At 32.7% G+C, this 72,089-nt stretch overlaps 3 protein-coding genes across 5 annotated transcripts in view; all 3 read right to left on the bottom strand.

Annotated features, from left to right (window-relative positions):
• Positions 1 to 5,409, bottom strand: part of LOC114194170 (histidine biosynthesis bifunctional protein hisIE, chloroplastic) — a 7,668-nt gene extending 2,259 nt beyond the window's left edge. The window contains exons 1-3 of one of the 2 annotated variants that reach the window (XM_028084301.1): positions 5,240 to 5,409; positions 5,067 to 5,141; positions 622 to 780 (exon numbers count right to left, since the gene is read on the bottom strand). In XM_028084301.1, coding sequence (XP_027940102.1) covers positions 622 to 759 — 138 coding nt within the window. In that variant the 5' untranslated portion in view covers positions 760 to 780; positions 5,067 to 5,141; positions 5,240 to 5,409. Of the gene's footprint in view, positions 1 to 621; positions 781 to 5,066; positions 5,142 to 5,239 lie in introns of those variants that run through there. The other variant, XM_028084364.1, reaches the window with a different exon arrangement.
• Positions 5,410 to 23,225: 17,816 nt separating this feature from the next.
• On the bottom strand, positions 23,226 to 25,919 carry LOC114189760. Its single transcript, XM_028078440.1, has one exon. It carries the CDS (start codon positions 25,917 to 25,919, stop codon positions 23,226 to 23,228), a length of 2,694 nt encoding a protein of 897 aa, XP_027934241.1.
• A 28,789-nt stretch (positions 25,920 to 54,708) lies between these two features.
• LOC114195250 lies at positions 54,709 to 57,300 on the bottom strand. 2 transcript variants are annotated; one of them, XM_028085663.1, is made up of 5 exons: positions 56,853 to 57,300; positions 56,593 to 56,769; positions 55,967 to 56,387; positions 55,788 to 55,841; positions 54,709 to 55,675 (listed from the first exon to the last, which is right to left on the bottom strand). In XM_028085663.1, exons 1-5 carry the CDS (start codon positions 57,159 to 57,161, stop codon positions 54,906 to 54,908), a joined length of 1,731 nt encoding a protein of 576 aa, XP_027941464.1. In that variant the 5' UTR covers positions 57,162 to 57,300; the 3' UTR covers positions 54,709 to 54,905. The 2 variants fall into 2 exon arrangements, with proteins under 2 accessions (XP_027941464.1, XP_027941457.1); XM_028085656.1 differs by having other exon boundaries at positions 55,752 to 55,841.
• Positions 57,301 to 72,089: the final 14,789 nt, after the last annotated feature.

Genomic DNA, 72,089 nt, shown 5'->3' on the forward strand with positions numbered 1-72,089 from the left:
ATTTGTCCCCATAGACTCCAGGTCCTAGCTACACCACTGACTACTTGGGCTCTATGTAAACAAAATTGAAATAAAATAAAACATGTTTCTCTCATAAGCTAAAGTTAACTTATGCATAAACTAATTTGTAAAAGTTCTATCACGTTATCTTCTCAAAGTCTGTTTAACTTATGCAATAGCTAAATTTAGTATATGGGAGAAACCTAGTTCGTTCTCCTTATTTTCTTCTCTTACAAGTATTTTATAAAGGAAATTATCCAAACTAGGATCAGATGACGAATTATAGGAAATAAGGGCAACAAACATCCGCAATAGACAGCCAACAACACAGATCGTTTCAATAGTATGCTTTGGACCTTGATTATCAATGACAATAATCTCAGTAACAGACATCACCATGTGAGTGTAAGTCCACGTACAGAAATTTACTGTTTTCACCAATAAAACCACATAAGGAGAATGTGCAATGCAATCAACTGGGCAAACCATGTCTTGAAAAACAGTCAATTTAAAACTTGGCAAAAAAAACACAAACTAGGTTCCTTCTTTTCACAAGTAAACGTTTCCTCAAGAAACCAAATCCTTGAAACCATACTAGTTAGTTAGGTGACAGTGAAGTACCTTAGGGTCTGACGTGTGCATAGAAGCAAAAACTAAACGGTTGGTCCTCCTTCCCTTGTATCTGCAATTGGCATAGGAAAGGTTGCCCTTGTAGAAACCCCTGCCAGATTGAACCATGTGAACATACGAAACAGCCATGGATTCGAAGGGAACCTTCACCTGCAACAACCAATTTCTCAGTGAATCTAACAAGATGGATATACAAACACACAATTTCGAAAAACACCAGGGATAAAAAATGTATTCTGCCCTAAAAATTCATACATACAGAATCTTAAATCTTCAATTTCAGGTTTCAACGAAAAAACAATGCACATTGCTTCAATTTTTTTTTGTTTTTTGTCGTGTTTGGTGAATGAAACAATAATTAGTTCAATGTGAACCTTGGCAATAAGTGAACGATGAACTGAGAGAATGGCTGAGCAGAACTAACAACGTCACTTCAACAGTGAAAAGAAAAAAATGAAAGGGTTTCTGGGATCGGGAAAAGACCACTCACAATCACGTGATAAGTCGTTTTGGGCTTCTTATTTTCCTTCGCTTGTTTAGCACATAAATGATGCCATTGCAAATGTAAATTGTAATATAATATTTTATAATTTATGACCATTAATAAAGAAAGTAGCTTTAATAATTGTTTGTTATGTAGACAATCAACAGAACATAGACAAGGAATCTAGAATCGAGGGGTGTTTGCATCTTAAACAACTGAAATAAAAGTGAGTTTAGTAGATACGGGTGAGAAGAAATGGTCCAGGTATGGATGCTTGGGTTTTTCTTCCTGCACCCCCAATTTTTCTTCCTACACCCCCAACTTTTTTGTAATTCCATGCTACCCTTTTGGTTTGTAGTTGCCGGTTTTCAGAACCCGGTGTTACCGGCTTTCAGAAACCGGTGTTACCAATTTTCAAGATATCAACAGTGGTGAAAGATGAATAAAAATTTTAGGGGTGCCGAATTTAATTTTTTTATATAAATTAATTTTCTAGTTAAATAAAAAATTCTTCATTTTCTTTACTTAAACCATTTTCATAGAGTGATTTACTTATGCACTTTTCAATTTCTAATATTTCTAAATCATTGAATTCATGCAACAGAGGTATTCTAATTTCTATTCCAAATCAAGGTTATCCAACTAATTCATTATGTGTAGCAGAATTTGTAATGCAACCCAAGATATATCCATAAATTTTACTATTTCAGCAGAAAACACAACAACCTTTAAATTTCATAATTTAAGGTTGTACTAATTTGGGTAAAAATATAATTAAGGTTCATGCCAATTTGATGAAAGAATTCCTAAAATCATAATTAGGGTTCATACTAATTTGGGTAAAACTTAATTTGGAAGAAACATCATAGGAGAATCATAAATTTAAGATACATAAATAATAAATTTACTAGTTTTCAGAATCCGGTGTTACCGGCTTTCAAATTAGGTGTTACCGGCTTTCAGAATCCGGTGTTACTGGCCTTCTGAAACCGGTGTTACCGGCTTTTAGAAACCGGGGTACCGAATTTCATTCTTGGGGGTGCGGGCTACGGAGATATTTAGTTTATAATTTATTTTTATTTTTTTGAAGGATATAATGGTCTTCACAGTCAAACTTGGAGGTGCAAGAAGAAAAATTGGGAGTGCAGGAAGAAAAACCTTGGATGCTTACAGATCTAAAAAAGTGCACAGATGGAATTTGATGTTTCAAAAAAAATTGCTTTTGAAAGAATTTTCAAACACCTGTCACTTTCTTATTAAAAAAATAGAGGTAATTAAAGTGCCAATGTATAAGGGACAGGTGCTTCTTGGTGCACGTTGGTTAACTACTCCATCACAAATATAGATCCTTGTTATGCCTTTTGCATCTAATTTTAAAATGAAATTAAGAAAAGGCATACATTTAAAAACAAAATGTTAATACTTCTAAATGAAAACATAAAAACATGATCATCTAAAATAAATAAAGGAAAGTACTTCAGTTTCTTTTTCAAAAAACCACCCTGTAACTTTTATTTTTTATGCAAAGAAAGATATTATGTAAAATACATAATGATGGCTCCCTCCTCAAGGTAGGATGCTCCAAAGCTAGAAGATGAATCCATGGAGAAGAGTAGGCGCACAGAAGCAAGGAATGGAAGAATGATACCTCTCAGTTTGCATGGTTTGATGTCTAGGATGGTGTGGTTTGGTGCTCTCAAGTAGGGTAGGGCCAACACTTAAGGAAGGGTGACTAGAGGTGACCACATGGGATGCTCTAGCCTTGACTTTGGAGACAAGTATGAAGGCACAAAATAATTTAGCAGCATGACTCTACTAGTTTCAAAGTGAATTTACAAGGAGGGAGACATCTTTATTTATAGTCTAAGGTGTCTCCAAATTTGGAGATGCAAAACCCTTAAAACTCTAACTTGGCTAGCTTGGAGTCCAAGGCATAAATCATTTCCAATAGGAGGAGTACATGTGGCCACTCAAGAAGGTGGGAAATACTCTCCATTACTAAAGTGTCATGCCACTCAAGAAGGTGGAAAATACCTTCCATTCTTAGAGTGCCATGTGGCCACTAAGAGAAAAACTCTCCAATGAGAGCATGACACATGGTCACTCTCTCCCAAAGGAGATAAGTCTCTCCCTTGCCTTCCAAGCTACCAGGATAGGTGCATATTTACTTGGAAAAGTCAATGAAGAATGCAATCCACACTAATGGGCTTTCTAAGGCCCAAAACCCTATGCTACTTGGCCCATCATACAAGGTCCAAAAGAAATCCTACACTACTACGCTCATAATACAAAGCCCACAATAAATCTATACTACTAAGAATTCTCCAAGGTGGCCCAAGAGAATAAGAGTTTGGGCCCACCTTTTTCATATGAATCCAACTCTTCTTGAATGCACTTGGCCAAGCTTCTTGTGATTGACCCCTTGACTAGGGGGTTGCCATCACATAGATACCAAGGCTTGCAACATATATGCATATAATTGTGCATGAGGAATTTAAATATAGAATCATTTGTCCATCTTGAATAGGTGAAAAGGAGAAATGAGTAATATAATGAAAAACATTCACTGACGTAATATTAAAGATTTTAGATCTGAATTGACTCAATTCTTCAGGTATGTAGCAAATCCTAATATGTCAACTCCACTAACTAAAGAATTAGCCCGTGAAAAGTATTAAACAGTATGGAAGTGAAAAACCCATCAAATGCTATTTAAAAGAGACAGTGAAAGCTAAATTGAAAAATGAATAAGACACTCTAATTACATATCATTCATTTACCAAAGTTTAAAGTAACTAAAAATTTAGGAATAACTAAAAATGTTGGATTAGGAGAATGTTTAATAGTGAGAACAACGATTTATTTGTTTATTTTCACGGCTAAAGAAAATGCTACATTAAGAACAAAAGTGAAATTCTGAGCTAAAAAAATCCAAAGCATAACATTGTAAGATATGCAGAGCTAAATTCACCAAAATAGAAGTCAAATTCTGAACTAAAAGAAATAAGTAACCAGTCTGTTGTATGGATTATTAGATGATAGATAAGTTGATTAATTACTCAATGTGAGGTAGACATATGCATAGTTACTATTTACTTTTCCTGTATTAAAATATATCTTTCTCTTCAACTAACTTTTCTTTTACACTGTCTGAGTTTGATTGAAGAACAGAAATAATTACACCATGAAGTTGATGACCTATTTCTAGTAAGAATTTTGCCTGTTCTTTTGCACTTTTTATAATGAACAATTTATAACTTCAAGGTTATTAAGGGGAATTTTAAGGTGTGGGTTAACAGGTTTATCAGTCTGAGTTATTTTCATTATTTCCTTCCTATTTGGCGAATAATATTGTATTTACCACACATTATAGAACCACATGTATTATATGGTTTGTAACACGCATTGTGCACACATACATCCACTTGTAAGACAACCAGACAAGGTAACCCCGCACCTTCAGTCTCTCTTACCACAAAGCACAATATCTAGTCACAGAACTGATTAAAACTGCTTGTAAACATCGAATCATTGCGTCCCACTAATTTTCTGTCTATTTAACACTACTTCTGCCACGTACAGGGCAACTTCTTATGAAATACAAAATTGAGCATTTTTTTTCATAATCGACAAAGAAACTGGAACACACTTAACAAAACACAAATCAAGCAATGAAGATGGGAACAATGAAATTAAAGCATCCCACATTGCAATTATGTAAGCTTTGCTTAGCACACAATGCACGATTACTCTAATTGCAGGAAAGTCTACACTTTCTATATCACAAATTGTATATTGAAGGAAGAATCTTAATCCGGCAGCAAGAGAAATCAAAATTTAAAACTGAACCGTAGATTATATACGAAAAAGGGAAAAGAAACGAAATCAAACAATGAATCCAAATTCAAACTAATTAACTAACCAAAATTAGAACCCTAAGTTACATACTAACCTTTGTTCACCGTATTCGCACAGCAACACGTTTAGAAGACAACAGACCAATTCGATGTTGCGATTCAAATACGCCCTAGCGCAAGTTGTAACAAAAAGTAGGTATGAGAGATGAAGGGCAATAAGCAATCAAAAGTGGTGAAGCGAGAGAGCTGAACGATAAACTTATCAAACCTAAGCCCAACGATAAATGTGAGGAGGTAGACCGCGGAGAGAAAGTGGAAGCGGTTTGGTGTGGTGTGGTGTTGTGTTTAGTAGTGACACACCGGTACGGGCTTCAGTGGTGACATAGATATCTTGAAATCAATCAGATACATTTCACAAAAACAAAATTATTAATACTGTTAACACATTGTTAAGTGATAGCAACTTGTTCTTTTTAAATTTTATTTTTGTAAAGTGTGAGATTGTTGATGTGATACGTGTTATTATCTGCTATAAGATGTTTGTTTGTATTGAGTATTATCTGCTGTAAGATGTTTGTTTGTAACGAGTATCATTATTTTGATTTTAATTTAGTCTTACATATATTTATTTATTTTAATCTAATCATTAAATATATTTATTTGTTTTAATTTAGTCTCCCACTTTATTTGTTTTAATTTAGTCCAATATGTTTTTTCAAAATAAAAAAATATTGTATTTCTCTTGAGACAAAATTTATTATTTATATAAACGTTATATTAATATTTGTTATTAAAAAATGACTTACAAAATCAAGTATTGATATTTATATTAAAGTTTAGTGATAAAAGTTATGAATAACAAAACATGGATTAATAATTAAAAATAATGTAATATGTTATGACGTCATTTTTAATAAAAAAAAATGAGTATTATTGAAAATGTTATACTCATGTTTTGCTATTTATGACTTTTACTACTAAATTTTAATATAAATATGAATAATTAATTTTGTAAGTCATTTTTAATAACAAATATCAATATAACATTTATATAAATAATAAATTTGGTTTTAAGGGAAAGACGATATTTCTCTATTTTGAAAAAAAAATATTTGGACAACATTGAAATAAATAGAGTGTGGACTAAATTAAAACAAATAGAGACTAAATTGAAACAAATAAACATAGGTGAGACTAAATTGAAACAAATAGACATATGCAGGCACTAAATTGAAATCAAGACAATAACACTTGATACGGACACTGACACGTGGTAGTACCTTGCCATGTGACACTAATAATGCCATATGTCACACCAATGATATGACAAGTGGCAAAAAAATTCAAAAAAAATTAAAAATTTAAAAAATTAAAAGAATTTTAAAAAAATGAAAAAACTAAAGGCTGACACGTGGTACGTCGTTAATGGTGTTAATAATTTTTGTATGAAAGAGACCTAATTAAAAGACTTTTTAAAAAGTTGGAACGAAATTGAAATTTTTTTAAAAGCGCATACCAATCTGAAACTTCCAAATGAAAGTAGGTATCATCTGACTGATTAAACTTTTTTATGGTATATGAGAAAGGGTTCATTTGGTCTAAGAGAGAATAATTAATTTTTTGTTCATTTAAAGTTACTTTAAGCCACATTTTCATCCTTTAACCCACACTTTTAGAAACTACAAGGTGACAAAGTATTTACGATTTTAAAATTGTATAGCATTTTATAATTCTTAAACTATGTTTAAATTGTGACCTTTTCCGGCCAAAAATACTTTAGTGAAAATAAATTATCTTGAATTTTTTTCTTTACATATTTTATTACATTTTTACTTTTCATGTTTAGATGTTACTTTTTATGGTAAGTTTTTCATTTAAGAAGAGTTTATTTTAATTCATATTTTAATATACAAGAAACTTAAGTGTATTATTACTCACTATTTAAAAATAAAAAATCCTCCAAGAAAATAAGAATGAAAAGAATCAACCACATAATACCATTTAAAATTGTAATAATTTTTAGGGTTAAGTATGTTTTTAGTTCTTAGACTTTGACATGAAATTAGAATTCGTCCATGACTTTAATACATTTTAGTCTCCAAACTTTAAAAATGAATGAACATAGTCTTTTTAACCCACTCATTTTTTAAGTTTGAGGACTCAAGTTCTTTGATGGATGCTTGATAAGAGACAGTAATAACCATATCATAAAGATAAAGAAGTAAAAGAATAATGCATGTAGGTGTACGGTGGATGAATAAAAAGAAACCATATCTACTCTATGTATAGGATAACTCAAGAAGAATGGAACGAAACTTGTCATACTATGCTCAAGGAGCCTACTTCAAAACCATATAAGGAATGATTGAGCTTCCACATGCCTGTAGATGAAGTGAAGAGACCCTGAGGAGAAAGCATGTAAATATCTTTAGTTAACTCACCATGAAGAAACACATTCTTCACATCCATGTGATGAAGGGACTAACCCTTAGAGGAGGCTATAGAAAGGATAGTTCTAACAATTGTCATTTTGGCAACAGGTGCAAATGTCTTATCATAATCAATGTCATATTCTTGTTAGTTTCCTACAACAACTAGTCTTGCACTGTAACAATTGAGAGAACCATCAAAATTTAGTTTCACATAGTACACCCATTTGCAGCCTATAGGTGTGATATCAGGAGGGCAAGAAACAATATCCCATGTGAAGTTTTATTGTAGAGCCTGAAGTTCATCATTCATTACCTTTACTCAACATATATCTTTATCAGCTTGTGAGTAATAAGGAGGAATAGATGAGTCAAAAAGAGAAAGTGTTAGATAAGCATGAGAAGAAGCATACCTTTATAACAAATGCCTATCAAGTGCTCAAGATATTTAACCAAATCATTGTGGTTCAACTTGTACAGACACATGTGGCAGAGCAAAGTCGGAAAGGGAAGTGGAAACTTGTCGACAATTTTGTCTTATATGTGTGAGTCTAGGCTGGAAACGTTTTATGGATGGGGATAATGTAGAAAAAGTGGGAAGAGTAGTAACATTATTTGAAGTACGAGAAAGACAAGGAAACATAAATTGACTATAAAAATATGTCACATTCTTGGAAATGTGAGAACGTTGATTAGAAGTATCATAACACAAAAAAAACCCTAATGAAAAGGACTATACCCTAAAAAAAGCACATTGAATTGATTGTGCCTTAAGCTTATGCCTTTCAAGCGGAGGTAAATGAACAAAACATACACACCCAAAAGTATGTAAAATACTATAATCAGGGTGAGTTTTAAAAAGACGAAAGAAATGAGAGTTAAAATCAATAAATATAAAAGGAAGGTGATTAAGTAAAAACACAACAGTGGATAGAGCCTTGATGGCAAATGTAACATCCCGACCAGACGAATTTAAATATTAAAATAAAGAAATAATAATAAGCTTCATCTATTAAAATCTCATTTCCCAAAAATGCGGGAAATTTAAACTTTATTTAGTAATTATGAAATACCTCAAATCTATAATTATAAAACTTCATTACAATATCAAAGTCCAGTAAAATAAAAGATAACAATTTATTCAAAACATAATGAAATCTGGTAAAATCTCCTCCCAGTCTAGCCCCCGCTCCATCCCTACACTTCACCAGATCCACCTACAACATCATCTACTCTCGTGTATCGCGTACACGATCATCGCCAAACACAAGCAGATAGGGTGAGCTAACAATTAAACGACATATATACATATACATAAACATATAAATCATTCCAATCACACCAAAGGAATTTCATCCTTTGATTTCGTGTCACATGGCCACCACCATGTTACCTGTGTTCTACGTCTTCTGATGAGCATCTCAAGGCGTCTTGCTGTAACACCTACCAGTCACAACTAGTAGAACACGTGCGGGAAATCATTCTACAAACCACACTCTGTACCGCTAGGTGGAGTTCCCAATACGAATAACATTCGTAACGTCCCAAGACTACCAAACTCGTCAATTTAATATTGAGGAGGACAATCTAACTAGACCCATCAGTACACGCCACAATGCGCATACTCACACCGGTAACACTCACCAACTTGGCGGGGGACACGTATCGCCAGACGCCAAGCGCCTCAGAGCACACGACTTGCAGACATCGCCTGGTGGGACTGTAAGACTCGAGAAAATTAAATAATTAAATAATTATTTATTTAATAAATGCAGGTAGTAGGAGCCTTTATGGCCTTTAATGCGAATTGTTATGATGTGAAAAAGTACTAGCTTAAATGGTTGAGAGTACTTAATTGTGTTATAGGACTTGGGTTCAAGTCCTATGTATGCCAATTGTATGTTAGTTTAATATGAGTATTATTTTAATGTTATGTTTGAATGTGATTAGTGATAATGTAATCTTAAAATTATAGAAATTATCACGAAACATGATTGATTGAATTGGTTGTGCACTTACTTTGTGATTGAATGGTTGTGAGTTCAAACCTTGCTAAGAATGAATTTAACTTTCTTTTCGCCAAAATTTTCTTTGGCATGGAGATGAAAAGGAAGAGTAACTCTAGTTGCCAAGAGAGGCAGCCTAGTGGGCTATGAGACAACCAATAATGGTCTTTGAATGGTCATTAACACCTGATTCAAAGCCAATTTCTTTTTCCCTAGCATTAAGGCTTAGTTAATGGTCTAATTAGTGTAGTTTTGGAGAAGAAAGAGAGGAAAACGTGAAAGGGCAGAGGACAAACAAATTTGGCGGTGGAAAAGAGAGTCTAAAGGTGATTTTTTTAGTGGAATTGATCAGAGCATCAAGTGTATTAGGAGAAGGCCAAGGCTAGACTAGTGGTGGCACAAGAGAAGTCTTAATTCTTTCAAATTGATCAAGAATTTTCTAGGTTAGGGGAGTTCCTTTATGTGTATGAATTATCTGTGATTATTTTTGTATTGTAATGTATGAATATGATGCCCTGCATGATCAAAAACCTATTGATTTTGCGTTTCTGGGAAAATTCCCAAAAACTGCCTAGCAGCTTTGAATGTGCCGCTAGGCGACGCATGAGTGCTAACCCAATCTTGGGTTTTCAAGATGAACCGCCTGGCGGCAAGGATGAGCCGGTCAGGCGATGCGAGTTTGGACTGTTTCTACATTTCCTTGGATTCTGTAAATTGGTTGTTTTCTCTGAAATTGTTATGTGCATGATGCGAATTCAAGAAAAGTGTGGAATTGTCGAATGATTATGTGTGTGTACGAATCTTGGGGTTGGAATGGGAAGCATTCATTTGCTATAACCTTGTTAAGGTTGGAAAATGGTTTATTAATTCGATTCTTGAGTCCAATTAGGATGAAGTCATGATCATAACATTTTAATGGAAGTGAAGGGAAAAAGAGATACTAAAATTGGGCTGAGTTCGTGTAAGGAATTAATTGAAAGGAGAATTGGGGTCTTTGGGTCATTTGTTGGTGTGAACGTAATATGGGTTTGCCCAGAATAATATGTATTGCCTGGTGGCGAGAATGTGCCGTCAGGCGATAGGCGGGACAGTAGTACTAATTGTTGTTTTTCAATTGGTAGGGTGTGTCTGGGTTTTGTGAGGATAATGGAAAATACTGCAATGATAACTAAGATATATTCACGGTATTAGAGGTGAGAGTGTACTTGGGGGAATTGGTAAGGAAATAAGTTTGAAAGATTAAAGTATGGGTTGTATGTAATAGTTCTAATTGGGTTTGAAAACCATTGTTTTGGGTTAAGCAAATCTGTTGTGTATTACTTTAGAATGTTACCACTCAAGTCTATGAGTGGGGCTAGCTACCGGTATTAAATTCATGAAGGGAGTGGTTGATGGTAAATTCCTAAGGTGTTAACATGAGTATAAGTGATTGTGAAATAATGTTCTTATATTAAGGAAAGGAACAATATATTAGTTGGAATCTTGAATTAAGTTGTGTAGTAGGGATTGGTAAAATAGCTAGTATGATACACATCGACGCGTAACTAAGGACATAAAACAAGTTGAGATGCTAAACCAGTTACTGTCACACTACTGGTATAGCGCCTGACGGCACGAGCAAGGCCGCCAGGTGACGTGAGGGTCAAAGGGGTCCCTGGATTGAGGGGCGCCTAGCGGTGAGTGGTGAACCGCCAGGCGATAGCAATGAAGCAGAGGTTCTGTTTGTGGGCCTAGCGCCTGGCGACGGGGATTGTACCGCCAGGCTGCTCTACACTATAATTTCGCTTGGCGGGGCTTAAGCTACGCCAGGCGATAACATTGCAGGTAGTGTTCGCGTCTATTATTTGTACGCAGTGATGTGGACATGGATCTGGGATGTTATGTCATAAGCTGGTAGGTTCATGGATGGTGGTGAACACGTGATGATATGAGTGGGGATGTTCATATCTTGTTATTCTCGTGTGGAGATTCGAGCGGGAAGGTTCGTATGTTTCGTGCTCACACTTGAGAAATGCTGTGAGCGGGGAGGTTCGTAGTTGGTGGATCACGTGTGTTGGACTACAAACGGGTAGGTCCGTAGAGCGGGACTACGAATTGGGATGTTTGTAGAGAAGGACTATGAGCGGGGAGGTTCGTAGAGGCATGACTACGAGTGGAGAGGTTCGTAGAGGCAGGACCGCGAGCGGGCAAGTTCGTGTGAGCATCATAAGTCCTAAGTCCAAGATTAACTTTTTGTGTGAATTGAAGGTTGACAAGCCTTGGGGTATTTAAGGTCTTTGCTAAGAACTAATTAGAATTAAACAATTAGGTGTATTTTGATATTAGTAACTAACGTGTTATTTATTATTGAGCTCACCCTTTCTATTTGTGTTTGGCGATGATCATGTGATTCATTACACGGAAGCAGATGATATTACAGGTGATGTTGGTGATGCATAGAGACAGAGAAAGGGCTAGAGGGGGGGGGGTTATTAACTAGAGATTTTATTTATGTTTTAATTATGTTATGTAGTCGCTATTTTGGAACTTGTAATAACATTATTATTCTCGTTTCATTTAAATTACAGCGCGTTGGGTAATGTTTTATATTTTCCCGTGTTTGGGAATAATACAATTACGATGTTTGAATTACAATTATTTATTTATTTATTTATTTTAATTAAGTAATTTCTAGTAGGGACGTTACAGGAACCACCTTCACCGCCAAACGTTACGCATTCCAGAATCTCACTATTTTTGTAGCTATCGCCTGGCGACTCCAGTTCTGCCGCCAGGTGCTACACCAGTACATTGAATGGTACTAATTTTTCATAGCCTGCTAAGTTTCTTACACACCATTCACTACCTCAATTTTTGTCATAATCCAGATACTTAGCTAAACATAACCAACACTGTCATTAATCATCATATTCCATCCCATTTGCATTCTATTAGATGTGAAGACCTAATATATGATTCTTTTCTAAATATTAAAGTAGTAATATTTTGTGATTATGGGAATAGTAGCATAGGATTTTATTTGAGCCTTGTATTTGGATCATAGTTGGGTCTAGAAGAAGATGAACCTAGTTTTGGGCCAAAGAATGTGCACATGGAATTAGGTTTTTAACCCTAAGGAGATACAAATGTGGAGAGCAAAGCTCTCTCATTAGCACACCAAGGTGTGATAAGTGTGAGTGCTTAGGTGGCAAGCCACACTTTAAACATGTCTCACTTGGCTCCAAATTTCAAATATTAGAGTTCACATTTTGGCTCTCCTTTTTAGAGACTAGTTTAGGGTTTCGTGGCCTATAAATAAAGGTTTTCACCTCTTGTATTTTCAACTTGAATTTGAATACAAAAATGTTGTCCAATTATGTGCACATGCCTCTTGTTTGAGCTCACATTAGAGTAGAATCTTCTTTAGACTACTTTAGTTTTTCTTCCCTAAGAGTTGCCCTCATTTCTCTCTAGGAAACCTCACCTAAACCTCACCAAAACACTCTCATTCTCCCTCATTCTTATTACTTCTACACCACTCTTCATCTTGTTTCCATCATCTTCCACCATGGATGCAAGCAAGCTTAGAGGAAGGCTATCAAGCCTCTACCTAAAATTTGGATGGAACAGAAGCTTAAAGAAGCAATATGCAGGTCACATCAAACAAGTGAAAATTTTTACGTTTAACAACATCATTTTGTAGAGAAGTATCAAGAAAAGAACGTTGAGATAGAATACTATTTTGTTGAAGGTATTCTTGAAATTCATGAGACATGTATTAACCACTAGAATCATAGCGAAAAAGTTTGAAATTTGGTTTGGAATTGAATCTCATATGTCATGAATTTCTCAAACATGGAAAAAACTTCAGACTTAGATTGAAGAAAATATATCCAAGTAAAACAATTATAATCATCAATAAATGTGACAAAATATTTATAACGAGCATGGGAAGCAACATAAGACATACCTCAAATATCACTATGAATTATTTCAAAGCAAGATGAAACACGATGAACATTAGTTAGAAAAGGAAATGTTTTACTTTTAGCCAATTTGCAAACTGAACAAAAAAGAAGTGAACCAAGAAGAACATTTTTATTTCCCAACAAACTAGTTTTAATTAAGTGAGACAAAATGGTAGAATTTGGATGACCCAACTTTCTATGCCAAATTTCATTGAGATTCAAAACATTATTGCAAGCAAAAAACAAGTGATTAGAAATAATTTAGAACGGAAACAATCGTCCTAGTTTAGACCCCTTCCCGATCACCTTCCCTGATATATGCTCCTTCATAAGACAACCAGACTAAGAAAATTTAACATGACAATTATTGTCCATTAATTGACCATCATGCAATAAAATTGGAAATAAGTCTAGGTGAGATAAGCACATTATGAAAATCAGGGTTTAGGTCACCAATATTAGTGATAGAAAGAGTATTACCATAAAAAACTTGTATTTTCTGATTACCATTATAAGAATGTACATTATGCATATATTCAAAGGAACTCGTCATGTGATTGGATGCACCAAAATTAATAAACCATGGGTGAGAAACACTACAGTACTTACCCTAAATATCCAAGAATGAGAGAGCGAAAAGTACCATTTGTTGAATCATTTCAAGATGAAGAGCACCACCATCAGATGTACATTGGGTAGGAGGACAAGTGGGTGCATTGGTAGTGATATGGAATGCTTGTATAGGACATTGTGTTGGTCGTGAAGGACGTGTTGGATAGTCAGCAATGATATAACCTTGTTGCTTACACCAATTGCAAAAATTATGATAATTATGAGCTATATGACCAAATTGTTTGCAAGAAAAGTATTGGACTTGTCGCATTTCATGACCTTTACTTTTATTGTGGGCAACATATGCAACAAAAGTAGGTTCAGAAAGAGTAACATCATGAGTCATGGATCCTTGGGTAAGCAAACATTGTTCTACTCTAGAAAGTTCACCAAGACATGTATCAAAAGATGGAAAAAAACTCATATTCAGCAAAGCACTTATGACAGACTTAAACTCGAAACAAAGTTTCATGTGAAATTGATCATACTTACTAATGTCATAGACTTCTTGAACAATTAATAGTCAAGTTTGGGGAACAACAACATATAAAATGGTAGTGTTTTGTCCATAAATTTAGAAAACCAAAATAATACTCTTGAATAAATAAATTACCTTGGGTGTAATTGGTTATCTCCCATTCCAACTGAAAATGCTTGGTTGTATTGTCTTGGTTCTAAATATGTTTCAAATAATCTCACATTTGTTAAGCAGTTGTAAAAGAGAGCAAATTATTGATCATTTGGGGATCAATAATGCTAAGGATCCAAAAATAATTTGAGCATCTTTTACCTTCGATGTAGCAAGGCAACTTCCTCCTCGGGTAACGGCATTATTTATAACATTCTGATCGGATATTACGAATTTAAAAAATAAAATAAAGAAATATGAATAATACCTCATTTATTATAACTTCATTTCCCAAAAACGCAAAAAAAATTAAAACGTTTATTACATCAATAATGCTAAAAAAACCACAATTTATAATACTCAATTACAATATCAACTGGTTTAAAAAATTATTTAAAACCATAAACGATAACTAAAATCCATAAAACATAAACTCCAAGAAAATGTTTCCCGTCTAGCCCTTCTTCGATGCTAAGCCTCACTAGAACCACCTACAACATCATCTGCTCCCTGTAATAGATTACACGATCATTGCCAAACACAAGTAGATAGGGTGAGCTAACAAAAACATATAATATTTCAATTATACATAAACATATACTTATCAAAGAAACATTATTCTTTGATACAAAGCCACATGGCCACTACCATGTTATCCATGTTTTATGTCTTTAGATGAATATCTCAAGATACTTTTGCTGTCACACTTACAAACCACAACTTGTAGAACACGAGCGAGAAACCTACTATGGACCACACTCTGTAATGCTAGGTGGAGTTCCCAATACGAACATAGTTCATAATGTCCCAAGACTACCAAACTCATCGGCTAACTCTCGAGGAGGGCAATCTTCTGGACCCATCCATACGAGCCACAACTTGCACACTCACACCAGCAACACTCGCCAATCCGAGCCACAACTCAAGAGATGTCATTCTGAGCCACAACTCAAGAATGTCACGTGTTTAACCCTATCTTGAGCCATAACTCATGGGATACATTCCGAGCCATAACTTAAGGAACACTTTAGCAAGTTAATCATAAAGGTATCATTAAAGTCTTGTAGACCACACATATCCAAAGCAACCAAGTATATTGTTCCTACATTATCGCCTGGTGCTGGTCTAGAGCCATTAGGCGATCTTTCGTTCTAGGCCGCCTAGCGGAACCTATTTGTCGCCAAGCGCCAAGCGCCTCAGAAAACTCCACCTCTGCAGGTATTGCCTGGCGGGACAACCCTCACCGCCAGACGCCAAACGTCACAGTGGCCTTCTAAACTTGCAACTATTGCTTGGCGATTCAAACTTCACCACCAGGCACTACACTAGTACTGTGAAATACTGATTTGGCTACAGCAGAGCACACATCAACCTTTATTAAGTATCCTAAATCATATTCCACAGTCTAGACCCTCACTTTACGTTTCCTTCCAATGTTTTTATTCCCATATGGTTTCACCACCTAAGCATACCATCACTTAGATTTACTTCCAATCAACCATACTACTATTAATTTAATCAGCCACATCAAATTTATTTACTCATCCTAATTAGTTCTTCCACGTCACAACAATGCCTTTTGTATCTTTATGATTTCAAACCATACCTCTTTCAAATTCAATTCCAAGCTAAGCCTACTCACATTATCTCCACTTACAAAAACCTATAACTCTTACCAGAATAAAATTCAAATCTTATTTCCCACTTCTCTAATTACCCCTTCCCATAACTCCCGTGCAATTCCTCATCACATCCACCCTTAACCATATGATTCCCTTATAGTCTCAATGCATTCAACTTCTATATGGTTACTCAATTGTAGGTCTCATTCTGCATTCAATTACCACATGTAATACACAAACGGATCCCACAATGAACCATACAGACCCAACCCCTCGATGCCCACATAGTGCACAACAAAGTGCCTTATGCACTGGTCGATCGCCTAGCGACAGTTTAGGGGCCGACAGGCGGTGCGTCGAATTCTAGAGATTTCCAGGAATCTCCTGCACCTGTGCAAGGCCAATGCTATTTACCTTCCATTTCTCATCCAATTCCTACACTCTCTCCTAAAACTCGGTTCTAACATATTTCTAGTAAGTTTATATATCCCAATTAAGTCCATTTTCGCATCATACTCTACCAATTCATAATTTGTAATCCTTTTTCACTTTCGTTTCCAATTCCCACATGAGCTCACCTATGATTGCCCCATGGTTCTATCAATTGTATTTATTACAGAGGCCATCCATCATTAAACAGTTCTTGAATTATAAATTTCAAAATTCTCATATTCCCAAAAACCCCGATTCTTCCCAGAATCCAACCAAAACCCAGAAAACACCAAACCATCATGCGTCACCTAGTGGGAGTTCATCACCACCAGGTAGTTCATAGTAAAAATAAGAAAAAAAATTGGAAAAAATATAAGCGTCGCCTAGCAACTTTGAAGGCCCGTCAGGCGATTTCTGGAAAATTTCTAGAAACCTAGAAATTTGAGCTTATTCTTATGAAATCTTATGCAGATATATCATACATCATGCAACAAAAATAGAACAACTCAAATTCAGATAATCCAGCTCCCCTAACCTGGATTCCTAGCTTCCGATTGTAAAAATGTTAGAGTTCCTTCTTGATTCAAAATGCTCTCCCCTTGATACCACTCTTAATCCTTGCAACCAAGTCTCCGAAATTAATTCATTCCACACACTCAGAATTCTTTTCCTCTCAATACTCACAAGTGATAGACTTCAAAGCCTCTTGGGTGCCTCCCAAACATCTAGGTTTTTGGCCATTCACATTCATGCCAAAAATGATTTTAGCAAAGAGAAAGTTATTTTGCGTAGGCCAAGGTTCAAAAACACAACCATTCAATTTCCAAAGTAAGTGCACAACCAATTCATGTTTCATGATAATTCCTATAATTCTACGATTATATTATCACTGGTCATGACCAAGCATATTATTATTAAAATAATAAACAATAAAACCATACACATAAATTCTTTCCCTTTAACATACATCTTGAATTGAAATTCTCATGCAAAATAACTTTTACCAGTGAAGCGAACACAAGAATTGTCCTTCTCTGGAGTAGTCATGGTGATCGTCAAAAGAATGAGTTATAATGTTCTTGGAGCACATAACAAGAAGCCTGAAACCACGAACAAAACTGCAACAAAGAACATGGCTCATAACCACGAATAAAACGATGAACGAGAACCACGAACCAAGACCAAAATCGGGATCATGAACAAGAATGATGGGTGAGGCCACGAAAGCCACGAAACCAAGAACAAGAACTACAAAATTGGAAAAGCCTAAGTAAGAAAGAGAAAAAATGGTGGATCGTGCTCAGGTTGGTACCATGTGATGATAAATGGCTCGATGTCTCTCACTATTGTTATTCCCAGTATAAATAATGCTTTGAATATTTACAATCACTACAAGAAAATCCTTGAAAAATGACAAATTTAGATACCAATTTATAAACTAAAAATTATTGGTAACTAAAATAGTTTCAAAACAATAATAATTGTCCTTTAAGTGGTAACTAAAATAGTTTCTATTGTGAATTGGTATTTAAATTGGTCACTAACATTACTTACCAAGGTTTTGACTACTAAAGGAATTTGTCTCTAAATTGGTCTTTAATTAGGAAATTGGTCTCTAAACATATTCTTTGTCACCAAAATTGGTTATTATTTAAAATGTTTCTTGTAGTGAATATTTATTACTCATAATTACAACATATCCTATATTTTTTGTGTCTAAATTGGTACCTAATTAGGAAATTGATCTCTAAATTGGTCTCTAATCATATTTTTTGTCACTACAATTTGTCTTATGTTGAAAGTCTCACATCAACTAGAGATAAGACATTTTCATAGTATAAGTGGGTGCAAACCTCACCTTACAAGCCAATTTTGTGGGATTGAGTTAGGCTTAAAGTTCATTTCTTAACATGGTATTAAGGTCATTGATTAAAACATATCCTAGCGAGATTTGTGTTTATTGGGCATATAATTCCACCCATTATCGGACTACCCATTAATGTCTAGTCTCATGCACAAGATGTATATATAATGTAATTTCATAGTATATAAGTGGGTACAAACCTCATCTTACAAACTCGTTTTGTTGCCTAGCTTATTCTTAGAAAATCATATCAAAATATTCAAGACAAATTAATTTTGGACAAATCAATCTATAAATTGTCTAACTTATTCTTAAAAAATTAAATTCATTCCTAATTGACAAATGATAGTTTTATAAAAATAAATTTTAGTATTAAAAATCTATATATAATTTGAATATTTTATTATTAAAATATTATAGTATTCTCTTAATATAAAACTCGCCATTATTTTATGGAATTTTTTAAGTTCTCACATAATCTACTAACAATTTATTTTAATCGAATACATGTTATATCATTTAAAAATTGAATTACATTTAATAAGTAAATTTATTATATTAAAATAGAATTTTAATCCATTAATGGCTTTATCAAGGGTTTGCAATTCCTCTAGAAGAACCACCGTGGGTAACAGATTACTGGGAATTTTTAGCAACCCCTGGTAAAGCGCCACTTACCTGGGGTTTTTGAACCCCCGCTACTACTTGGTTTTTTTTTTTGAAACCTCCGTTACTGCTTAAGATTTTTCGAAACCTCTACTATTGCTTGGGGTTTTTGAAACCCCGCTACTGCTTGAGATTTTTGAAACCCCCGCTACTGCCTGAGGTTTTTAAAAACTCTCGCTACTACATGGGGTTTGAAACCCCAGTACTGCCAACAATGTTTATTATGACATTTAACTGTATCATATTGTGTTTCATTAATTTTATTTTATTTTTTAAACGAGTCATGTAATTGTTTCTTAATTTTTAAAAACTATTATTATGTGATAATGACATTCATTGTAGTTGAGTGGGTGTTGTGTTATGATTTTGTAACTTTAGAATTAGTTTAAAACTGCATAAATAATTTGTGTAAAATACGCTCTAATGAATTAAGTTCTCAATAGTTGAAGGATCTAAAAAATCGAATTATGATAAAGACTCGGTAAGCAGAAAGTATATGATTCAAAAATTTAAAGACCCTAATATGAGTGTAATCATCATACATAAAGAGAAAAAAATAATATAGAAAAAATAGTGTTAAGTATGTTTTTAGTCCCTGAACTTTGATCCAAAATTGGAATTCGTCCCTGTCCGAAACTTCAATATATTTTGGTCCCTAAACTTTAGAAATAAATGAATATAGTCCATTTAACCCAATTATGTTAATTTTCTTACGTGTCGAACACTTCTCATGTTAGTATTGGAGTTGTTTACACTGTTTGACACATTTCTGGTTCAATATCTACTGAGAAGTGTGTTCGTTACCTCAAAACAAGTTAACATAATTGAGTTAAAAGGACTATATTCATTCATTTTTAAAGTTTAAGGACTAAAATGTATCGAAGTTTCAAACATGGATGAATTCCCATTTTAGGTCAAAGTTCAGGGACTAAAAACATACTTAACCCAAAAAAATAACACTAACTTGAATAGTATTTGTATTCTAATAAAATGAAAATTTATAAAAATGGGCAATAGTAGTCATTTGACTATTGATTAAGTACATGACAGAGGAAAAAATATAAAGACGGGATAAAACCTTAGGCTACAAAAGAAAAACTAACTTGTGCAATCCAAACACCTCAGCCAAAAGAATTTTTTTTGCATTGTCCAACCATACCCATGCACTCTAACTTCAATTCTCACCAATTGAACCCACATAATCAAAAAAGTACAAAGTAGAATAAAACAAAAAAAGAGCTACAATAGTTAAGTTCACCACTGTCACTTAGTTCAACTTTAATTATCCATCCATCTTTATAAGGGCTTAAGTTGACCTGCATGAAAAAACATAGGATTACATGAAAACACTTAGTGTTAGAGAAAAAAAAAACTCAATACAATACTTTTGCATTGCATAGGCATGATGATCCAACATGTAGTAGCATGTGAGAACTGATCCATCAATATCTCCACTATATTTAAAAACATTTTTTTGTGGATATTGTTGTACAAAACTCTTAATTACTTGATAGATAATATAAACAATATCAAACGTTTTAATAATCTTATTAGTAAAATAGTGTACCTGTAAACCCAAATGTGAAGACCATCAGCAACAAGCTTCTTATTGACAGGAAGGATGGACAATGGTGAATCTTTCCAAAGTCCCATGAGGCTACTATGGACAAGAACAAAAGTAACAACGTCAATACTCATTATATTTAGTTTTAACATTAATATAATCAGTTCATATTATGTCTCAAACTTATGTATATGTCATGGCTAGAAAAGATGAATGAGAAAATAGAGAAGATGGATGAAAACATGCAATGAGTGCATGGATAGGAGAGTTTGGAGACATTGGAATGTATTGCCCTCTGGACTTCTGGCCTATTTAGTGTAGGTAAACTTCAGTGTAATTGGATGCACAAGAATTATATCCACCTGGTTTTTTATACAACTAATTTTGTTCAAATAAAAAATTATTAACACGCTCTGTAAATTGTCATAGATATTTGATTTTCTCTTATACACAACAAGTAATGTATGGCAAATCAAAATACTAATAGACAAGAAACAGTAGGCGAAAGCTCACAACAAGTAATCATCGTGATTGTTTGCAAAGAGTCTAGTGTGATGCCGCTTTTGAACTACTACAAATGTTACTGGTGGTTGGTAACTAGGTTCCAAAGATGCACAAGCCTATACACAAAGAGAATATAAATACTAGAGATCAACATACTGATAAAAGTTATAACTATATACTAAGTTGTTTTCTCCATGTACCTTGTGAATGGCATCAAACTTGTATAGTAAAACCTGGTAGAATTGTCCTTCACTTACTCTATTCCTGATAATGTATTAGATAACATTTCTTGAATGATAGTACAAGTTCCCTACAGTTTCACACATTAGCATAAACTTATATGAATGCAGATGTTGGATAACATGAAATGATAAATGCTAAAAAATAGTGACACTTTATTACATATTTAACATATATGTAAGATACACAAATTAAAAAAAATGATGGTTTTAACAGTAATGTTGATAACCACGGTTAGCACTTGCCATAAAAGTCACAAAGAAGTATATATTACTTCCTTACCGATTTTATCCCTTAGCAATACTTTATTATGATACACTTCCGGTGCATAAAACCCAAACTATACTACCACAAAGAAAAACCAAACTAAACATCATCATTTTTCATTAGAAAAAGGTGAATATAACATGAAGAAGAAAAAGACCAACGAAGAAGCAATTAAAAAGTCAAGAATTTTAATAAATAGAAAAGAATACACTGATCAAATAAAACAACTTAGCACTACCCTAATTTTTCTATAAGCAACCATAATTTCTTCAGGTGTTCTAAGTTTTGGCTTAACATCATCCTTATTGGCTGTCATCGAAAATATAATATGCAGTAAAAAAATTAATTAAAATATATCATACAATAAAGATTACAGATTATTTAAAATTGTTAGAATTTTATATTTGAATTTATAAAGTTTTTATTTTTAAAGAAACTCTAACATTTATCTATAAATTATAGATATATAAATATTTGAAAAAAAATTTAAATAAATATCAGTGCAAAATATAAATTTAAATAAACTTAATTTTGTTAAAAATATCAATTATAATAAAAATACTATTTTAAAATTTATATAAAAAATTAAATTTGATACAAGGATGAAATTAATTCAGTTTTAAAAAAATTGGGACCAAATTAAGACAAAATAATAATTACAAGGACTACAATGAGACTTTTCATATCCAATAGTGACACGTGGCACTGTCACTGTCACCTCACACCGTCTCTGCCACGTGGCACAATGTCATATTAACACATGTCAATTTTAATTTTTTTTAAAAAAATTAAAAATTAAAAAAAAATTAAAAAAAATTAAAAAAATCAAAATCAAAATAAAAAAAAAACCACATGCATAACACCGTTACTGTACAACTAACGGAAAGAAACTGATTGCAACGAATTTTCGAAGATAGGGACTCAATTTAGTCAAATAAAAATAGGAAGACTTAATTGAGATTTCACTACAACAATGGGGACCTTTAGAATGATTTAACCTTACTTTTATATAGAAGTGAAAAAATGAGTTACGTCCTTTTTGACTCACTTTTTTATTAATGTATATTTTTCATTAAAAGCTATTGGGATTGACCTCTAATATTAAATGTCAAAATTAATAAAAAAGATTAACAAAATCGTTTTGATTTTACTATTTTGATCAATAGCAATTTGTGGGAGATGCTGCATTGCTGTTGAAACCATAAACAATCACAGAGAGAAACTTCAGCATTGAGAGACTAATCAAAAAGATCCATGATGACAAAAAGGAAAATCCTAATGTGCGTTCGAATGTGGAATTCAACGTTGATGATCGAGTGTACGCATAATTAATTGAAGTAACATGGAAACTTTATAGAGTGGAAATCAATGATAAAAACCTCAGACATGTTACAAATTTAGCAGCTCATGGAAATGGAAAAAAGACAGGTCAAAGCATTCTGTTTTCTCAGCATTTACTACATTTCTTTGGATCTATCTTTCAGTCACCACAGGCACTTTTTCATATTCTTCTTTGCCTTTTATTCTCCAAGAAATAATGATGCAACCACCAAATCGTTGCTGCAAATGGATGATTACAGCAAACAAAAGGGTGACCAAAGGAATGATTATATCCGAAGCAGTGGAGTAATAGTCTGCAATTTCCTCCTCATATAAGGATGAGCCATCCACATACACAAGAGCCTCAAAGAGATCATATGCATGGGGAATTACTTTGACCAAACTCATTCCATAGTAAAATGAACAAGAAAGAGCATTTCCCTTGGAATTCCTGAACAAATTTAGCAAAATTTGAGGCAAGAGAAACACATCAAGTACCAATCCTGTATAAGATTTCAAGTTCCCCCAAAAGGACTCAAGTTGTGAAAGACTAGAAGAAGACACTACACCACCATGCACAAGAAATGCAATCAAGAACCCTGCTGCATGTAAGGTAAAAATCACAAACAAAACCCTCTTCTCAGCAATCCAAAGCTCCATTTGTTTTCTGTCATTCTTTCTTGCTGACCATATTAGCTGCAAGAGACGGAGTTGCAACAAGAAACCCACCATTACAATTAGCCTTACACAAATTTCCTTTACTTCAAGCAATTCATTTCCGAGCAAAATGCTTTTCTTGTCATGATTTTGTGCAAAAAGGGCTTCAAAGTTCAGAACAAGGGGAACCATATTTCCCAAAGTAAGAATCAATAACATGACAAAGGAGATTGAGGAAACCATATCAGGATTTCTTTTCACATGGTAGAGTTGCAAACCCAGAAAAACACATGCGAGTGTTGTGCAAACTAGAATCATTATGACCTCCTTATCTACTTTCTTTAAGGTTCGTGATGCTTCTGCTGTGTAAAATGCAGCAGAAGTCAAATCCAGTTGTTTGAAGTAAAGAGGATCCGAATTTTCTCGTGTGCTTACTATACTTCCTCTAATGTAATCTCCATTTTTGTTTGTATCAAGTGGTGGGAACTGAAACTTGACCATAACCTCACAATCCAGAGAATTTGTTGATGGGATTTGGTTCTTTGAGCCAAGATTTCTGCAACCTACCATACATAAGCTTCCAGCTTCAGCATCATAAATTCCCTCAGCTGAAACATTCAATGCCTCAGTTACATTTCTCGTTGTGTTTAACATAGATTTCTGTGCACCTAACCTGGCATTAGGTAGTAGATTCATGCTGATTCTGTAGCTAACATTGTACAAGCCAGTGCTGCCAGAATTTGGAGAAGTATATGGGGTTGTATGGTTTGAATTAGGACTAAAGGTTTCCTCTGAGTTCAACTCTTGGATCTGATCATTGACAACCAATGGAGCAGAATAACCCCATGCCACTCTCCTCTTAGAAATTCTAACCGACATGTCAAATCTCATGTCCGAAGAATAAACATCTGGGTACCTCACTCCCTTGTTCTTATGAGGTTCTTGTCTTGGGCACATCTTTCTCACTCTGTCAAGTAGGAAATACTCATACTTTGTGCCAGAAATTTCAACTCTACTGTTTTGAACACTTCTGAAAACAATCCTCTTGAAATAACCGGAATCCCCCACAGTTTTGTTGCTCCAAATCTGACCCACAATGCTGCTTGCATCATTCATGGACCAAATCTTTGGAAACCTCAAGCTTATTCTAGTTGAGCAATCACCCACATGAACACTCGCCATTGATTCTTCCATTCCCAAGAAATGGCAACCAACTATGTAAAGTTGGTTCTTTTCCTCATCCCACCACCCTTCTCCAACTAAGGTAGCATTAGGATTGAAAGACCATCTAGCACCACCACTACTACGAAACCCAATCAACACTCTCACCCTTTGCTTAACATCTAAACAAACCAATTCTTTCAGAGACATAATATAAAGCAATTGGTTTGCATCCCCCCAAACAGGACTGCAATTCTTTGCAGAGCTGCACTCACTTTGGTATAGCAGATCAAATTTTCCATTAATCATTGGAGAAATGTTTGAGCAAAAACTAGCCGGATTAATAGATAAACCAGGTACTACTTCACCTTCATCGGAATTCTCCTTTTTTGCTTCTTTTGTATCCAAACTGAAGTCATAATCCATTCTTGGAAAAATAAACAAAGAGATGGGTTCGAAATAACTCACCTCATGCCGAGGACTCAAACTCTCCAAGCTTCCAGTAACCAAAGTAGAAATATTACTCCTCGAATTAACAACATTGTAAAGCTTGAGAACAACCTCCAATCGTTGCATGCTATAGCCAGTCCCTGATCCAACCATGCAAATCATCCCAGAAGATTCTGACCAAAACCCATCAAGAGTAAACGTTATTGAGCTTGGAAAATGCTTACGGTTCTTCAATCTTTTTCCACGCGTGAAGTTTCCTACACGGTAATAGGAGCTGGCACTTCTCACTATCAAGTTAAGTCCAACTTTGTGTATGCCATAGACATCGGTTTCATACACATTCTTGAATCGAAGGGTAACTTGTTTCTGTCTCAGTTTCTGGAAGGTGTCAGCACCAACAATTTTGTCACCACCAAGGTAGTAACCAACTTGGAATGGACCGTGTGGGAAGTCTTTGAATTTGGACTCATTGGGGGTTGAGTTTGGAACCACAGAAGCACAGTGATCTGTGTAAGAAGCATGAGATGAGAAAGTGTTAAGGGAGATGATGGAGAAAAGAAACAATGCAAGAGGGTCCATGATCAGGGTAACCAGCATTTCTATGTAAAAGAGAGATGAATTTGAAGTAAAGAATCTTGAAACTGTTTGATAGAACTTAGAATTGTGAGCATGTATATATCCTTTCCTCCAACTATAGAATAAATCAATTAATTATAAGGTATTATTTCTTTCAAATTTACTTCAGCTTACACGTGAATTTTTAAATGTTCTTATTAATAAATCAAACCAAAATATATTAGCATGGTTCTAACCTGCGATTTGTATTTAATCTTGAGAATTGTGATGTAAAATGAATTTGCATGTTGATGACGATAATTGATTTTCCATATCTGTTTAATTTGTATTTTATTAGGAGTTAACCTGCTGACAGCTTGGTGAAAGCTTTCCTTGGTTTTCTTTTTCTTTTTCTTTTTCTTTTTCATAAGCTTGATGAGATCGAGTGAACGATTTTTGACTCTGAAAATTCGTAATCGTAAGCCATGACGTCAACCAAAGGTTTTTATGAGCGATTCTCCTTTCCCAATAACGAGAGATGGCGAAACTAGCTAGAGTTTCCCAAAAAAAAAAATCATTGCTATAGAATATAGGTTCTATAATATATTATTTACATATAACCTACATAAATTTAAACCAATGTAGAAACTGTTTTCTAGGTAAGTTATATGAGCGAGACAAAGGACTTAACTAAGAATTTAAGACGAGATGAATACTTAAATGTAGAATTAAGAGGGCTTAAGTTTTAAACAAACCGCCAAAAAGATCTAATTAATTAAATATCATTATAAGAAAATATTATATTATTTATAATCTTTTATCAATGATTTCTTTTACCGATGGTACATTCAATCAGTAAAATGAACACCAATGGACACCAGAGTTTTCACTTCAGGCTTTGACCATGACATGAGTAAATCTATCGGTAGTGGATGTTTTAAAATCCATGAGTAATTGAACTTTTTGAAAATTTGTCGGTAAATCTATCTATTGAATTTTTAAAAAATCTGGTAGATCCAATGGTAATGATATTTTTTAAAGTTCATTGGTAATTTTTTCTATAAATTCGTTAGTAAATTGAGTGTCAATTTTCTGCCAAATCTAGTGAATTATCTGTTATAAATTAAAGGAAAAATATGTTTTAGGTCTTTTAAGTGTTATGTAAGATTGGAAACTTTGATATCTTTTATCCTGTAATTTTAAAAGTTTTGGTTTTTGGTTTCTATATTTGTAATAATGTCAAAGTTTATTCTAAGTGACAAATAGCGTATCATATGTTATTTATTTTTTATAAAATTAAAATTCTTGTTTGGGTCTAGTCTACACTTTTTACGATTCACTAAAAAAAATCAAAACTATTACTAGAGAAATTAAAAATAAATTTATTTAAAAAATTAAAACCTTTTTGTGACGGTCAATGGTTACGATGGAGGGTATGGCAGCGAAGAGGTGATTCTGATGTGGTGCGACAACAATTGAGGGTGTAACCTAAAAAAGAAACATGTTCGAGTGAAGACTCATTGGGTTTATCTTTTTTAATTAAATTCAAAATATGTAGGCTTGGTCACCGCAAAAGGTTTAAAATATTTCTATAAATTCATTCTTAATTTCTCTAGTAATAGCTTTTATTTTTCTTTAATTAATTGTGAAAAGCGTGGCTAGGTCGATGAAAAAAATTTCATTTTATAAAAAATAAATAACATGTGGCACCTTGTTTGCCACCTGAAATAAACTTTGACACTCTTAGAAAAATAGGGACCAAAACCAATACTTTTAAAGTATAGAACCAAACAGTATCAAAGTTTCGACTAGAGACCATATACAATTTCACCTAATACTCTAGGAACCAAAACACGATAGATAAAGTCGACCCGTAAGCTAGACACATAAACTTCACGCAAAAACATGACATGTAAACTTGACCTATAAATGCACCCCATAAACTTTACTCGTAAACTCCATCTCTAAATTCAACCTGAAAACTCCACGTGAAAATGTGACTCGGACAACACTAGCAGCGGCGATGCGATGATGATTGTGGCAACAACAACAACGACGGTGACAATGATAATGATGGAGGAGGAGGAGGATGAGAAAGAGGAAAAAGAGAAGAAAAAGGAGGATAAGGAGCAAAAAAAGCAAATGCAATGACGATGACAATAGACAAAGCAAAGGCGGTGACATGGCAACGATGACAGCAATGACAAAAGAGGAGGATGAGAAAGAAGAAGATAAAAGATAAATAGGAAGAAGAAGAGAAGGAAAATCAAATCACGATATTTACTAATAGATTGTACCAACAACCTAAACTAGTAAAAAATTATCCACTGATATTTACCAATAGATTTAAGACATTAATAATTATCAACACATTTTTATCATTAGTAATTATCAACAAGTTTTTCTATCCATGAGTAAAATTTATCGATTAATTTTCTTTTTGTAGTGTATTAATATTAATGAATAATTAAGAATTTTCTTTATCATTTAAAAAATAATGAATAATTTTCCTTCTAATTTTAAAACAATGAAGAATTTTTTTTCCTCTAATTTTAAAATAACTTTAACCATATTCTTTACATGTTGCAAAAATCAAACATATGTATAATAATTTCCTTCTAAAAGTATAGTTAGGTTTGGTATAAAAATAATGAAAGAAATATTTAAAATAAATGTGAATTTTAATAAAAATAAAAATTTTAGTATAACATTTATATAAAAATTAAATTTGGTCAATTTGGAGAAAGACAAAATTGAGACTGAATTGAATAAAAATAACGAAAATTGTGACTAAATTGAACAAAATTAACAAAAATTGTGACTAAATTGAATATAAATCATGAAACTATGATATATGGACAATATTTTTAAAATTAATTTAAAAAAAAAAACAAATCACATAGTGATACACAACGATTACTGTTTATCTTGCATTAATGATTTAAACGATGTATGTAGAAAGGATCAAGTTAACCACTATTTACAAAAATTAGAATCATTTTGAACATTTCGAGGAAATAAGATCCAAACGAAATAAAAAATTGAGATATTGAAACGAATAATGTATTTAAGCCTAATATTAAAGATTAAGAATAATTAACTAAAGAATCAAACTCACCTTCGAATGAAAGATTAAATTAAGTTAATTCTTGAGGTTACTTAATTGATATGTGATTTTGAATTTTAGTAATAAAGTCAAATGATTGTTAAAGAGTAATAAAACTCTCTTAATCTTACGCTATAAGGAAAATTGTGACATATCACCCAAAAAGAGATAAAAAATCTGAATGAGTAATTAATTAATTAAAATGCAAATGAGATAACAAATTTGAAAATGGGTAACGAAGTAATTCCAATTCAAAAGAATTATACAAAATGTGACAACAAACGATGAGTTTTGACTCAAATATTGATAAAATCTACGGTTTTTAAGCTTAATCTATATTGCATATTGTTAGAAAAAAGAAAAAAAAAAAACACTTTCAGTATTTCCAACTTGTGCATATATTAAAAAAAAACAAAATCGATGTTTATGTGTTCAAATAGATTGTAAATCAGTGCTACGTTAGGAAATAATTTGATGGAAGATTTAGTATCAAACTTTTTAAATCTATTGTGCATTTAGCATTTAACATAACTTATAATTAACGCATTAACCTTTCCTGAAACCATTAAGAATTCCATTGTTAATAACTTACAACGAAAAAAAAAAAGTTAGTGAAGAGGTAGTATTCAATATTTTGAGATCAGTGTCTTCCATTAAAGTATCCAATCCAACACAATATTACTGAGAAAGAACAAAGAAAAGAGAACTACAAAAACAGTCTCCGATGTGTTATATAAATATAGATAACTCCAAACGCTTCAAGTTGCTCTAAAGAACATATCATAACATCGATTGAATGTTAAAATGACTTAATCTTTCCAAGATACACATCAATTATTACGAATCATTAGTTTATTGAAGTTAAGATAAAAATCCAAATAAAGCAATAATTAAAAATAAAAAATAATTTATAATTATAAATTGAATAAATTTATTAGATTTAATAAACAATAATGACAAAAGATAAATAAATAAAATAAAAAATTGAAATAGTCTTAATTAATAAATAACCAATTATTAGTAAATAATAAACAATAAATATGATAAATATATTACATTAATTATTAAATATGTATAATAAAAAATAAATAATGAAGAATAAATATTAAATATAAACAATAAATAAAAATAACAAATAACAAATAACATACTATAAATATAATAAATAAATCCTTAAATAAATAAACAAAAACAAACATAATAAATTAAACAAATATCAATAATAAATATTAAATAATATAAAAAATGAATGGCAAATTAAATTCAATGAATGAAATAAAAAATTAATTAACAAATAGAATATCTAGAAATATATAGATATAGATTGCGAAGTACCACAAATTGCTATAATCAGTGAAATATAGGACAGTATTAAATAATGAGGAAAAATGCAAGATAAGAATACCAAATTCTTGATTTTCTTAAGAAATCTGAAAATGATTTTGTACACCTAGTTGTAGCTGAAAACCATAAGTGTTGACAACATAAATATCATGTCAACACGCATTTATCGACTCAGCATGTCCACATTTAATTAAGACAACTGTAAAATAGATAAATATGAACATGAATATCAATAAATAAAGAAATCAATAAAAAAAAAAAGGAAATCGAAAAAATAATGCATCTAATATAGATAATCAGAAGTTAAATATAGATAAAATTCAAATAAACAAATTTTATAGTGGTCGGATTCCAATTAATAGAACACTGTCAAAAAATGTCCACGTTTAATTAAGACAAGTATATATAAATATGAGCATGAATATCAATAAATCAATAAAAAATTAACTAGTGAAACCCGAAAAAATAATGTATCTAATATATATATATAATCAGAAGTTAAATATAGATAAAAAATTCAAATAAACAAACTTCATAGTGTTCAGACTCTAATTAATAGAAACACTGTAAAAAATGGTCTTCTAAACATAAAAAAAAAAACATTAAAACATGAAATTGGACAGTCTGATTAACATATTGCAAACAATAAAATTTTCTCTTTTTAATGTTTCTCTTGAATTGCCTTAACCACACATCATCTCATCGGATATTGGTTCAATAATTGTTGTTCCATCCCTCTTCAGGGAATTGCCTCAGATATCATTGGTCAGCATGAGGTCACTCCTAAGATCAACAATTTGAGGAGACGGGCAGAATCATTGGATACATATGTAAATTTGGTTGTTGAAAAAAATAATACAACAGATTAGACGACATAAATATTAATTACAAAATAATATTCTTGTAAGCAATTATTAGAAATAAATTACAAAAGAGAATCACAATTATCCAATTATAGAAATTTACATAATTATATGGATTCCTCAATCATAATTATAGACTCATAAGGATCCCATATCATAACTCATAGCTAAGACCTATTATATTCATGTATATATTGATATTGTTATATGAATGAAAGACACAAAATCATTTCTTACATGGTATCAACAATTAGTTTTTGATCTTTCGAAAACCTTCTAACCCTCACAAGACAATGCCTCCCTCCTCTTTCTCTATCTCCATGGCTGACCAACCCAAATTTCACCCTACATTTGTTGTCAATAACATCAAAAATTTCATCCCTGTCATTTTAGAGATGGAAAATGGTCATCATTCTTCTTGGGTAGAGTTGTTCAAAATCCATTGCCGAGCATACCAAGTCATAGATCACATTCTCCCACCAATATCCCAAGCAACTGCAACGACGCAAGAAAATGTTGTCATAGTCGATTCCACACTTTGGTCTCACTTGGATGCTATCATACTTCAATGGATTTACAGTACCATCTCTAACAATCTTTTGCACATCATCTTGCAACCAAACTCCACTGCCCAAAATTCATGGGAACGATTGCAAAATATCTTCCAAGACAACAAACACTCACGTGTTGTCTACGTGGAGAATCAATTCACTCATGTCCATATGGACGACTATCCCAACATCTCGACTTAATGCCAAGAACTAAAAAGTCTTGCTGATCAATTATCCAACATTGGTACACCGGTCTCCAATCAAAGGTTAGTCCTTCAATTAATTGTGGGTTTACATGAGAACTACGATGGTGTTGCTACTTTCATTCAGAACACTAATCCTTTACCCACCTTTTATGAGGCACGATCAAGATTAATCCTTGAAGAAACTCGCAAAGCAAAGCAGGTTGCCTCCACCGCCAATAACGCTAACACTACTCTCCTCAAAACCAACCATTCCACTATTGATACATATAATGTTGACCGTCTTCAGAATCCCAACCCTTATCCTTCCTCTAATTGTGGCAATAATGGCCCAAAACATGGCCAAAACTGTAGATGTAGATGCACTGGAGGTGGTCGAGGCATAGGTCGCAACACCAAATATATCAACAATAGTAGGCAACATGGTGGACCATCACAACAGTGTTCATGGCAGCATCAACCGTCTCCACCTGTGGATACCCTACTCACAATGGAAAACCTTGGGACCCATAACCACGGGTCGCTCCTCCTTGCCCTTACCCTACCTCTTCATGGACTTTGCCTACTTTGGCACATCAGCCTGGAAGCCTTGGCAATCGTCAACAACAAGCCTTCAATACAAGATTCGCAGAATTTAATTAATTAAATAAATAATTAATTAATAAATGCGGGCAGGTAGTGCATTTATGACATTAAATTTTGTTGTGTATGACGTGGAAAAGTGCTAGTTCATGTGGTTGAAAGTACTTTGGTTGTGTGTGAGGACTTGGGTTCGAGTCCTAAGTATGCCAATTGTGTGTTATTTATTTATTATTGTTTTAATAATATGTTGGGCCACACTTCGTATGAGATAATGCTTGAATTGTATATGTTAGTAAGAAACATGAGTTGGCCTGATGGTTTAGAATTGATTTGGCTTTGGCATGGTATGGGTTTGAACCTGGGTGGACTCAAATTTAATTTTCTTTTTGCTAAAAAGTTGTGTGGCTGAATATGAATAGGTGAGGAAGACCTTAGCAAAGGGGGGTAGCCAAAAGGGGCTGAAAAACCATTAAGTAATGGGCCTTGAATAGAAATAAAAGTCAATTTTCGTCCTTTTTATTTAACCACATTAAAGCTTCATATAAAAGGGAAAATTGAGGGTTTTTGGCAAAGTTGAACTGTTGCATGAATAGAGAGCACGAAATTGAGAGTGTTGACAATTGAGGGAGATTTTGGGACTCAATTGAGGGATAGATAGAGAAGGGTGTTGTTGGTGTTTTTTTTAAGCTTCAAGTAATTCACTACTAAGCCAAAATTTCAAGGTTAGGGGAGTTGAACTCGAAATTTTATATTTGGTCATACTGCATAATTGTGATACTATTTTGCCATGAATTTCGTGTTCTATATAAAGGGAATTTGGGGTTTGGGTAATTGAGCACTATTCTATTGGCATTTTTACCTAAATGTGTGATTATAGGGGAATTTGGTACTGAGTATGCGGTTTTTGTGTACATTTGGGTGTTGGGGGTCTGAAATGTATCTAAACTGCGTATATATGGTTGACAAAATTAATGTAATATATTTTGGTGTGAATTGAGGGGTTGAAAGGGTCATGGATTCTGGTGTGCGTGCGTAAACAGATTTGGGGTCTACATTTCTCGCTCAGGCGAGCCAGGCTCGCCTAGGCGAGATTAACAGAGACTCAAATCCTGTGGTTACGCAAACAACTCGCTTAGGCAGGGAAATCTGGTTTTGAGCAACAGGTCATCTCGCTCAGGCGAGTGTGCCTCGCTCAGGCGAGAATTCGAGTATGTTGAAGGGTGCCTTTGGACGCATCTCGCTCAGGCGAGAGTCCTTCGCCTGAGCGAGTTAAAGAGGAATGCTTGCGTTGCTTTGGAGAACTCGTCGGCCTGGACGAGGTAAATGTTATCCTGGGCGAGTGAGGGTCTCGCCCAAGCGAGTGTGAGCTCACTTAAGCGAGATTACGTAGGCTACAAAGGTCCTAGAGGCTCGCTAAAGCTAGTGGGTCTAGCTTAAGCGAGATAAGTTGGAGTGGTTGAATGAAGGCTCTTAGTTTAAGCGAGCAAGGGTGAAGTTGTACGTTAAGGCATGTGTTTCTGCTGTATTAACAAGATGAGATGGAACTTGCAAGGAGTGGTCTACATGGCTCTTAGGTTATCTCATTGGTGGGCTTGCTGGTGTTCCATGGGTTGTGGTCTGGAACGTATCCTTGAGTAGTGGCTCGGGATAGGGGTTAAGCACGTGGCATTCTATGGGTTGTGGCCCAGAATGACTTCCCTTGAGTTATGACTCGGGATAGCAGATGAACACGAGGAACCTTAAGTTGTGACTCGGGTTGGCGAGTGTGTCGGTGTGAGTTTGCTGGTTGTGGCCAGTACGGATGGGTCCAGATAAATTGCCCTCCTCAGTGAGTCACTGTTGAGTTTGGTAGTCTTGGGACGTTGCGGACTATGTTCGTATTTAGGAACTTCACCTGGCGTTATGGTGTGTGATCCGTAGCATGGTTTCCGCACGTGCTCTATGTAAGACCCGGGAAAATTAAATAGTTATTTAATTAATTATTTAATTAGGACGGGTAGCGAGAACATTTAAAGCAATAAATGCGAGGAGCTATGACATGGAAGAGTACTAGCTCAAGTGGTTGAGAGTACTTTATTGTGTGTGAGGACTTGGGTTCAAGTCCTATGTGTGCCACTTGGATGTTATTTAAATTATGTGTTTTTGTGTGCTTATATATTGAACTCGTATGGATGATGATAAATCCTTAAAATTGTGGGAGTCATCATGAAACATGTGTTGGTTGAGTGGTTTGGCCTTGGTTTGGTATGTGCATGAGAGTGGGTTCAAACCTTGGTGAGGACTAAATAATTTCTTTTTGCCAAATTTTATTTATGCATGGAATTTGAAAGGGGCAGCTTAACCTAGTCGTTTAAGGGACTGAAAAATCAGATTGGATGATCCACCCAATGGTTATTAAACCCCTTTTTAAGTAATTTTCGTTTTGGAAAGTGAATGAGTGAATAGGTTACCCATAAGCCTAGAGAGAGAGGGAATTAGTGAAAAGAGAGGTGCGGTGGTACGTGGGGGACTTTGGACAGAAGGTTTGGTGGGTTTAGGATTGAAAACAGAGGGAAAGTAAGGAGAAGAACTAACGTGGGAGTGTGAGCAAGGGCAAGAAGATTTTGATTGGAGCGTGCTCACATTGATTCGTAACTTGAAGAAAATTCCAGGTAAGGGGAGTTGTCATTGATGTTTTAGATATATGTATATTGCGTTGTGCCTTGTTTGATTGGAACTGCAACTTTTGCCATCTGTTTCTGCACTGTTTGATTGGAGTTTTCTGGATTTTTCCAGAAACCGCCTGGCGGTTCATTCCCTACCGCCAGGCGGCACATCAGGTTTGTTGTGCTGTTCTTGTTTTGGCATGATCCGCCTGGCGGCGATGAATTTCTGCCAGGCGGCGCGACACTGTTCGCGTTCTATTTTCGTGGTTTTGATACTGTATGTATGAGAACTATTATGGGTTCTGAAATTGATTCATATAGCTTTCATTGGATACCTTGTTGGTCTGAAATCAGTTGAAATCCGAGGGAATGGTAAAGTCCTAGGTATACTCGTGCATGAATTGAATCAGGTTATTCAAGAGGGTAAAGATCAAGCGGCCTATATGAATTGAATTAAGGGCAGGAAACTAGTCAATTATATATGTATTGTTATAGCTTGGAGAATATAAGTAATAGGAATGAGTACTGGAAAAAGGATGGACTCTGTCGTAGGTATGAATAAGCCTGGTTTGCGCAGGTACTGATGCTCCGCCTGGCGGCAAGCAAAGCGCCGCCAGGCGATAGCGCGGTCAGGGGCAGTTCTGCGAGATTTTGGAAATAGAAACTGGGGGAGAATTTGGAGTGTGTGAGGTTTACGATAATTTGGTAATGTAGGAAGGGACGAAATACTATGATGAATAACCGTGAGGATGGTAGTTTATGATGTTAGATGGATTATCAAAGGAAGAAAGGGAGAAGGGAAAATTTTAGTTAAGAGATTCTGTTTTGGAAGCATAGTATTCGTTCACGTGTAACCGGATAGGTACTGAATATGACTTACTGATGTTAGGTAACAATTGAGGATACATGTACTAGGGGATGACCATTGGTCAGGTTATAAATTTCATGCGATTAGAGTTATCGGCACTAGAAAAAAAAATGTGATTGGGGATGATTATGCATGAGAAATTATGGGGAAAGTATTCTAATGATGCTGGGAGTAATGCTTTGGCTATTACAGTGTAGTGTACATGGTAGCGCGAAAGAAGGTGTTGAGCTTTTGACTGTGTTCGTAGATATGAATGAAGTTGCTTTAATATGTTAATGCGCAGTTACTGTGAAAACTTGAATTGATGGTTTGGCCATGGTAAAGTTTAGGTGCTTGATACTTCTGATAGTTGTGAAACTAACCATAATGTACGTTCCATAGAGGAGTCTTTATTTAAGCGCTTGGAATTGAGTCACGTAGCAAATTAGACTGATTGAGATTTTAAAAACCAAAGGGGTTCTGCTACTGATACAGCGCCTGGCGGCACGGGTAGGTGCGCCAGGCGGTGAGACTAGCGCCAGGGGTCCCTGTATTGTTTGGCGCCTGGCGGCACAGTGTGCTCCGCCAGGCGGTAACGAGAAAACAGTGGGTCTGGGGACGCTGGCGCCTGGCGGTGAGTGAATACCGCCAGGCGGTCTGGAACAGTTTCGCCTGGCGGCGTGTGGGCCGAGCCAGGCGGAAACGTTGTTGTTCTTTGCATTCTGGTGTGTTGTTTTTAACTGACAATGATGCTTTGCTTGGATCGGGAGATGCTGTGCCATGAGCGGGTAGGTTCATGGATGGTGTGACATGTGATGATATGAGCGGGGAGGTTCATATCAAGTTACTCTCACGTGAGGATACGAGCGAGGTAGGTTCGTATGTTCCGTGCTCACGTTGAGAGATGCCACGTGCGGGAGGTACGGGGGCTGGTGGATCACATGTGTTGGACTACGGGCGGGTAGGTCCGTAGAGCAGGACTACGAGCGGGGAGGTTCGTAGAGGCAGGACCACGAGCGGGCAGGTTCGTATGAGCATCAGATTCCCGAGTCCAAGGCTAACAAATTGTATGATTTGAAGACTGATAAGTCTTGGGGTTAAGGTCTTGGCCAAGAATTATATATATAATGAATAAGATGGGTATATGATGTATTTGGTGTTCTATATGTTGTTATTTTATTTTCTCAGCTCACCCTTTCTGTTTGTGTGTGGCGATGATCGTGTAATTCGTTACACGGGAGCAGATGTTGATACAGGTGGTGCTGAGGATGCTCAGATGGCGGAGTGAGGGCTAGCATGGGAGTAGTGCTAGGGTTTTGCTAAATTGTAATTTATGTTTTAAATACAAATTTTGGTAACTTGTAACCTGTTATGAATTCAGTTATGAGTTTTGACGCGCTATCTTAATAAATTGAAATTATCCCGCGTTGGGATTTTTATCGAGATGGCTATTAATGCAATTATTTATTTTAATATTTATTTTTAAGTAATAATTCCTAGGGATGTTACACTCTATCGGTGGTGGCCGATAAGTGTGGCAGCAAGGCGTTTTGAGATACTTAATAGGAGATGTAGAACATTGCTAACATGGTTGTGGCCATGTGAAAGAACTGGAACGAGGTTCCCTGATGTACTTTAATATACATGGTGGTGGCCATGTGGAGGGAAGGTAACGAGTCTTCCACGAGGTGCATCGATGTACATGGTGGTGGCCATGTGATGGAAATTGAGTAATGTTTCTGTAGGAAATGAAGGGATCTTATATATGGTTGTGGCCATGCGGTATAAAGGAAGAGTTTGTGTTATTGATATATTCTTTTATCGATTATACATGTATATGTGTGTTTAGTATATTTTTATGTGTTTCATCTGTTAGCTCACCTTATCTGCTTGTGTTTGGCGATATCGTGTACGCGGTACACGTGAGCAGGTGATGATGCAGGTGGAGCTGGTGAGACTTAGCTGCGGAGAGGGGATGATCATGGGACTTTATTACTTTGTTTTCTTGGTTTTGGATTTTTAAATGATATGTAAACTTTTGAGAGACACTTGAACATTATTTCACTTTATAAGCTATGGAACGATGTTTTATTAAATGATAATAAAAGTTTTAAATTTCCTTGTGTTTTGGGAAATGAGGTATAATTAATTGTTATGTAATTAATTCCTTTATTTTATTTTGTTAAATTCGTAATATCCTGACGGGATGTTACATTTAATGCTCATGGACCTCTTTCACAACATGCACCCACTAATATTAATGAAATAATTCAAACTTTATCTCTAAATGTTCCTGATGACAAATGGTACATGGACACCTGTGCAACATCACACATGTTATCTTCTCGAGGTACTCTCTCGTCTTATTTTAATTTGATCAATAACAAAAATATTATTGTTGGCAGTGGACATGAAAGTCCAATTCACGGATATGGCCAAACAACTTTATCACCTCTGATGATTCATTATTTTCCCTTATTCCATTGCCTTTTTATGCCCATCTTGATGGTTATTTAGTGCTTAATTATCTTTTGTTAGTGCATTTTCCTCAATAGGGTTTCATTGGTCCATTATTTCGAATTTTGAGTAATTTGACATTAATTGGTCTAATTTTTGTTTCTAATTATTTTTAGGTACTTTGTGAAGCAATTTTAAAGCTTGGATGCTAATCATAAGCTAAAGAGAGAGTTGCCACATGATTTCCACATCATTGCCACAACAATGAGCCTATCCACGTCATTAGGCCAACATTTTCAGCCCATAGTGATATTTTTGTAATTCCACTAACCAAAATGACATTTTTGTAAATATGTTGGTCTGTGGTGATATGACCACGAGATGTAGGTTTCCTTTGTAGTGGTAGCCACCATCTTCTTCCATATACTCCATTTCTATGTTTCTTTGCTTTGTATGGTGACCATGGAGGCATCCACTCATCTTATACACGTTTTTACGGTTTGAATCAGCACTCATTACGCTTTATTGATATTTATGCACCTTGGAACATGTTGGTATCATTTTATTGAAGAATTGTTAAGTTTGTTCTCTGTTTTTGTTCATAAACCACGCATTGAAGTATTTTGGTTTTCGTTTATGCCATTTTGTGTTTTCGTATTCTACCACTGTTCAACTTTTCGTATTCTTCCATTTTCATTTTGTTATTGATTAGTGAAAAGATGATTTTGATTAGGGTTATATTTTGTTACACGAACTTTGAGGTTCTTGGTTCCATAATGCTGATTGAGTTTTGTTTTGGTTCACTTTTCGTCTTTTAATCTCATAGGATAATTCGAATTTTTCATGTCTTAATATGCAGTGGTTAATTTGGTGTTTAAGTTAATTTGTATTCGTGATTAATGAATGTGGATTGCTTGTTCAGTGGTAAGATTAATTGATCTGTGCATTCCTTTGATATATAATGAAGCTTTTCTTAATCTTCGCTTAATTGATTGGGAATGAGTGGATTAAGAGTTAATCTAACAAAGCTCCAATTCTCATGACTAATGATAAGTGAAAGTGCATTTAAATCAGGGAACCAATACATTTTAAACATTGTTTCAATTCATTTAATATGTTGTTAGTGTTTTGTCACCTTTAACTTTAAACAATGTTTTGCATGCCTCTAGACACATTAAAAACTTGATCTCTGTATATCGATTAACAACTGACAATTTTGTGTCTTTGATCCTTTTAGCTTTTTTTGTGAAAGATTTTCTGATAGGGATGCCTTTAATGAGATGTGACAGCATCGGTGATCTTTATCCCCTCACTAACACTCCAATAACCACCACTCCATCAATTTTTGTAGTCCTTTCTTCTGATTTATGATATAATCGTTTGGACACCCAAGAGCACCTGTTGTACGTTCCCTTAGGAAAAATAAATTTATTCACTGCAAAAATTTTATTTGTTCTACTATTTGTCAATCTTGTGTTTTTAGGAAACATGTTTAGTTGCCACTTTATGTTTCAAATTTTGCCACTACCAAACCTTTTGATATAATACATAATTTCATCCAGGTGAATAAAAATGTTTTTTAAAAAAACATCCAAAAATAAATGTTAATTAAATAGGATAAAAATAAATTGCCTTAAAAATAAATGTTAAATCATTCTAGAGGTCCCCATTTTTGTAACGAAATCTCAAGTAGGTTCCCTCATTTCTATCTTCGGCAACTACTCCAACTACTGGTCCATCTTCTAATTCACAATTGGCATCAATACTAGGATTGAAGCACCATTCTGATTCTCCATTTTTCCACACCCTCATTCCTCTTAAGATATATCAATCTTCATCCCAAATTTCTAAAAAAAAAGAACACTCACGCTTTACATGATCTTCATGCTACATCTTTATCCACTATAATTCACCTTCACATTAATGATAATTGCTCATTCAATTCAGAATCATACTCCAAGAAGTGAACCAAAAGGCACGTAAAAGAGATATTCGAACAACAAAGAATGATATGATATTAGAGAAAATAACCCGTAGAAAAAAGAGAATAGAGGGGCAGGAAACAGAAAAAGAGGGGGCAGAGGAGCAAAATAGAGAGAAGGTAGTATGAATGTTTTCTGTCTTATTCCTTGTAATGAAAAATCTACGATAGATATAGTTTGTTAAGCATAACCAACAATAGGAAAAAGACAAACTCTATTTTGTAACAAAATCCCCCATCCAAATGAGCCTTTTCTTCTTTCTATTAGGCTTCTCATAACCTAGCTTTTTATTGCACTACTCTCTTTTTTCATAATTCATATCATCCCCTTCCTGATGACTAAATGCCTTGCTCGCAAGGTGTAAATCGGGGTATTCCTGCAATAAGTTTGTCAACAGCTCCCAGGTAGAATCTTCAGGATAAAGACCTTGCCACTGAACTAAAGCATACTCTTTTGGTGGTTGACCCTCAATTTTAGAAGCCACTATAGCAATAGGTACCACTTGAAGTTGGTTTTCAATAGATAAAGTGGGTAGCTGCAACTCTGGAATATCACCATCTCCCTTAAATGGCTTAAGTTTGGAAGCATGAAAAACTGGGTGAATTTTTTAATCTTAAGGCAGATTCAACTCAAAGGCATTTTCACCAATGCATTTGCTAATACAGTATAGTCCATAAAAACGTTTGCTTAATTTTTGAACCATTCTGCCTGTTATAGAAGTTTGTCGATAAGGTCGCAACTTAACCCACACTAAGTCGCCTAGGTGAAAGGGATGTGGAATGCGGTGTCTGTTAGTATAAGCATTCATGTTGTTTTGAGCTTTAAGCAAATTTGCTTTCAATTTGGCCAAAATGTGACCGGAACTATTTAATTCTTGCTCCACAACTTCCAGCGTACTAGACCTAGTAATGTAATGAGGTAGTGAGGGAGGTGGTTTCCCATACACCACTTGATAAGGACTCATTCCAGTTGAGGTTTGATAGGTTGAATTATAGTGCCATTTAGCCCAATGCAAAAACTTTCCCCATTGAGAGGATTGATGATGCACAAAGGCAAAAAGGTATTGTTGCAGGATGCGATTAACAACTTCAGTTTGGTCATCTGCTTGTGGATGATAAGGGGTGATCATGTGTAACTTGGTTCCACTAAGCTTGAATAGTTCCTGCCAAAAATGACTCATAAATATAGGATCTCGATAAGACAAAATGCTTTTCGGCATTCCATGGAGTTTGCATATTATGCAAGCAAACAAACCAACCACTTGAGAAGCTGCGAAATTAGATGACAGGGTTCCAAAATGTACAGCCTTAGAGAAATGATCAACAACTACCAAAATGACAGTGTGATTTCAGAATGAAGGAAGGCCTATTATGAAGTCTGCTAATACATCTTCCCAAGTGCCCGAAGGAATGGGTAGTGGTTGAAGTAAGCCACATGATGCATGTGTTGGATCTTTAACCTATTGGCAAATGATACACTTGTTAACAAATTTAGTGACATCCTTTCATTTCAGGCCAGAAAAAATTCTCAGATTAACGTCCATAGGTCTTTAAAATTTCAGCATGACCACCAATCGGAGTTGCATGGTACTCTTCTAGTAACAGGGGAATAAAAGCAAATTTAGTGGAAAGATAAAATTTTCCCCGATAAAACAGAACACCGCTAATGATTTGATACTCGGAAAAGCCTTGAAGGTTTGCTTCCACTTGCTTTAATAGTTGAACAAGCTCTTGGTCGGTCTTATACCCTTCTTGAATCTTCCTAAAAATGTCAAAATGAGGAACAATGATGCCAAAAAATTGCCCAGTCTAGTCCGGTACTCTTAAGAATGCATTTGCAACTTTATTGTAACCCCCAACTTTGTATTGAATATCATAGTTGTAGTCCAAGAGTTTCGAGAGGTAGTATTGTTGTTAAGGGGTTTCGATTACTTGTGTCATTAACTCTCGCAAACTCCTTTGGTCGATGTAGATTGTGAATTGTCATCCCAAGAGATAGGTTCGCCACTTCTTCACCGCCTCTATAATAGCATGTAATTCTCGAACATAAGTTGAAGAATTAAGAAGCTTAGGGCAAAACTTCTTACTAAAAAAATTGATTGCGTGCCCATCTTGCTGCAACACAGCACCCATCCCCATTCTTAACGCATATGTTTTCATAATGAAGTCCTTTTGAAAATCTGGCAAATGCAACACCAGGGTAGACACCATGGCATGTTTAAGCTGCTCAAAAGCATCTTGAGTTTTTGCTGTCCATAAGAACTTATCCTTCTTTAATAGCTCGGTCAAGGGAGATGCTATAGAGGCATATCCACTGATGAATTTCCTATAGAACCCTGTGAGGCCAAGGAACCCTCGAAGTTGCTTAATATTGGCAGGAACAGGCCAAGCAATCATGACTTTCAATTTTTCAGGACAGTCTCAACTCCATTGCGAGAGATAATATGACCAAGGTATTCTATAACAACCAGGGAAAAAGTGTACTTTATCTTCTTTAAAAGAAATTGATTAGTTAATAAACAATAAAAAAATTGTTCGCAAGTGCAGTAAGTGTTCATCAAGCGTCTTGCTATAGATTAAAATGTTGTCAAATAAAACTATGACAAACCGCCAAAGATAAGGTTGGAAGATTTCATTCATTGTGGCTTGAAATGTTGCAGGCACATTGCATAACCCGAACGACATTACAGGAAACTCGTAATGGCCTTCATGAGTGCAGAAAGTCGTCTTGTGAATATTTGCCTCATGCATTCTCATTTGGTGATATCCAGAACACAAATCAAGTTTGCTAAACAAATGGGTCCATGGAGCTTATCTAATAACTCGTCAATGGATGAAATTGGAAAGTGATCCTTGTTGGTTATGGCTTTAAGAGCTCGATAGTCGATGCAAAATCACCAACTTCCATCCTTTTTTCGAACTAACAACACTGGGGAAGAGTAAAAGTTGTAACTTATTTGAATGAGCCTTGTTTCCATCATTTCTCCAATCAACCTTTCGATCTCTTGCTTTTGAAAATGAGGATATCTATACGGTCGCACATTTACGGGGTTGGATCCCTATAGAATGGGAAATTTGTGATCAGTGCGGTGAGAAGGGGGAAGGCCATCAGGTTTCTCGAATATATGTGCAAACTCGTCTATCAAATCAGGCAGTAGAGTTGGGAATTCGATACTGAAGGTGAAGTGGGAATGACTTGAACATAAAATATATTAGCAATGGCATTTGTGGAGGTTAGGCGTTGGAATTGGGCCATCGTAGCCTCAATGGGTTGTGGTTTAGGTTGGCCTTGCCGCTAGATTACCTTCCCATTCTTTATAAACTTCATCGTTAATGTCTCAAAATCACTCAGCACAGGCCCAAGAGACTTAAGTCATTGAATCCCCAAGACTAAATGAGCCCTACTAAGCGGTAGAACGAACAAGTCCACATTGAATTGTTGGGAATCAATTTTTAGACTTACATTGGGGCAATAAGCATCACATCGAAGCTCTTCTCTGTTGTCCATCAACACTAAAAAAGATTACGCTTGACATAGTTGTAAGTCCAAAAATTTTGCAACCCTTTCTTGGACAAAATTATGAGTACTCCCACTATCCACTAGAATGGTAACAGTTGATATGCCAATAATACCTTGAATACGTAGGGTTTGTGGAGCGGTTTGACCCGTTAGGGTATGAATGTTGATGTGTGCTTTGAATGATTCTGGTGTACTATGTGGGTCTGGATCGGGGTTTGGACTCGGGTCAACTTGTAGATCTAAATGTTCCAACAAATGGTTAAGCTCATCATCCATGGAAGGAATCTCTGGAGCTACTATCAACAAATTAAATTGCTTTTTACAATGATGGCCATAAGCATATTTTTCATCACAATAATAGCAAAGTCCCTTCTTTCGTCTTGCTTGTAAATATGTTGTTGTTAACTTGCGAACATGAGTCACAGCTCTAGAAGAAGAAGAATTACTCAACGATGGTGAGGCCGATAAAGGCTTCGCATGGGTTGGTGTGGGTAACAACCCAACTGTATCATGATTTATAGTTGGTGATGCTCTATACCATAGATTGGAATTAGCAATGTTGAATCCTAATTTCAGTATATTGGCTGTGATTTTCTCTTGTAATTTAGCAAGATTGATTGCTTCAGAAAGGGAGTTGGGGTGAAACAGAATTATCTCTCAACGTATTTTCGGTTTGAGTCCAGATATAAAGCAACTGAAATAAAAAGGAGCAGAGAGACCATTCACCCAGTTGGCTAGATTTTCAAATTGCGCTTGGTATTCTTGAACAAAGGTTGTCTGGGTCAACTTGAACAAGGCACCTTGTGGGTCTTCAAATTCTGAAGGAGCAAATCGAAGTTCTAAGGCCTTTAGAAACACCGACCATGAAGAAATTTGTTCGTTCCAATGCATCCATTGATACCAACTAAGAGCTTCGCCTTTCATATAGAAAGAAGCAATATGCAACTGTTGCTCATCCACGGTCCATTGATAATCAAAAAATTGGTTCACCTTAAATATCCAACTTAAAGGATCGTTACCAACAAATCTCAGAACCTCCAGCCGAATGTGAGTAGTTATGGGTTAGACTGATGAGTCCATTTGTAAGTTAAATTTCACTTTGGATTCAACTAGGGTGTTCTTGAGGTTTTCTAACTTGGTGGAAATGGTTCTAATGATGGAGATCAAGGTTTCAAGGGTGGTTGAGTCAATGACACTAGAAGATCCGGCCATACTCTCTCATTGAAAGCACCAATTGATATGATATCAGAGAAAATAACCTAAAAAAAGAGAATTAGGGGCACGAAATAGAAAAAAAGGAGGCAGAGGAGCAAAACAAAGAGAAGATAGTATGAGTGTTTTCTGTCTTATTCCTTGGAATGGAAAACCTACGATAGATATAGTTTGTTAAGCATAACCAACAATAGGAAAAAGACAAATTCTATTTTGTTATGAAATCCTCCATCCAAATGGGCCTTTTCTTCTTTCTATTGGGCTTTTCATAACCTTGCTTGTTATTGTACTACTCTCTTTTTTCATAATTCATATCAAAGAACAAGATATTGAGAGTGGAAATAGGAGCACATTGAAACACAGTCAGGTTCATAATTTCCAAACTTGCTACAATGTTTTTTTGTATCGTTGTTGTTGTATGGTTAATGGCAGTAAAAATTTCCAATTAAAAATAATAAATTGAATTCAATATCTATAAGACACTTATCTGATTCTACATAAATCATAAAAGTGACAAACCAATAAATGTTTAAATAGAGGAAAAATAGAATTGTGGCTCTGGTAGCATTGACGTCCGCACAATAGGTCTGATGGTGATCCTCGTTGCCGTTGATGGTGGTGTTTGGAGAAGAATTATGCATCATTGTGACTAATGAAGGAGAAATGGTGAAAATCTCACGCGAGGGAGAATGGTGTTGAGTTGGTGTTGAACGAAGCAAAAGATAATTTTAAAAATTAAAATTAAATTTTTACAAAGAACTACGTAACCCTGATTTCTCATTTTTTAATGAGAATACGTAGGACCAAGGTTAACCCTTGTCGGGTCCTTTTCACTCAAAAAATATAATTGTTTAATTTATTTTGGGAAAAATAAATATTATAAAATAAAAACATCTCTTTTGTAAATTTAATTTAAGGTATCGTCTTTGGGCGGGTGCTGTAGGATGCTAATATCTTCCCTACACGTAACCGACTCCCGGACCCTAATCTGGTTTTCACGGACTTGAATAAAAAAAAACCATCGGTATCAATGCAAATTACATTCATCTTTGTGTTGTTATACTACTAGAAAAACAACAAACACTGATCGAAAATTTTGTCACTAAATAGATAAAATCGACCATTGATAGAAATAATAACCAATTTAATAACTAAAAAATTGATCACTATTATGTTGGTCACTAATTCATAGTGCAACCGAATCTGTGATTGAAATTATAGACTGAATCTGTGACTGAAATCAATAACTAAATCTATGACTAAAATTAGTAACTGAATCTGTAATTGAAATCAGTGACTGAAATCAGTAACCAAATCAGTGACCGAAATTAGTGACTGAATTAATAATCAATTTTAAAATCTTGATTCTGTCACTAAATCAATCATAATTGTCTTCTTCTTTTTGGTTAATTTTTAATTTTTTTTTAAAATAATATAACTCGGTGAATGTAACATATATAAATTCATCATAATTACACTAGTTTTATATAAATAATTTTCATGATAATACAATCATCAAAAGAGTTAATAATGTTATTACATAATTAAGATTCAATACCAATACAATAATCACGAGAAGATACAATTAAAAAAAAAGAAAAATAAAATTACAATTCATAGTTGAAGAGGTTGAAAGTCCATCTTCTCCTCGTTAAAATATCCAAAATTTGAGCCAATGCAACAAATTTAGTATCGGAGTTGGGGCAGCTAATCTTGTTTAATGAATAAAAAACCTAAACCAAAATCAAATCAATAATAAAATTCATCCTATTTGTTTTTATATATTTAAGAACACAAAATATATGATGGGTTTGTGTTGGGTGACTCAATTGTTCTGTAGTTTTTCAGTAGACAATACTAACCTAATGGGTTTGTGTTGGATGACTCAAGTCACAATAAAATAATTAAATTTAAAAAAAATGTGTAAATTTTAAAACCTAAAAACGAGGTGCACCTTTTCAATCTGTCCATTATGGTTTCACTCAATCAAATAGTTTGTTCTAGAATCCATAACAGGAAAGGTCTTGCAAGTGAATTTTATTTTGATTTTTAAGCAATAATTAATATTATCCTTGTTCAAAAATTAATCATTTTAGGTTCTCAGTTTGGATTAATTAGCTACTAAAGTAATCCTCTTCAAAACCTAATCTTATGTTATAGGAACCCATGTTTAAAAAAAAAATGAAAGTACTTCTTCCTAGTATTTGGTTTTTCTAATTCTATTTTTGCAGAGTATAAAACTTTATTCCAAAAGTGTAGACTTATTTTTATGAAGTTCAAAAAGAAAAGTTCCGACTTACTACCAATCAATGATAATGATGTATGAAACGCTTACAAAGATTGCATTATGATTTAGTATGACTTAATTATCACTATATATAGATCCTAGAGTTTCAATAATTAACAACAAGCATGATGGTATTTGGTGACACACACAAATAAATAAATAAATAAATAAATATATATAATTGAAAAGAAAATGTTAAAAGTATATTGATTTTTTATATTTTATATATTTTCAAAAATTCAAAATTCAAAAAAATGGAACGTTAAAAGTATTTGGTGTGGTAAAATTTTTTGAACATTGGAGCGGAAGAATACAAACAATGTTGTTTAGGAAGTATAGGGTCTACAGAGAGAATTTTTTTTAAGATTGTAGCGCAAGAATACAAACCATGTAGGCTTTCTAGAGAGCCATCACAAACAAACCAAACTTTGTAAAAGTGAAAGAAAAGTAGCGTTTCGGAAAGGTTACAACACTTTTCCGTCTATTGTAGTACGGTTTTGGAAAGTATTGTAATAGAAAACAGAGCTTGATAAATGAAATTTAGAAAAAAAAAATTGACAACATTAAACAACACATTGTATAACGATTTAGGAAACATTTAAAAGAAGTATGAAGTCAGGTATCTGAAAAAGAAGATTCACATAAACATTATGAATACCAGACTTTGGAATTTTGACATATTGAACAACACATTGTATCACGATTTAGGAAACCTTTAAAGGAAGTATAAAATCAGGTATTTAAACAGAAGATTCTCATAAACATTATGAATTTTGACATATTAAAGGTATAAGATATTTGTGCAAAAGATGAAAAAAACAATCATTTACATGCATCAAGATATGCAGGATCATATCCAAAATTTTTGATATAAACAAGAAAGGAGAAAGCAAATATTTGTTATAAGAACATGAGATTTGAAATGTTATTGATTTTCTTGAACTCCTAAAACAAGTCAACACCTCTGAAAAATTAATAGAACACTTTATCATGTAACATATTTTGCGCAAACCTAAGCTTAAGGAGAGAGTAGCCGAAACTTACTTAAAAAGATGGATTGCAATAAATATGAAGATTGGAAAATAAATAGTATAGTGTTACTAACAAGACACGAAACAAAAGAATGTGTAGGGAAAGTGTATTGGATAGGAGAGTTTGCAAGTAGGGTTAAGTATAGGAGAAGTTTTTCAAATTTGAAATATGTTTGATCCAATATTAATATTAATATAATAAAGTACAAAGAATATTTTGAAAATTATTATTAATGTTAACATCTTTTAAGTGTGAACATGAACCACATATTATTAATATTTTTAAAAAAAGTAATATTAATTTATTTCTATTTTAAAACCAAGGTCATGGGTTCGAGTTTGATTTCCATTGCAAAATCGTTTAAAGATAGATTGGAAATATTTTTTATATACTACTAGAAATTTAATTTATATGTCTAAGCTTGATGTTGATGCATATTTTTTAAGTTTGGGAATGATTGTTTCAGTTTGTTTAACCGCTATTGTATTATTGGATCTGGTACACTTTATGATGATTTATATAAATTAAATTTGGATAATTTATATACTGAAACTCTTTTGACCTTGCATCACAATGTGGGAACTAAACGCAATTTAGTGGATGAACGATATGCTTACTTGTGCCATAAGTGTTTGGGACACATTTCCAAAGAAAGAATGCAAAGATTAGTAAAGAATGAAATCCTTCCAAATTTGGATTTTACTGACCTGAATGTGTATGGATTGTATTAAACTCAAACAAACAAAACACAAAAAAAGAGCCACAAGAAGCACTAAGCTTCTTGAAATCATACACACTGATATATATGGTTCATTTGATGTAAATTTCTTCAATAAAGAGAAGTACTTCATCACATTTATTAATGATTTTTCGTGTTATGGACATGTCTATCTACTGCATGACAAATCTCAATCAGTGAATGCCTTGGAAGTTTATATAAATGAAGTGGAAAGACAATTAGACAGAAAGGTGAAAATTGTAAGGTCAAGTAGAGGTGATCAGTATTATGGAAGATATGATGAAAGTGGACAACACACTGGTCCTTTTGCTAAGTTCCTTGAGAAACAAGGCATTTTTACTCCATACACAATGCCACACATACCACAACAAAATGGTGTATCAGAAAGTTGTAACTGAACCTTAATGGATATGGTTAAGAGTATGTTAAGTAATTCTTGTTTGCTTGTATCGCTATGGATGTATGCTTTAAAGACTGACATGTATTTGTGAACAAGGTTCCTAGTAAAGTTGTTCAGAAGACTTCTTTTTTAGTTGTGAACGAGTAGGAAGCCCAGTTTGAGACACCTGCATGTTTGTGGTTGTCAAGAAGAAGTAAGAATATACAATCCACAAGAAAAGAAACTGGATGAAAGAATAATAAGTGGATATTTCATTGGTTATATAGAAAAATTAAAAGGGCTTTTTTTGTAGTCTAACCCATAGTACAAGAATTGTTGAAACTGAAAATGTTCGATCCATTGAGAATGATGAAACTAGTAGGAGGAAAACTTCACAAAATGTGGATATTAAGGAAGTTAGAGTACAAGTTCTTGTATCTAATACTTATTCTTTAAGAGTTGTTGTTGTTCCTCATGTTATAGAAACTCACAACAATCAAGAAGAAGAACAAATTAATTATCTCAAGTTTAACAATGAGTTGGCGGTAGAACAACCATAAAAAGTAGTATTAAGAAGACCTAACAGAGGTAAAAAGTCTGCTATTTTTAATGATTATGCGGTTTATGTACAAGAATTAGAAAATGAGTTAAGTATTGATAATGATTTAGTTTCATTTTCAGAAGCCATTAATGGTGATAATTTTGATAAGTGGTTAGATGACATGAAAGATAAGCTTAAATGAATGGCATAGAATGATGTATGAGACTTTGTGGAATTGCCAAAAGGATGCAAGATAGTTGGGTGTAAATGGGTCTTTAAGACTAAACGTGACTCTCAAGGCAATATTGAATGTTACGAGTCCTGACTTGTTGCCAAAGGTTTTACTTAGAATGATGACATTAACTATAAGGAAACATTTTCGCTTGTTTCTACGAAAGATTCTTTTAGAATTATCATGGCATTAGTAGCTCATTATGATATTGAGTTGCATCAAATGGATGCTAAAATTGTCTTTTTAAATGATTATTTAGAAGAGGATGTTTATATGCACCAACTAGTGGGGTTTACTGAAGAAGGAAAGGAACACATGGTGTGTAAACTTAAGATATCAATATATTAAACAAGCTTCTCAACAATGGTATATTAAGTTTAATGATACTATTGTATCCTTTGGATTTAAGGAAAACATTTTTTATCAGTGTATATATCTGAAGGTAAGTGAGAGTAAGTTTATAATTCTGATTTTGTATATTGATGATATTTTGCTTGCGACTAATAATCTTAGTCTATTAAGTGAGACTAAGAGGTTTCTCTCTAATAACTTTAAAATGAAAGATATGGGTGAGACATACTATGTGATAGGAATAGACATATTCCACGATAGATCACAAGGATTGTTAGGTTTGTCCCAAAAAACATATATTAATAAAGTTTTAGAGAGATTCAAAATGGATAAGTGTTCAACATCTCTTGTTCCAATTGATTAAGGTCGTACACGAAAAAATAAACAATTAAAATATAGTAATTAGGAAGTCATCCCAAGGTCGTTTCCCATGTGACCAATGTCCTCAATCAAAAGATCCAAATACAACACAGGGGGGTTAGTTTTAAAACGTAGTTCAACAACAAAATAACGAACAAAAATAAAATTCAATAAAATAGTGAATGAAAAAATACTGACACCTTGGATTTGAATGAAACTCCATCAATCACAAGTAACGAAATTAATTATTCTTTCCAGATTACTCTCATGAAACCCAAAATTAACTATCTAAGCGGAGATTAACACAAGTTCATATTATGTAGTTAAACAAGGCATGTTGTGAACAACCCACACACATTAAGCATGAACACAAGTTGATTACGGTGTAGAAACATGATTATGAGATTAAGCATCATACAAATTCATATTCTCAATGAAAACACAGATTGAAGAAGGGTAAACAGAACAAAAACATAATTTGAACAAGAACCTCAAGATTTCATTTCATTCTCTTCCAAGGAATCAATACACGAAATTATTTCTCCATGGGATTCAAATTACAACACAAAACAAAATGAAAATTCATCATGGAAAGAGAGAAATTCTATCAAAAACGTAAACATTCAAACCAAAATGTGAAACCCTAAGCTTGGTGCTGTCCAAAATGAACTAAAACGTGAATATAGAGTGGTTGCCTTCAATGACTCTTTAAATGTCTCTAAAAATGTAAAAAAAAAAAAAGACATAATGGACAATTAAGGGTTCTGAAAACCTAAAACCCTACAAAACTCATTGCCACATCAAACAAACATGTCCCTAATTATAAAATTGTCACTCTCAGCCACAAAATTACAAAATTGCCCATCTTGGCTGCAGAATTACAAAGTTGTCACTCTAACCCAAATGTTGACGTGGAAATAGGACTAAAGTGACACAAATCACATGGCAAAGCTTTCTCAGCCCAAAATTGCTTCACAATAATCCTGAAAATAGTTGACAAAGGAAGATTAAACCAAGTAAATCCAAATTAGTAAAAATTTGAATTATTGGCCCAATGAAGCCCAGTACAAGAAAATGCACTAAAGATATATAATTAAGCACTAAACATCCATCAAGAAGGGTACATAAAGGTAAGAAAATAGGGGAAAATAATGACTCATCACCAATACAGAAAGGAGACAATTTTATTCTCATGTAATTTTCAAAGAATGATTTGGAATGGAAACAGATGGAAGTTATCCCTTATGCGTCTGTTGTTGGGAGTTTAATGTATGCCAGATATTAGCTTTGTCGTTGGTATGCTTGGTAGATACTAGAGTAATCCAAGACTAGATCATTGGAAAACTGCAAAGAAAGTTTTAAGATACCTACAAGGAACAAAGAATCACATGCTTAGTTATAGAAAATATGATCACCTTGAGGTGATATGTTATATAGATTCAAGCTTTGTCAATTGTATGGATACAAGAAATTCTACATTTGGTTATGTATATCTTTTAGCCGAAGGAGCGATTTCATGGAAAAGTTCAACAGTCTGTCATTGTTGCATCCACCATGAAAGTTAAATTTGTGGTATGCTTTGAGGCCACAATTATGACTAATTGGTTGCAGAACTTTATTTCAGGACTTGGAATAGTCGATAGTATTGCCAAGCCGCTAGAAATTTATTGTGATAATTTCACAGTAGCCTTCTTTTCTGATAACGACAAGTATTTCAACGGTGCTAAGCATATGTAGTTAAAATATTTTGTCGTTAAAGAAGAAGTTAAAAACGTAGAGTGTCAGTAGAACATATTAGCACATATCTTATGATTGTTAACCCTTTGACAATAGGATTACCATCCAAATTATTTGATGGTCATGTAAAGAATATATGTATTATGTCTACTAATGAATGTCAAATGTTGAATATTAATATTATTAATATTTATGTGTCACTCTCAACTCTTTAATGTATAAGTATAAGTTTTGAAATTTGTGTTTTCTTCTTTATGTTTATGTATGCAAATTATGATGAAGAAAACAACTTATGTTATGTTATTATTATTGAAAAATGCCATTATGTTTGAACCCATTATGGACTTATTGTTTTAAGGTCATATGAAGGATTAAAGGGTTAATATAGTAGTAGTACATGGAATGGACCATGTTAACTAAATGATATGTGACTGTCATGACTCTTGTTATTTATGCATTTTTAATTATGAATAATGATGGAAGTAATTTGTGTAAGGTCTTTTAATGCACGTTATGGTTATGTATTAAATCACGGATTGTTATGACATTATATGAGTCAAATCAGATAATGTTAGAATTAATTCTATCATGTGACTCATCTAAAATATTATTATGGGCCCAACTGTGGTTTAATAAAATATAAAAACCTATTGATTATTATGGGAAGTTATAATAAAATAAAATAAAGATAAAATAAAAATATACTTGATGGATGTTGGTTTATAAAAAGGGATTAGGGTTATATCTCTAATCATAAGGTTCTTTTACAGTAAGTCATCAAGAACGTGTGTGAGAAGAGAAAGAAAAGTAGAGAGATAGATTGGAAAGCGGTGATTGAACAGTAAAATTGAAGAATATATTCTCATAGGATCTCTTATAAATCAAGGCTAGTGTTCTATTATATTTTATTATGTAGAATCATAAATTTTAAAGATCCTAAAATAATTTTCTACAACGAATATGATTGAACGAAGACTACAAATTAATTTTCAGACCTCAAATAAATAGTTATGAAATCTTAACACAAGTTTTACGAGTCTTTAAAAATTCTCCTTACAACTCTTCTAAAGCTACTCCCTATGAGGTAGTGTATGGACATGATGCACTTTTGTTCATCAAAATTAATTAGCAATATATAAGAATAAAAGGTAAGTGAAGAAGTATTGACTAAATAAAATCAAAATTTAACGTTGAATGAGTTAAATAATTTTAATGAAGATAGAGTTATTGTTTTAAAAAATATTGAAAAAAGAACATATTACTCAAATTTATTATTAAAAGTTAAGAAAAAATCTTTTGATGGGTGTGACTTGTTGGTATAGAAAGTTAGATTTCCATAAAACATCTCGTAATCAGAAATGACCTTATGAATCATGCAAGAACGAGTTACAAATATAAAAGACATAACAAATTAAGAAAAATTCAGCCTAATTATACAAACTAACATCGCAAATAACATAAATATATTACAACAAAATTGTTCGAAATCACATAATTTTGGGCCATCTTTAGATACTAAATTGTGAAATTGTGACAAGAAAAATTAATGGGAAGAACAAATAAAATAGTGGTTGTGAAAAATCGTTATCACTTTCAATTTAAAAGTTTTAGTAAAGTCCAACACCAACCACTAGAATCAAGATGGTGATGGGAAGATGATATATGGCAATGAAGAACTTAAGCACATGTTCATCTTGATAGATAGTCTGCAAAGCTTTCACAAACTAACGACAACTTATCTGCTATAATCTGATTAATCCGTTGCAATGACATTGTATATCTTGTATAGAGATAACATTAGGAAAACCCAAAGGAACAAGAAGCATAACAACAATAAAATAATATACCAAAAAGCAAGAGTATGAACTCGCCTAAACAAATATATACATTAAAGTAAGCATTACACTGTCAGTGTTAGAAGCAAAAAGCATGCAATGATAACATCTGATCATAACCTCCACAGCTCCGGAAGAAGAAGAATGAGCTTAAATATGCACTGTTTACAAAAGGTGTGTTACATTACATTCACTTAAATTCTGAGTTACCAATTTTCCAATTCAAGTTTTGCCTTCTGCAGTGCTTCCTGAGCTGCAATTTGCTTTGTCTGTCTTTCTTCACTTTGTTTCTTTGCCACTTTTGTTTGCTCAGCTCTTTCCTTCAGCGTTATGTCAGTGACCAATATATTTCTTTCCAAATCAACAAGGCAAGTTTCAATCTTTAAGGTCTCCAACTCACAAAACTTTAATTGATTTTGCTTTTCATTGAGCATGGCCTCGAGATGAGAGACCTGTTCACATAGCAATTGTCTGTGTCTTTTTGATGCTTCAAGCAAAGCTTTGGTCTTGACATGGTCATCTTGGAGTTGGGCTAATCTCATTTTCTCCTCCTCGAAGAGTTTGTTGAGATCCTCCATAGTAAGGAAATTTTCCTTGGATTTATCTATTTCTGCAATTGATGATGCAAAATTGATATAGTCCAAGACATGATCCGAAAACTTTTTGCAGTCAACCTGCAAAACATTTAATATTGCAAAAGTGGTCTCTGCTGCCTCTTTCATGGACTCATGCTCATGAGGAGCCAAGGTTTCCAGATCAGCTAGAAGTTGTTGCTGTGTGAACAAGATCACTTCTCTATGCCTTGATGCCTTTGACTTTCTTTCACCATCTTGTGATTTAACTACATGTCCAGAAACCTCAGTATGACCAAGTCCTTTTATAGCAAGCTTGTTGCAAGGACCAAGCTTGTTGCAAGGAGCATCAGAAACATTCCTCTGTTTAGGGACAATTATTGGATTAAAGGATGGGAAAATGCCTGTAAGGAAGGGACACAATCAACCACAATTCTACATAAAAGTGGACACAGACATATAAAACTAATGAAGTCATACAACAGAAAAATGGCTTAGGTGTGGGGAGATTCAAACTTTGAGCTGGATGGAAGAAAAGAAGACGGCCAAGCCAACCCATTCTACAAGAACCTGCAATAAGATCAAGATAATTCTAAAAGAATCAAGCAAAAATAATCAAAATAATGTAACTTTGCTCCAAAATAAAGGAAACATGAAAGAAACAGATTTCCGAGAACAAAGAAAGAAAACATTACCAAATGAAGCATCAGAGGAAATGCGCATCTGAAACATAATTTGTCGCCAACGGATCCTTGAAGGTGTTGATAGTTGAGATAATGATAGAAATGCTTCTTCCTCAACAGTCTCCCACGATACAGGGCTTATAAACTCGAATTCATCATCATCAGCCATGAAATCTGGAAAACCATTGCGATTCGAATTTGCTACAGTTAGTGCTGGAATATCAGGCACAGCTAAGGAATCCTCAGAATAGTCTGTAACTTTCATCCTTTTACTGAGTTCACTTCCCAGCTCATCATCAGTTTCATCATTTTGGCATCCCTCCCAAAACTCATGAAGACTCCTTTGCCTGCTTCGCTGGGTAGGAACAATGGTTTTTCCATCAACCACTTTAATCTCATCCTCCCACACACGGTATCCACAAGATCCATGACCCTATTTAACAATAGTTAGTTCAATGATTCATTTTCAAGATAACCCAAAAGGATACTTGCCATATACATCAAACAGCTTATAGGCACCAAAAATCCAATAGCATCCCTCTTCTGGTACAAAACATAAATCTTTCCCCCAAAACCCAATAACACACACACACAAAGAACCATAACATCAATCAGAAAATAAAGGTCATGAACCATACCTGCTTAACAGGGCAAGTAAAATAGTACTTAAAAACCCCATCTGTATCTTTATCCTTCACCCTTCTACAAACTCCAGCCTTACACGCACACTCGGGATACTTGATCATCGGAGGCTGGAAATCACTCTCCGCAACAGGTTCATCGCACCACTTAACAAAGTCCTTACATTTTACCCCCTTAAACATAACCACCACCACCACCATCTTTAAAATCATAATCACAAAAGAAAGATACAAAATTTCAAGTGTTAGAAGCGTACACTTTTGATGGGGCAGGTATAGAAGTTCCTCCCACTGCGTGAGGTTTTGATTTCGCATGCGCCATGGCCGCAACTGCACTGTACAGCGTTGGAGGAAACTGGGGAAGCTTGGTTGGCAGAGGGTGAAACGTGTTTAGAATTGGGGGATTTGAAAGGACAGTACCAAGACCAATGTCCAAGTTGGTCACAAATGAAGCATATTTCTTGCTGCATTCGTTTGACGAGGTGTGGAGGACATGTTAGGGGAATCACAGTAGGGCTTTGAGAATTCTGAGTTTGAGACTTTGAAGGTGAATGCGAGAAAGACATGGTTTTTTTTTTCTTGGTGAAACACGACCAAACGAGAGTGAAGGTTGGAAAAAAGAGAGAAGAGATTCTGAATAGTGAAGAAGATGCAGTGTAGTGGTGGAGATGGAGTGTTCCTTCATGCTTAAGAACAACAATTTCAACATTCCAAAGATTCTCATGCTTTTGAATGTTTTCCACTTCACAAATTTCATTATTCACCTTTTAATTTACCTAATTTTAATATCAAGACTTTTCAAAATTGCAATATAATGTACCCAAAGTCAATAACGGCATTATTTCATTCGCGGTGATCAAAGAATGAGAATAAATTTGTAAGTTTTTTTAATAATCAATTTTAAATTTTAGGTTATTTCATGTGATAATATTTAGACTATCAACCAAAATATTTATTAGGTGGTAAAAAAAATTTAAATAATCAGTCAGAAACAAGTTAGACTAAATATTTGGAGTAACTCTTTTACCAAACTAATATTATTATATATTCAATATATAGAAATACATTCTCAATTTTTACTTATTTATACTAAATATTTTTCATAAACAAGTTATTAGCTATTTAATCCAATGTTTACAAAATAAATATAATCTTTGAAATTTTTTAAACTTTTATATTTAAACTAAAATGTATAACAATTCAAAAATATAGAGTACAACTATTTTAGAGTGTTGTTTCATCCTCGATATTAAGTAGTCTATAAGAGCAAAAGTTACTAAAACATCTATGGTAGTTAGAGTCTTCATGAATACCTCAGTTCTTCAAAAAGGTATATAAAGTATAAACTACATAAGGGAGAATCTATACTATGCAATATATATGATTAGTGATTTGAGCATGTAAAATATGATTCGTGTATATAGTAATGGGGCAATACAATCTAATACTCTAAACTAAACTAAAATAATCCTAAAATGCCAATAAAATTATGCATGAAACAATATTTATAAATACTCTTAAAATTGGGCAGAATGAATGATATATGAATATGAAATTTATGTTTCGCATTCTAAAATAAATTCTAACAAATGGAAATTATGTATGAACGCATAAAATGTGTAAACAAATGTATTTAAACATGTTTAGAACTCTAAAACTTCTTAAAACATGTAGAGATATGAAAACAAAAAATATTTGTGAAAATGACTAAGTGAAAACCTAATATACAGTAGGTATTGAATGAAATGTCACAATGAATTAAAAATACGAATTATGTTAATATTAATGATGGAACAAGTCTAATAGCCTAAAACTAACTAAAAATATGTCATAATTAATATATATTGCAAAAATTATTTGTAATAATTTACTTATCATATCGGAAAAATTATCTGGATAAAATCTTAGAAAGTAATTTACTTATTGATATTAAATTTATTATTTAATTTTTTAAAGTTTCTGTATATATTTTTCTCATATTATATTATGTTATTATAAGCATTCTCCATAATTTGATTTTTACCGTTGTCCGAAACGCCAACTTAAATAAAAAATTAAAAATATAAGTTAAGTAGTATTTTAATACAACTATAACTAAACCAAAATCATAAATGTCCAAATTAGTTTCCTATAGCGAAATAAAAAATAAATTAAACAAAATATATTAATATTTAAAAGTATGCTGGTGAGATCATCATTCCCAATCAATATAATTTATTCATACCATCGTCAGATTTTCTTATTTTATTTATTGGTCTCATCGTACCATTGATATATTAACTTAATAAAAAAATGTATATAATTTTGAAACCATATAATAGTTCGAAATTGAAAATTTATTGTTAAAATTCGTGAAATAAAACGTTTAATGATAAAAGTCACAAAATGGAGAGCTAATAACAACATTTACAGAATAGGAAAATAATTTAAAATATATTACATATTTCATTTTGGATATAACATCATCTTTGCATTAGTTAGTAGTCACGTTGTTTGTAATTTGAGAATCCATAATTTAGAAAAGTAAAATATGTATGATTTTGATATTCAAATAATAAAATTCGCAAAATTAAAAATTTAATAATAAAAGTAGAAAAGATGTAAAATATTATCGATAAATAGAAACTTTAAAGGATTTAATAAAAGGGTACTAAATATCGCACGCCTGGTATTGCATGTCCTAAAAAAATTTTAAACGTGGATTAAAATATGAGCCGTCGGATTTCGGCCCAATGATTTTAATTCGGTGATTGAATGATTTGTGAAACAGTAGAAGAGAAGTTTTCTTACTTTGTTTAACGAATAGGAGAAGAAAAAGAAATGGTTATTATGATACTATGAAAGTTCCATTTTTCTCTTTATTTTTTTAAATAATTAAAATTATAAAATTATAAGATAAGATAATAAGATAATAATCACGGTATCCAATTAATAAAAAAATATTAAAAATTCAATTAAAAACTATAAATTTTGAATAATTCATAAACTGGAAAAAATTATTAAAAATTTGATTAAATATATTTAAATTTATAAAAATCTTAAATTTAATTAATTTTTTTTATTATAATATTTTATTTATGTTTGTTATGTTATTATAACATTTTGTTATAAAAGATAATTATGAAATGGACCTAAAAATAAAATATGGTGTCAAATAATACCTTTTTAAAAAGAAATACAGCAATGGGTGGATGACTATTTTATGTCTTTAACACTTTTTTTTGGTTAATGGTTTCACTTTTTTAAATTATTAAAATTATTTAATAAAAATCTTTCAAAAGAATATATATTATATTTCTTAGTAACGAAGTAACTTGTTCAGTTGTCATGTCTGATATTAAATTTATTAATACACGTGTCAATACAATACAAGATGATAGTATAATCATAGTTTAAGAGGTAGAGATGATGAAAATAATAAATATTTATAATTCATCACATCACATAGAGTTATAAATAGTTATCATATCTTTATTTAACCTGGTTAATTAATGTATATTTATTGAACATTTTTCTTTAGAAAACGCACTTTTTACTTTACAAAAATATAATAAATCGTAAATAAGATTTCTAACTCCATGAGAGAAGTACCTAAGTGATTGAGTCACCGGTTCTAAGTTGAATTTTTTATGTTCATTAAGCATGATTGACATAGAAATGATCAAGACAATTTTTCTTGTGAATGATGTGCATAAACTATAGTCAAACAACAACCAGCCTGCATGATTTTGAATAAAAAAAAAAAAAACCTTTTTGAATCATGGCCTGAAACACGCACCCTAAAATGTAGGCAATCCAACCATTCTTACTAATGAGAAGGATTAACATATATGTGTGTGCCATGAAAAGAAATTGTGAGTGATAAGTGTCAATTATTAGTTAAATTGCATATCATTTAGACACTTATCTTGCACTAAATCAATGTAAAAAAAAAATCATTACAAATGCCCTAATGTTACATAATTATAGAATGAGATGATGAGAAAATAGAAAAAGTGAAAATTAATACATTTTGTGTTGTTTTTCAGGAAAAATGAAGTAATTATAAAGTTGATGTTGGGCCCCAAAATTTGCAACTCAAGCCAGAAAGATGAACTGAAAAGTTAAATTTTAAGCTTGCAGCTAAGCAACGAAATTTGGTGCTTAAGCCACATTAAAAAGAACTTCACTGCAAAGAAACGTGAAACTCTAAATTTGAAGTTGAGCACGAATAGGAAACCTCCATGGTAGGGAAATCTCTTTTGCTGACTTGCAAAAGATGAATGCCCAAGCTTGGGAAGAAACTCACTTTGAAAGGAAACCTCTATGGCTAAACTTGAAGATTTGGAAGCTAGAGCAGCACGTGAAATTCTATAAATACAAGGCATGACCCTTGTTATTTTCATGCTGATTTGGATGTTGGTTTTGTATACTATTCTAAAGAGATATACTCTTATACCAGCTTAGTTATTATAGTATAGTAATATATAGCTATGGAAGGAAGGATGCTACTCCAAGTTCATCTTGTATTCATCATCATGAGCAGATAATTCCTCTATAGTTGGGATTAAATGTAATTTCTAAACTCTCTTCGTATTGCACTTGATTATATATCTATTGTGTTCTTGTTTTACGTGCTTGATTTGTATTTCACTCCATAGTGATTTGGCCAATCATCGCACCTCATCAGCACTAGATGCAAAGACATCTGGTCTAGTGTTTAAATCCAATCAAGTATCATGTTCCTTGGCATATACTAGACATGGATATGCGGGCTCAATTGGTGTAAAGAGTCTTGTTCTCAAAGCAAGGGTTCCTCCACTTTGATTGAGAAATCTTGCGTTTGACGCCTTTAGGTTCTAACACACAAACATGTGGTTAGTTCTACAAATAAGCGTACTTCCATGAACATTAAGATAAAGAACACAATACAGTTGAAGTTAAGAGGTCAAGTTAAATTCCAACGTCCTAATCAACATCTCCTCTCATATATATATATATATATATATATATATATATATATATATATATATATATATATATATAGATTATTGATTTAGTTATCACTTCTTTTTTTGGATACGACATTGTTGTACTACTACAATTGACCCAGTATATTTGCTGGAAAAGTTTGACCTTTCATAGGACCATCAACAGTGAGCTGTGAAGTGGATGAAAAAGAACTAAGTTGGGTATGTTGAAAGCATACCCAAAAATGTAGATTGAAGCCAAAACAAATTGAAAGATGGTTTAGAAAGATCCAGAATGAAACAACTACGACTCAAACGCCAAAGTTGGAGTTGAGCAACACATTATTTTTCTATAAAAACAAAGCCTGCCTTTGTTATTTGTATATTGGTTTTCAGATTTAATATATTGGTTCAGTTCTAGGTTCTTAGTCACTTATTGTAATGTCCTTAGAAGAAAATCGTGGAAGGAAAGAAGTGGCTCCTTGTGCTTATTGTAAACATCATTATGAATAGCTTACTTCTTCCTAGTTGAGATTGGATATAACTTCTATAAACTCTTTGTACTATACTTGATTCAATATATTATGTTCTTGTTTTATATTTTGGTTATTTGATTTGTTTTCACTATTTTGATGACTTAATCACTCATCATACTTCATCAACACTAGATAGTAGAGACATATGATTTAGAGCTTAGATCCAATCAATTCTTCTGATACTTGGCATATACCAGACATGGATATGCGACTTTAGTTAGTTTAAAGAGTGTTGTTCTTAATGCAAGGGTTCCTCTACCAAGATGGAAATCATTTTGCGTCTGACACCCTTAGATTCTAATACTACAAACATGAGGTTATAATTACATTTAAGAGTACTTCCGGAAACATTAAGATAAAGGACATAACTTATAGAGAATCAAAGACAGTGTAGTTGAGTGAAAGAAGTGAAGTTTAATCCCAACACCTAAAACAATATCACTTATCTTATTATTATTCAAACTTATATTTAAAATTGTCAAACCTTTATTAAAATCAGAGAACAACTGTTATACAAAATTGTTCATTTAGATCATGATTTGTTATTCTTACTAAACTAATATCATTATATCTTTGATTATGTCAAAAGGTATAACAAGATTGTTTATCTACGAATACTTATAGTACAACTCTTAGTATTAATATTTGACTCACATTTTAAAACTAATCCTCGTAATAATATTAAAGCAACATGAAGTTGAGGTTGCAATTTTTAAATAGAAACACACACAAATATAAAAGAAGAGGTATGTTGAAATTAGCAACAAGAAACTAAGGTGACTTTTTTTTAAAAGAAAAGCACATGCATATATTGACAAATTAAAAGGTATATCTATTTAAAGGTAATAACACGTGGAATTAGAACAAAAAGAAATTAAATTTAAGGCATTCTATAATTGAAGTAACATCCACGTATAAATAAGTAACTTAAAATAAAATGTAAACGTGTTATAAAATGTAACCCCTTACCAAATTAGAGCAGCATAAAGTTGCAATTGAATTCAGGTTGGGCATAATTTACTAAACTATACTAAACTATACTTAATTGTACTATATTAAACTAAAATATACTAAACTATTCATAATAATAATTGAACTGTACTATAAAATAGTTTAGTTTTAAGAAACTAAACTTATGTTAAGTTAACTAAGTTAACTATTGAACTATAGTAGATTGAAAGAGCAAAATACCTCAAATAAAATATTAGTATTAGGATAAGAATTGGACTTATGTGTTTTATATCTTACCTTCTATTCTTTCTCTTTCATATTGAAATATTTATTTTATTTTGTCTTAATTTTTTTCTTTACTCTTTCTTTGAGAAAAATATAAAATATTTATAATTAATTTATTAAAAAAATTATAAATTAATTCAATATCTTATTTTATTTTGAATGAATTTTACTATGTAATGTTATTTTTATGTTATGATTTTACAGAAGTTATTTTTAAAAATTAAATTCTGTGACAGCTAACATTTTTATAATTTTTTATTTATATTAAAGTTTTTTGTAAATTAAATATTAAAATTAGTATAATAAATATAAATATTGGTACTAACATATTTTTTATTTTAAAATCTTATGTAATATTATTTTTTAGTTTTAAAATATTTATTATGTGGCATCAACTTTTTTAAAGAGAATTTATTTTAAAAAATTCTTAAAATATTAATTTTAGAACTTCATAAAATTTCTATAACATTTTTCACACAAATATTAATGAATACAAATGTTAAAAAAATATTAATTTTGAGAATTTTCTAAAATAAATCCTTTTAAAATATTTTACGCAACATAATAAACATCGTAAAACTAAAAAGTAATATTACATAAGATTTTAAAATATAAAAAATAAGTTAATACCGATATTTATATTTATTATATTAATTTTTTATTTTAATTACATTTTAAGTTACGAAAAACTTTAATATAAATAAAAAAATTATAAAAATGTTAATTGGTGTATTGAAATATGATGCATATTTCAAGTATTATTTTCTAAGCATTTTCAAATTATAAACTTTAGATTATTATTGTGTAGTACAATCATATGTAATTAGTGCAATTCGATTCAAAATAGTGTAATTCTGTTCAAAAATAATGCAATTCAATTCAAAATCAATGCAATCCGGTTCAAAAATAGTACAATTCAGTTCAAAAAGAGTGAAGTTTATTCAAAATCAATGCAATTCGGTCCAAAAATGGTTCAAAAACAGTGTAGTTAAGTTAAAAATTAGTATAGTTCAGTCCAAAAATAGTGCAGTTCAGTTCTGACGTAGTGCAGTTCATAAAACAGTTCAGTTTATAATAGTTCAGTTTATATTATAGTGCAATGCAGTTCAGTACAGTTCAGTCCAATTTATTTTTAAGAATAACAGTTCAGTTCAGTTCATCTGAATTGTTTTCCAGTTCAGTGCAGTTCATGCAAACAGTTTTTTAGTTCAGTGCAGTTTTTGGTAGTGCAGTGCAGTTTGGTTTATTTTGCCCAGCCCTAATCATAACCATATAACTATTCTTTGAAATACATCTCAAACAAAGTTACTTAATAATATAACCACATAAAACATATTTATGCAATGAGCAATGGCGGAACTATTTGATGACAGGGGAGCCACGGCTCCCCAAAATTTTTGAAATTTATTTTATATATATATATATATATATATATATATATATATATATATATATTAAATTATATTTATATATTATTTATATTAAATTTATATTATGAAAAATTATAATAAAAGATAAAATAAAAAGTTTAATGGAGACATTAATTTATAAAAGAGATTAGAGTTTTTTTTTAGTTATAAGAACTTTCCATAATGTAAATTATCATGAAAATGTATGAGAAGAAATAAATACAAAGAGATAGATTAGAAAACAGAGATTGAGAAACATATAGATTCAGATTGAAGTATACATTCTCAGATGATCTCTCACATATCAAGGTTAGTATCTTATTATAATTTATATATGTTAAATTTATAATTTTTTTTAGGATGTTTCTCCCAAATTAAGTTTATTCCAAATGAGTATAAACCCTAATTTTGATTTTAGGGATTGTTTTATGAAATTTGTATGAACCTTAATTATAATTTTTCCCAAATTATTATAACCCTTAATTATGAAATTTAGGGATTTTATATAGTGTTGCTTATTTAATTAAAGTTGTATGAATTTTGTTATGTTTAGCATTATGATAATTGTGATTTGTGAATACAAATTTTCTTTTTCTAAATAGGTGAGAGGTGATAAATTTATACTAGAAAGATTATGATAAAGAGGAAAAGAATTGATTGTTTTTTGGAAAGAGGAAGGTTTGTGACGAAGATGAAAAAAAAAAGCATCTACATTAACTAAACTTAAGAAATTTCATGAGAACCAAGAATTCAAGACAATGAAAAACAAATCTCTAAATTTCCTAGGGTTACATATACTGAATTTAAAAATTCATTAGAACACGATCCAAATAAACGTCCTTAAATTTGAAAATGCCCACCAAATCAAATTAATGAGGTACGAAGGGTTTATCAAAATGGTATTCATGGTTTATATCATGTATAATAGCATGATATAATAACGAATGATAGTCATATTTTCTTGAAATCTACTATTATGTGTGCTTGTTTTAAGCCGAAGAAATGAAGAGAAAAAATGAAAAAAAAAATCTAACTAAAAAAAATTATATGTAACAAATTTAATTTGGCGCCCCTAAATTTTTTATCCAAGTTCCGCCAATGGCAATGAGTATATGTATAAGTCTCGTATACATACTTATTTTCTTGAAATCATTTGCAAATATAAATTGTCTTACATTAACTTGAAATTCTTACCTCTTTGATTGAGTTGCACATTTTGGAGATATTATTCATGTTCCTCTTGAGGAAAGTCCAAACCTAAAATAGTGAAAAATATGTTTTTGATCCTTAAAGTTTGACCTTAATTTAGAAATAGTCCCTAGTTGAAACTTTATTATTGTTTGGTCTATGCACTTTCAAAATTATTGTTTTTAGTCTCTATTTTTAGACGACGTTTAAAATAATCATGTGTGACAAACGACGTACCATGTGTTATTTAATTTTAAAAAAAAATGCTAGCGTGGACTTGGCTCAAGCTTTTGACGATTAATTAAGAAAAAATAAAATAAAATAACTAAAATATTAACCTTAACTAACTCGCACTTCTTTTGATTTAATTTATAATATATAATAATATATTATTAATATATAATAACAATAATAATAATATTATTAAATAATTATTAATAGTGTTATTATTATATATTAATAATATTAATACTAATAATAATTAATAATAATTATATATTAATATATCAGTAATTATATTATTATTAATATATAATTATAATACTATTAATAATTATATATAAGAAATATTATTATATATTAATAATAATAATATTAATAAAAATATTATTAAATTATTATTATTAAGTATTAGTAATATTATTTTATATTAATAATAATATTAGTAATATAATATTAATAATAATGATATTATCATTATTATCTAATTATATTAATTATTACTCATATCACTAATAATAACTAATAATAATAATAATAATATAATATATAATAATATTATTATTATTGTTTTATATTAATAATTTATTATTACATATTATAAATTAAATTAAAAGAAAGTGTTAGTTAGGTTGACGCTAATATTTTAATATTTTTAATTAATCATGAAAAGTGTAGGCTAGGGTGACACTAGTATTTTATTTATAAAAGAAAATAACATGTGACATGTTGTGTAAAATCTTAGAAAATTATATTTTAGAAGTGATAGTGGTTTAAAAATAGTGAGACTCCATTATTTTAATATTAAAAAGATTTTAGTATAAATAGAATTGTTATAAATGAGTTTCATTATTTTAAAACACACAATCTCTCTAGAAACCACTTTTCTAGAACTCTTTGATTTCTCTCTAAAAGTTATGTCTTTCTGGTCGTTTAATTGAAGAACCGAGATCGTAGAGTTGATCCTCTCTGTGAGCTCTTCAATTTGGACCGATCAGTTTCTACGCGCATAAGTTAAGTTCCTGCTGTCTTTTTGGATTTTCTATTTTTGGTTGCATGTAAGCCCTCTTTCACTTGCATGCGTCGTTTTATTTATCAGTATGAGTCCCTGCTGATTAGTGATCATAATGATATGTCCTGATCATTCTTGTGATGTTTTTATGTGTAGATAGAACATCTTGTAGAGTTAGAGACGTCTGACGTTTATAGAGTTGTTTAATCAGGATACCAGGTAAGGGAAACTAATGTCTATTATGTCTCACAAACCTGTTATGAATGTTATTATATGATTATTTTGTAATTGACCGATGTGTTTAATATGTGAATTAGGTTGTGATGTTTGAAAACGATAAATACTTAGGTTTTATCTGTTATTTGAGAATAATTGTATGTTATGGGTGCAATTGAATGCAATTTGTGTGAATATTTTGATAGAATTAATGTTTGATACTTGAATGGTCTCTGGTGGGGGGTTTTGGAGTTGTATGGATTGGTTGAATAGGTATAATTTTGCTTAAATAAGTTTCTGTAGAATTATGCAGATTTGCTTACTCGTTGGGCGAATGAGTTGATCTATAGAATTATGCAAAATACTTATCTGCAGAATTATGCAGATTCGCATACTCGTTGGGCGAGTGCTACTCGCTGGGCGAATTTCCAAATCAGGAACTTCCAGACCTGGACTAGTGGTTGGGCGAGTGGTACTAGTTGAGCAAGCATGGACCAGTGGTTGGGCGAGTGCTACTTCCTGAGTGAGTAAGTCAGAACCTGAAACTTGTATTTTTGAGCTAAATTGGGTGGTATTTTAGTTATCATAAAAGCTTTGTAATTATTATGAATGATGAGTATATGATATGAGATTTTTATATGAGACTGAGTTGAGATTGGTTGATGCTAACCCAAGGAGGATTAGCAGTGATTGTCGTAGTGTATGCATTGAGGTAGGGATTGTCTTGGCAGTTATCTTGACGCTCTAATAACCATTCAAATTCTCAAGTAGAGAGGAATGGGGTATATGGTGAGAGGAGCAGGAGGTTCTAGCCTAGGGGTTTTTCCTTGACCATAGGTGTTAACGGACTAACCTTGTATGTGGCAGAGTTTTGACTCTTAATATGTCGCTCTACAGAGGATGAGATGCCACTACAAGTGCAGAACTGACTGGATCCGACCTCAATGCATGTATCCGAATTAGTTGAGTCGTGGCCTATAAACATATGTATGTGAATATTTTCATGTTTGTAGTTGTTATATATATATTAATATTATATGGTTTAAGAAAATTCTTTAAAAGTCATTAGCTTACCCTTCTTCTATGTTTTTGTCTTATGTTGTATGTTTTCCTTTTGCGTTGATCACCTATTTGGTGGGAGCAGTGGTGGTTGCAGTTTCAAAGGCACCTTTAGAGGTTGAGAAGCCATCTTTTAGGTTAGAATGAGGTATCAGTGGGAAGCTGTTGTAAGTGGTTAGATTGTGTTTAGAGTTAGAAATATGTATAATTAATATATTTATATAGTTTGATTATTTGTAAGACTATATTAATATACTTTATACATTTGTTTATCTGTTTTGAACACTAAGGTGGAATATCCTATTTTATTAGTTTTAAACGGCTAAAATTGGGATGTTACATGTTGTTTGCCATATAGGATTATTTTTTAACGTCGTCTAAAAACAGGGACTAAAAATACTAATTTTGAAAGTGTAGGATCAAACATTGACAAAGTTTTAACCATGAACCATTTTTAAATTAAGGTCAAACTTCAGGAAAAAAAAACATATTTTTTCTCCAAAAATATTACAATCTTGAAATCCACTTTCAGGAAAAAAAAACATATTTTTTCTCCAAAAATATTACAATCTTGAAATCCACTTCAAGGTAGTGGTGACATTAGCATACTACAATAAGTAATATAACCCATTCCACCTCAAAATAACAATCAAATTAGTATAATGATAAATATGTTCAAAGTAAAGGAAATAATAACATAGCTATTATTACAAATAAAAATACTTTAAGAACCCAAATAATATCTAAATTAAAAAATTTAAATTATATTAGAACATTATTGTTTATAGAATTAGCAAAGCTTATAACAATCCTAAAATGAAAACATGTACTTCAAATAACACATAAACACATATATAATATAAGCAACACATGCACATAAAAACTAATAATGCATAGTATAACAATTAAAGGCAAAATAATCAACATGATAAAGTTAATCAACTCTTAAAACCATAAAACAGAAGTAAGACGCATAGATAAAGTTCTCAACAGGAACGAGATGCCAACTAAAATAGATAATAACAACCATTTTGAAACCATGGAAGCAAATTCCAACTCAATGTACTTAATCTCAAACTATTACCTCTTTATTCAAAGGAACTTGCACCTAATATTTTTTTTTTTGACAAAAAAAAGTTAGTATCATTATACAAAGCTAGAATCACAATCAAATAAGTGAAAAAGCAACTTCAAAGCATATCTATTTACTACTTGTCAATTAAATTCAATCATAACCATATTATAAATATTGTTTGAAAAACATCTCAAACAAAGTTATTAAATAATATAACCACAAAAAATTGATTTATGCAAGGAGTACAACAGGTATAAGCCCCATACTCATTTTCTTGAAATCATTTACAAATGTATATTGTCTTATATTAATTTTAAAGTCTTGCCTCTTGATTCACTTGCGTATTTTGAAGATAATATCCTTGTTTTTTCTCAAGGAAAGTCCAAACCTAAAATATTACAATTCTAAAATCAACTTCAAAGTAACTACATATGATATTAGCATGGTACAATAAGTATTATAACCAAATCCACCTCAAAATAACAATTAAATTGTACGAATATAAAAAGGTACAAAGTAAAGAAACATAATAACATATTAATTATTGCAACTAAAACCATATGGTAAAAAATCATTAGGATCCCAAAATGAAAACATGTACTCTAGGTAGCACATAAAACCATATGGTAAAAGTAACACTATAATAAAACAATTAAAGGTGAATAATCAACTCCTTAAAATTAACTAAGACTAAAATCCACAAAAAGAAGAAGAAGATAGTAATACATGGACATAATGTTCCCAATATGCACATGATACCAACTAAAATGAACATTAATAGCCATTTTAAACCATGGAAGCAAATATCCAACTCAATATACCTAATCTCAAATATTTACCTCTTTTTAAAGGAACATGCACCCAATATTCTTTTTGACAAAAAAAAAAACACAAATGTAATGATATAAAGCAAGAACCAGAATCAAAGAATTAAAAAGCAACTTAAAAGTGTGTTTATTTACCACTTGTTCAACTAAATTCAATCCTAACCATTTAATTGTTTTGAAACACAAAGTTGTCAAATAATATAACCACTCAAAATGATTTATGCAAGGAGTACAACATGTATAAGCCCCATATGCATACTTTTTGTTGAAATCATTTGCATATGTATATTCTTTTATCTCAATTTGAAAGTCTTACCTTTTGATTAGGTTTAATATTTTGGCGATTTATCCTTGTTTTTCTAAAGGAAAGTCCAAACCTAAATTATTAGAACTCGAAATCCACTTCAAAGTAATAGTGGCATTAACACACTACAATAAGCATTATAACCAAATTCACATTAAAATAACAATTCAATCAGTATACATATAAAAATACACAAAGTAAAGGAAACATAATAATGTATTAATGATTACAACTAAAACAATATGAAAACAAAAATAACACTAGATTGAAATTATTATATCATAGCACTAATATTTACAAAATTAGAAAAGATTATTGAAATCCCAAAATAAAAACATGTACTTCAGATACCACATAAAATCATATAACATATTCAACACATGTACATAAAAGTTTCAACACGCACAATATAACATAGAAAGCTAAAAATCAACATCTTAAAATTAACTAACACTTAAAACTATAAAACAAAAGTAAAACATGCACATAAAGTTCTCAACATGCACCAAATACCAATTGAAATGGACACCAAAACAACCTCTTCTTCAAAGTAATAATGACATTAACAAATTACAACAAGTACTGTAACCAAATCCACTTCAAAATAACAATTTGTTGGTGTATGGTCGGGTACGTCTCGGCCCAGTAAGGGAAAAATGGTCGGGATCATCCCGACCCGAGTGAGGAATTTCTCATGCTCTGGCCCAATTGTTGGGGCATTGATCCACCATGACACAGACAACCCAATAAGTGTGATGACCGGGTACATCCCGGCCCTTTTGGCTGTGTACATCCCGGCCCAAGGGAGTGCCAGACAAAAAATGGGATTATGGCGCAGGGGTACATAGGAGCAGTGCGCAATCTCAGCCAAAAAAGGAAAGAGTTGATATTTGGAGAAGTACAGACGGGCAAACCCCAAAAAGGAAGGAGTTGATATTTGGAGAATTACAGACGGGCAAACCCCAAAAAGGAAGGAGTTAATATTTGGAAAAGTACAGACGGGCAAACCCCAAAAAGGAAGGAGTTGATAGTTAGAGAAGTACAAACGGGTAAATCCCAAAAAGGAAGGAGTTGATCTCTGGCAAAGCAGCAACATGCAATCTCAGTCAGAAAGGAAAGAATTGACGCGTATAAACTTAGTCAGAAAGGAAATAGTGGATTCTCGAATACAAACGGCCCGCAAATAACAATAGCAGGTCCGTCAAGAAACTAGTATAAATTAAGACCTAGTGAGCACGTAAAGGTATGCTTTTCTCACTTTACCAATTACACCTCATATCGAATCATTATTTGACTTGAGCATTGGAGTGCCTGCAGGTACGCCCGCCCTCGGAGTGCAGACGGTAGGGAGATCTAGGAGGAGTCCAGAGAGGAATAGAAGGAGGTTCGACACATAAGGTTCTTAAGATCGTCTGGTTCTGCACTAAAATAATATTGATCAGGTACAATTGACGCCTACTGTGG

This window comes from Vigna unguiculata, chromosome 1 (genome assembly GCF_004118075.2).
Source record: "Vigna unguiculata cultivar IT97K-499-35 chromosome 1, ASM411807v1, whole genome shotgun sequence".
Lineage (NCBI taxonomy): Eukaryota > Viridiplantae > Streptophyta > Magnoliopsida > Fabales > Fabaceae > Vigna > Vigna unguiculata.

What these genes read in the sequence shown, in the direction of transcription:
- LOC114189760 (XM_028078440.1), bottom strand. Translation starts at nt 25,919, where the DNA reads ATGGACCCTCTTGCATTGTTTCTTTTCTCCATCATCTCCCTTAACACT.
- LOC114195250 (XM_028085656.1), bottom strand. Translation starts at nt 57,161, where the DNA reads ATGTCTTTCTCGCATTCACCTTCAAAGTCTCAAACTCAGAATTCTCAA. An exon ending in ATACCTGCCCCATCAAAAGT is followed by an intron (nt 56,770 to 56,852) that starts GTACGCTTCTAA and finishes GTTATGTTTAAG; the next exon opens with GGGGTAAAATGTAAGGACTT. An exon ending in TTCCTCTGATGCTTCATTTG is followed by an intron (nt 55,842 to 55,966) that starts GTAATGTTTTCT and finishes ATCTTATTGCAG; the next exon opens with GTTCTTGTAGAATGGGTTGG.